Genomic DNA, 72,089 nt, shown 5'->3' on the forward strand with positions numbered 1-72,089 from the left:
GCCAGAGTGCTAAACATTCTAGCTAATTTTTAATAACGGGGAGGTAGTTCTAAAAAGAACTTTTTTTTTAATATTTTTGTTGTTTTATATTTTTTTTTTCTTTTTTGAACATTATTTGTTTTTTTTGTATTTTTTGAACACTTATTTGTTTTTTTTGTTTTTTTTCAAAGGGAAGGAACAGAAAGAGGCATTGAAAAAGGCTCAACAGGAGCAAAAAAAAAATTTAAAACTTGCTGCGTTTGGAGCATCGGTGTTTCTCGAAAGCCAAATTAATTAATTTCAGACTCATGTTTGCGCATGAAATTAAAGTGCCACAATATAAGCATGTCACCTTCATATGGACAACATTTTTTTGGATATTTGGCGTTGTTTCGTTGGCCTCTCCAAATGTGAGAGACATATCAGGTGATGTTCTTGTCACCGAAGTTGGGGGGTTCTGTTGTAGTTCAAGCACCTCTGCACGACTATAGTTGATTGGATGCCACCTCTGCATATGTCGGTGCATCGTGTAATTTCCATAACTGTATTTTTTATTAGTGCCCCGGGATAACTTTTCTTGGCAGATAAGGCACGTAGCATAGCGTGCATTGACTTTTTTCTCTCCTGGTGGAATGGAAAAAAATTGCCAGATAAAGCTAACTTTGCGATGAGATACCCGGGGTAACTCTTTGACAAATCGTGGTCCCTCTTCTTCCTCTCCGTCTTGTTCTTCCTCTTCCTCCTCTGTGTCTCCAATAAACTGTGCAGATGGTCCTCTCTTCCTATGAGGAGATGGTGGTGGTGGTGGTGGGGGTGCAGAAGCTGAAGCTACTATTGAAGCCATTTTTTAATCAGAGCAAATGATCAGGTCTTCCTTTCTCAAAGTTGAAAGTCAGAGTGAGAAAAAAGGTGGGGGCTTTCATCATTTGGGAAAAAAAATTAGTTCTAAACCAATGAAAAGTGTTATTTTTAGGTCACCTGACCTAGCCTTACATCATTATGAAACCAAAAGTGAAATGAACCAATGAAAAGTTTTATTAACAAGTCACATGACCTCTCACGCTCATGTTACGCGCTGCGGAACGCGCCCCGGTTAGCTTCCGGGTCGCTGCGCTTCGCGCCTCGGTCCGCGCCCCGGGGCACTTCCGGGTGCGCTAACGCGGTACGTCACAAGACGCATTACGCGGCAACGCGATACGTCGCGCTTTCGCGACGCGCCGCGGATCGCTTCCGGGGAGCTGCGTTTTGCCCCTCGGTCCGCGCCCCGGGGCACTTCCGGGTGCGCTAACGCGGTACGTCACAAGACTCATTACAGTCAGTCACGCACCTACTAAAACCTTCATTCAGACACTTATACATCCACTCATTCAGTTGTGATGTGATGTCATCAGTGATGTCATTTGAGATGTCATCAGTGATGTCATCAGTGATGTCATTTGAGATGTCATCAGTGATGTCATCAGTGATGTCACTGACCATGTCATGAATGATGTAATATGTGACATGATCGGCAGTGGATTGCGGGTGCGCGATATATAGTTAGTACAACTAACTATATATGGAATTTCATTGGTTTTGTGTGAGTAAAATAAGGTTTTTTAAATGCTAATTCCTAACTATATATGGTGTATAACCTATGGTTTTTTTCAGTGAATTTTCATGGTTTTGTAAATGCTAATTCCTAACTATATATGGTCTATAACCTATGGTTTTTTCAGTGAATATATATATATATATATATATATATATATATATATATATACCTATGTTACCTAAATTTACTTTTCCTCTAGTCCACAGGATTCTTTCGTATATTCACAGATACCTGAAAATACAAGTGCATTTACATGCTTTTTAAAAAAAGATGTACTATTTACAATTAGGAATTAGTTTAAAAAAACAACCTGTACGGCTCGAGATTTTCTATTTTCTTTTTCTGTTTTCTGGTTATATGTCATTGAAGCCAATTCATCAAATGATATACATTAGGCTTACATCACAAAAAAGAGATGCTTATCAAAAGAACAAAATTGAAACTGAAATCTTTAGAAAAGAAACAGCTGGAAACTCATTGCTTCATTCCACAAGCTGTCACCCCCCGAGCTTCAGGTGGGCAACACCATTTGGCGAATTTTTACGCGCCAAGAGAAATTGTAGCTCTCCTAAATCACTTGAGAAACACAAAAAAGCTATGCATGGGAGATTTGTTACAAGAGGCTACCATCAGAACATGCTTCAGAAAGGTGAGGCGAGAGTCTCCCTAATAGACCGGAAAGACACCCTGTTTCAAGCACCAAAGTGCAAACGGGACCCCTCGACTGAACCCATAAGGCTAATCACCACATACAACACTCAATCGCCAGAGTTCAGCAAAATAATAAGAAAAAGATGAGATATCCTTTTACAGGATAAAACATTGAAAGACAAACTAGACAAACACCCATCAATAACTTACAGGAAAGATAAATCCATTAAGGATTTAATTGTACAGAGCCACATGGAGAAGAAAAAGATATGGCTAGAACCAAAGGGTGGATTCTCTATATGTGGAAAATGCAAAGCTTGTAGGTACAGTACTAATGTGAAGGAGGTGGTACTCAGTAGGATTAACAAAAAGTGGAAGATAAATAAGAAAATCACTTGCAACACTGAATTTATAATTTATGTTGTGACATGTCCCTGTGGGAAATGGTACATAGGGTCAACCACCTTTCCAGCTAAAAAGAGAATTCTGGAGCATTGGCGTGCCATTACTAATAAGGATTTTACATATAGCACAGCCAAACATTTCCACAACCATCATGATGGCGATTGGACAAAGGCTAAATTTTTCGTCCTTGACTCTATTCCTAAACATGTAAGAGGTGGTGATAGAGTGACAGCACTACACAGAGCAGAATCGAGATTCATCCTTCAGGCAGGCAGTATTGTTCCCATGGGGATGAACGTTGATGAAGAAATGTACGTTCATCTGTAAATTGTTTTCTGATCTGAGACTTTTTTTGTCTACCTTGAGGGACTCTGAATATTTGACCATATGGTTTTTAAACACACATTTATAATTTTGCTTGTATATGTATATTTGTGTGTATCAGCAAAACATTTTTGATTAATGGTAGGAGAATAGGACCCAATAGAAATTATGATATGATGAACAGACTGTACATTGTTTAAGTGATGATGATACAATGACTATAATTCCTTTTTCTTCATCTTACCTTTAGAATACGGGCTAAGGACGCAGCATTATGAATAATCTACTTCACGGATATAAGATATTGATACGAGCACAACTACGTTCACCACTTTGTACTGGTTACATGATATGAGCACTGATTTGCATGAAAATTATGAACTGACACGGTATACCAGTGTTATTTATTTTGATAGTTATAATCAATGGGACGATACTGTCGAACCGGAAATGATATTGCTAATATTGCAAAGACCTTATAATTTCACTGAACAGCACCTCTAGCTCTGAATGGAACATGACCGTTATGGGTACTACACCCGTTATGTTGAACTCTAGTCACTTTATGCTCGATCACACTGAAACCTAAATCCGCTATAGCCCTACAAACTTCACTTAAGTCCTATCTTCTATAAACCACAGTCTGTCTTTAAATCTTTATGATTAATTGGTAACTCCTTCTCCTCTGCCCTCTTAATAAACCCTTAAGCTATAAATCCAATTGGGTACTACACCCTCAATTTTGTACTATGTGTATAAAACCATAAACAATGTTTTGCACCAAATCACACATACATTTGAATTGTGCTTTATTCATTTTTCCTGTATGTATTTACATGATTACGTTTAACTTTTAAAAAGCACAATTGGAAGCTCTATGTGACGTAAACAATGAGTCTTTCTTTCACTTTCATTGCCTTATGTTTTTCCCCTTTTTTTATAAAAAGAGCAACTATGTCCGTGGTGGTCATGTGACCAAGAGCCTGTGTGCTCGAAACGCGTCTTCTTTGTGCCCAAATAAAGAAAATGTGAAAGTTACCCGGCTGGTGCGGCTTGTCATTCCTTCACGGTGCTGTGCAGGAAGTTCGAGAGAATATATATTATTAGGATTATATAGTTAGGATTTTTTCCCTATGGGTTTTTTGAAAATTCTATGTCTAATAACTTTGGCGTTTGTGGACGGAATTGGCTGAAATTTTCAGGAAAATGGCACATTTTGTTTCTAAGCAGCCCTTGAAAATTTGGGGGGGGTTCGTCCAGGGGGGGCCGAGAAAAAAGGGGGGTCCCAAAACGTGTTTTTAACATTGAGTTTTCCATAGGGCGGTTAGCCTCACTTTTAGCCCGAACGGCTGAATGGATTTGCACGAAACTTGGCAAAATTGTAGGGACTGGTAGCCCGATGTGCCTTTTGTAGGTCTCAATATATGTGCTCCAGTGGATTTTGAGAAATTAACGTTTAAAAAAAGATATATATCTGTAACAGCGGACCGGGCAGCGATCTAGTTCGCGTACTTTTCGCGCAACGGAGCTTTGTGAAGCGAAGCTGATTGGTTCTCTGGCGTCTGTCAACATTCCAAAAAGTCCGTAGCGGCCGCCATCTTGTCTCTCGGTAGGATCGAGAGACAAGAGGAGGCCAAAAGAAAGGGGCAAATAACCATAAGGGGGCATAGTAGATCCTGCCTGACCCCCTAGGTTTAATGTGGAGGCTTTAAAAGGGCCCCGCGGGGCAAAAAAAAAAAAAATTTTTTTTTTGTTTGTTTGCGTGGGTAGCGCCCGGTCCGCGAACCGGGAAGCTTTCTGGGCAGCGTACTGCAATGAAAAATGAATGATAGACTTTTCAAATGCTGTATGTTAATTGATTGTTGGTTTGGTTGATGATTTTTATTTTTTTATTTTTTTTTAAGCATTGTTTATTGTGTTTCATAATTTATTAAACTTTCTAACGCGGCGCGTCATATGACGCATTACGCGACAACGCAGGTCCAGAATATAGTCAAAATGTCTCCACCAACCAGCGGTCGGCACACAACCCCTTTCAGCAGGCTAAATAGTTCTGTTAAATGACAACAGAAGGGACAGGCAACAAGAACCATCAGTCAAAGAGGGGAGGGCAAGTTCTTCTCTACCGGGTCACGTTGGGGCGCTACCGGAACTGATCGAATTGGTAGTCTACAGTGTTTCTGGATGTTTCAGACTGAAGCTGGCGTTAGCATGAGAGCACCACCATTTCGTAGCTCCGTCGTGGCCATTCCACGAGCAATCATGCTAGGCGCTCCCCACCAGAAGCCTGCGGGAGTCGGGGGCCCCCAAGACTTTTGTAGAATCTTCAAGGCTGAGGGGACGCTTTCGAGAATGGAGCCCAAGCTCTAGCAGACAAGCGTCCGAGTTCCAAGGTGTCGCAGGCCTATTTTAGTGGACCACGCCCAAATCTGAAGAGACGGCCGCCATTTTGAGAGTCCTGTGACAGCCGCCTATCGCTGCACCGCAAGAGCGGGAGCAACTCAAGTACATGGTGAGCGAGACGCTGTAGTCGAAAGAGCAGGCGGTAAACAGCTGAATAGCGGAAGAGGCACAGTGTAGCAAAAGCGGGCTGAATGGCAACTGAAAATGAAAAGGGGTGCCCCACTACAGCGTGTCTTTAGGTGAAACGGATTGTGGGACAAGGTGAAGAATGGAAGAGTCACCAAAACGAAAAAAGTTCCGCTTGACCCCGGGAGCCGGCCACCTATGTCGGGGGCTATCTCAGGCCACACTAGGGCAACACGACTTGGGGAGGGGGCCGGAGCCAAGCGCCCCCTCCGAGTCCGCGCCATGACACCGTCCCTCGGGGGCCTCCGTCAAGCGGTTCAGGGTGGCACCGCATCACAACAGCCCCCACTTACTTTAAGAATAGTGAAGATGAAGCAATTGCAAATAGGCTTCAGACAATGTGCCCCCTCCGAGTCCGCGCCATGACACCGTCCCTCGGGGGCCTCCGTCAAGCGGTTCAGGGTGGCACCGCATCACAACAGCCCCCACTTACTTTAAGAATAGTGAAGATGAAGCAATTGCAAATAGACTTCAGACAATGTTACAAGCACTCCTCAAAACTTTGAACCTTCAGAGTGCATGAGTTGGGACAGCGAGGGGTGATTTGGTTTCTCTTACTGTTTTTCTGGTCTCTCACCACTGGCATATTTTAACGTTTTCTTGTTTCTAGGACATTAATAGGTTTTATCATTACGTTATGTTATCGTTTCTTTGTTCGTTGTTTAATAAAAGTTCATGTTTATCAGTGGCCTACTGATTTTCGTTTTCCTATTCTTTTCTTTCCAGGTTGTTTCACGCTAAAGTTTCTGTTAACAGGATACAGTGATCACTTCGTTATTTTGGCATATGTCCTTTTCACTAGGGGTGCTCTCTGGTCGGGCCAGATGACGTATCTCTAGTAAATGGTCCGGGTGAAAAAGGTGCATCAATCAGTGGGGAGTAGATAGGCATGACAGATTACAACGGGGGAGAAAGGTCCGCATTACGTACCCTTTCACTACTTGCAAAGATTTTCCTACGTTTATTTGCAAACCGGGAATACTTCCAAAAAGAACTAATTCCCAAACAGTCAATGTTCGGACAATCAATCAATCAATGAGGAATGAAATAGGTACGACGTGTTAAAGGCTTGCGTTACCTACCCTTCACTATCTGCAAAGGGAGAGAGAATATTCCTATTCTTCCTCGTTTGCAGGCAGAGAAGATCCTTAAGAGAACCAACTTCGAACAATTCAATGCTCGATTCAAACAATCAACAAGGGGTACTGTGAACACAAATGAACGCCGCTTATGTACATACACATTGCTATTTTCAACAGGTTGTTCCTAATGTTTCTATTTTAGCGAGGTCAAAAAGAGATCCCATTAGTGGCCTACTGATTTTGCTCGATTCCTTTTGTTTTTTTACACGATTTTTCGCTATCTGCAAAGACTAAACAGAGTATTGCGACTCTGTGCTTGTTTGTAAATAGACAATGAACCTAAGAGAAAAATGAATCAAATGGAGAGAGAAGCAGGCACGACGGATTACAACGGGGGCAAAGGCCTGCGTTAACTACCCTTCACTATCTGCAAAGAGAGAGTACTCCTAATAGAAATGAGGGGTGGGGAGCAGCATTCAAAGCAGATCAGTGTGCATAAACACGAAAATGTTTTTACTTACCACGTACTTGACATTCGACAGTTTATGATATTTGCTATTAAAAAACCATTGAAATTCACTGAAAAAACCATAGGTTATAGACCATATATAGTTAGGAATTAGCATTTACAAAACCTTGAAAATTCACTGAAAAAACCATAGGTTATACACCATATATAGTTAGGAATTAGCATTTAAAAAACCTTATTTTACTCACACAAAACCATTGAAATTCCATATATAGTTAGTTGTACTAACTATATATCGCGCACCCGCAATCCACTGCTGATCATGTCACATATTACATCATTCATGACATGGTCAGTGACATCACTGATGACATCACTGATGACATCTCAAATGACATCACTGATGACATCACTGATGACATCACTGATGACATCTCATTTGACATTACTGATCACATCACTGATGACATCATTCATGTGATAATACGATGAACCTCTTCAGACTCTAATATAACCTTAGATACACTCAGTGTAAACACAGACTCACAGATTGTCACTCATCCACGAAGTTACACACACACCTAGTCAGTCATGCAAACAATCAATCACACCTCCATTTCCTTAACTATACAGTTAAACACACCTTACTTATTCAAACATATACTAAAACATATTTACTCACTTATACAATCCTGGATACAAGTTCACAATGATCCATACAGCCACTCACACATTCACTGCCTCTTATGCACAGTTATTTATATATGTCAACTCTCACATGTACTGTATTTTACATATGTACTTACTTTGACATGTAGCACTGAGATATCTATTCACTCACCAATACAGTCATGCACACAGTCAACCGCCCATACAGCTGTTTCCACATGCACTTTTGAACCCATACATCTATGCAGAGAGTCATACACCTCCCAGCCACCCATACACACTCTCAGTCTCCCATACAAATACTTGGGCAACCAATCAATACCCCATATAGTTAATCATATAGCTACTGATCAACACATGCAGCAGTTTACAGAACAACAGACATAATGATGCACAAATTGAGACAGTTTAGTCACTAACCCATGCACTCAGTGAGACACATTTAATCACTCACTCATACAGTCAGTCATGCACCTACTAAATCCTTCATCCAGACATTTATACATCCACTCATTCTTAAATATGTAAGACACATTTTAACTTTACAGAAAAATACAGTCACTGGATGTTGTCACCAGTGATGTCATCAGTGATGTCATTTGAGATGTCATCAGTGATGTCATCAGTGATGTCATTTGAGATGTCATCAGTGATGTCATCAGTGATGTCACTGACCATGTCATGAATGATGTAATATGTGACATGATCAGCAGTGGATTGCGGGTGCGCGATATATAGTTAGTACAACTAACTATATATGGAATTTCAATGGTTTTGTGTGAGTAAAATAAGGTTTTTTAAATGCTAATTCCTAACTATATATGGTGTATAACCTATGGTTTTTTCAGTGAATATATATATATATATATATATATATATATATATATATATATATATACCTACGTTACCTAAATGTACTTTTCCTCTAGTCCACAGGATTCTTTCGTATATTCACAGATACCTGAAAATACAAGTGCATTTACATGCTTTTTTTAAAAAGATGTACTATTTACAATTAGGAATTAGTTTAAAAAAACAACCTGTACGGCTCGAGATTTTCTATTTTCTTTTTCTGTTTTCTGGTTATATATCATTGAAGCCAATTCATCAAATGATATACATTAGGCTTACATCACAAAAAAGAGATGCTTACCAAAAGAAAAAAAGAAAAAACTGGAAGTGCAGCTGCACCTGTCCTATCTTGCAAAGCATAACCTTTTAGGCAGTTTGACCGAAATTTATTATGATTTTTCCTTGGGGCTGCGTTACCTTTGTGGCAAAGCCCTAATGAAAAATGATTGTGGGCATTTTCTAAGCCATTCAAACCCACTTTCTATGACTTTGTGTGGTTTACTAATTACAAAGTAATGCAACACAGATCATAGCTCTTCCTTGCGTTACCGTGTGTTAGGCGATACATTGGGGAACATGGTGTTGCAATACAACCACTCATTGATTTTGAGTCATACGTATATTTACATAGACTTGTAAACCTGGGTTTGCTTCTAAATGGTGTGCCTAACCGACAGATGCCTAACAAGGAGAAATTATTTATTTCTCCTTGTTACTTCCTTTTTCCATGTGTCCCACAATCTGCTGCACAGATAGAAGGAGAAGTATGCCTCTTACGGATTTTTTTTTTTGCAAGAAGAATGTACTTTCCTGCCTTAAAACAATCATGCCTTTGACACAGGCACTCTTGCACTATGGTGCAAGGGTGCCTGCCTTGGGACAGGCAGCACACAGAGCACTAGGAGAAAGCAGAAATGTGCCATACTTGAAAATAAGGATCCTTTCTGTTCTCTCAATTTCAACACAGCACAGCACGTTTCTTTGCTGCACTGCATTCTGTGAAAGAATAATAGCTATGCCCCAGTTTGTCCTTACCAATTACTAACCCTTTTCGTAGTGGATTATCATTTCTCAGTCAATGTCTTTTGGCATCTTTAATTTTTGACACAACCAAAAGCTATTATTGGGCCATTTATTTATGTTTTCACTCTCCATCTACTTCTCAGTAATCATTCTGGCACTCCTCAACACCTCTGGAACAAAGACCTCATGGTTCTTTTTTTAACACATGCCTCACTATTGTGTCCTTTCCTTTAAATGAAAATGAATCCTTTTCCATCAGTTTAAAAATTCTCGAGAGTAAGTCCTCTTCCAGTTTGTCTTGTGGTGACCATGGCAAAGGAAAAGACAACCCCGGTGGCTCCTCTTTGATCGTTGTCTAGCATAAGAGGGTAGCAGAATGGATAGCTAGAGCAAGAAATGTATCAAGCTAAATTGGAAGTCTAGGAAGAATGGTTACATTGTGTGTGAAGTCTGTTTCAGTTTTTTCATGTCATTAAGTGGAGTGATGTTAGCCTGCGTATGAAGTTTGAAAAAATGAAGAGTGCAGTAAAGACTGCCTAGCAGTGCTCCATTGGAAAATTAGAAAGTCCAGCACCTTTGAGTCTCTTAAGACAGAGTGAGTAGGATATTTAAATTCATCCTTTCCTCAGTCTCACATCCACTTCAGGGCCTCGTGTATCCCCTGAGGATAGGATCTCTGTTACTAGCAGTCAATGCTGCTATTGGGCACTCCATGTCTCATCACTCAAGTCAATCTGCATTGAGTACATCGATGTAGTCAGGCTGCAACATCACAATTCATCTCACTGTCAATTACTTTTCTGTCAGTCAGGCTTTCTGAATCTGTTGTAGTGCAGGTTCAGACAAAGCTATATACCACATGGGAACAGTCCAGCCTGAACTGCCAGGCCAGGTCCTCCCTGGACCAGAAACAAGCATTCTAAGACCGATTTCAGGGTAACACCCTATATCAGCCAGGCTAGCGTGATTCCAGTAGCAAAGTGAGCAAGGGACCCACGTTGGGCATACCCTGTCAGCTTATGGGAAACAAAGCAAATACAAGGAGATGATGGATTGAGTGCTGAAACTTTCCAGACACTCATCCCCATTCACAGATCTGGGTTAAATCTATCATCGTTCTTTAACTCACTTCGTCACCCAGTTCAGACAAAGCTATATGCAAATCCTTCTTGACCCTGTGCCTCATGGAAACAGTCCAGCCCAAACTGCCAAGCCATGTCTCCCTGGACCGGAAACAAGGCCGTTGAGACCAGTTTCAGGGTAACATCCCTCATCAGCCAGGCTAGCTTGAATCCAGTGGCAAAGGGAGTAAGAGACCCAAGTCTGGGCATACTGTGCCAACTTAGGGTGAACAAAGCACACAAAAGGACATGATGGATGGAGCGCGGAAACTTTTCAGACACTCAACCCCAGTCACAGGTTGGGTTAAATACATCATCGTTAGCTCACTTCGCCACCCCAGTTCAGACAAAGCTATATGCCAATCATTCTTGACCCTGTGCCTCATTGGAACAGTCCAGCCTAAACTACCAAGCCATGTCTTCCCTGGACCGCAAACAAGCATTTTGAGACTGGTTTCATGGTAACACCCCTCATCTGTCAGGCTAGCTTTAATCCAGTGTCAAAGTGAGCAAGGGACCCAAGTCTGAGCATACCCTGCTAACTTAGGGCGAACAAAGCAAACACAAGCAGAGGATGAACGGAGCGCTGAAACTTTTTAGACACTCACCCCCAGTCACAGATATGGGTTAAGTCCATCACCTTTCATATAGCTCACTTCGCTACGCCAGTTCAGACAAAGCTATATGCAGATCATTCTTGAGGAGGGGGGTGGGCGCACACTGCCTCACACTCCAGCATTTAGTTTGAACTGATGCATCATAATAAATGCAGTGCATGATAACACTTTCTTTGGTGATAAGGCTTTAGTTTTTCACCCTTGTTGGTGCAGCCAGTGCTGTGTATCTCTAGACAGATCATTCTTGACCCTGTGCCTCAAATTTTCTTTTTTAACAGAGTTTTATATAGCACAAACTTCACCCAAATCGGATATCATAGCACCAGTTGCATTACATGAGGACACATTCATTAATTATTTCTTTTTTGTTAGGCAATGGGAGATTAAGTGATTCGCCCAAAATCACAGGATGTTCAGTGTCATTCCTGAGAGTCGAACACAGTTCCCCAGATTCGAGGTCGACCGCCAACTCGGAACAGTTCAGCCCGAACTGTCAATCCATGTCTTCCCTAGACTGGAAACATGCATCATGAGACTGGTTTCGGGGTAACGCCCCTCAGAAGGCAGGCTAGCATGAATCCAGTGACAAAGTGAGCAAGGGACCCATGTCTGGGCATACCCTGCCAACTTAGGGCGAACAAAGCAAAATCAAGGAGATGATGGATGGAGAGTTGAACCTTATGAGACACTCACCCCCAGTCACAGATCTGGGTTAAATCCATTATCGATCTTTAGCTCAATTTGCCACTCCAGTTCAGACAAAGCTATATTCAAATCAATATTGACCCTGTGCCTCATGGGAACAATGCAGCCCAAACTGCCAAGCCATGTCTTCCCTGGACCGGATTCAAGCTTCCTAGGACCGGTTTCTGGCATTACAGCCGTCTTCAGCCAGGCTTGCTTGAATCCAGTGGCAAAGTGAGCAAGGGACTCACGTCTGAGCATACCCTAACAATTTATGGCGAACAAAGCGGTACAAAAGGGGGTGGTGATGGATGGAGCATCTGAATCAATCAAACACTCACACCCAGTCAACAGATCTGGGTTTAATCCATCACCGTTCTTTAGCCCACTCTGCCACCCCAGTTCAGACATGGCCATATGCAAATCAGTCTGACCCTGCACCTCATGGGAACAGTCCAGCCCGAACTGCCAAGCCATGCCTTCCATGGACCGGATTCAAGCTTCCTAGGACCGGTTTCTGGCATTACAGCCGTCTTCAGCCAGGCTTGCTTGAATACAGTGGCAAAGTGAGCCAGGGACTCACATCTGAGCATACCCTGCCAACTTATGGCGAACAAAGCGGTACAAAAGGGGGTGGTGATGGAAGGAGCATCTGAACCAATCAAATACTCACACCCAGTCAACAGATCTGGGTTTAATCCATCACCGTTCTTTAGCCCACGCTGCCACCCCAGTTCAGACATGGCTATATGCAAATCAGTCTGACCCTGCGCCTCATGGGAACAGTCCAGACCGAACTGCCAAGCGATGCCTTACCTGGACTGGATTCAAGCTTCCTAGGACCAGTTTCTGGCATTACAGCCGTCTTCAGCCAGGCTTGCTTGAATCCAGTGGCAAAGTGAGCAAGGTACTCACGTCTGAGGATACCCTGCCAACCTATGGCGAACAAAGGGGTACAAAAAGGGGTGGTGATGGACGAAGCATCTGAACCAATCAAACACTCACACCCAGTCAACATATCTGGGTTTAATCCATCACTGTTCATTAGTCCACTCTGCCACCCCAGTTCAGACTTGGCAATATGCAAATCAGTCTGCCCCTGCCCCTCATGGGAACAGTCCAGCCCGAACTGCCAAGCCATACCTTCCTTGGACCGGATTCAAGCTTCCTAGGACCTTATTCTGGCATTATAGCCGTCTTCAGCCAGGCTTGCTTGAATCCACTGGCAAAGTGAGCAGGGGACTCACGCCTGAGCATACCCTGCCAACTTATTGCAAACAAAGCGGTACAAAAGGGGGTGGTGATGGAGGGAGCATCTGAACCAATCAAACACTCACACCCAGTCAACAGACCTGGGTTTAATCCATCACCGTTCTTTAGCCCACTCTGCCACCCCAGTTCAGACATGGCAACATGCAAATCAGTCTGACCCTGTGCCTCATGGGAACAGTCCAGGCCGAACTGCCAAGCAATGCCTTCCCTGGACCGTATTCAAGCTTCCTAGGACCGGTTTCTGGCATTACAGCCGTCTTTAGCCAGGCTTAGTTGAATCCAGTGGCAAAGTGAGCAAGGGACTCACGTCTGAGCATACCCTGCCAAATTAATGGCAACAAAGCGGTACAAAAGGGGGTGGTGATGGCAAGGCATCTCAACCAATCAAACACTCACATCCAGTCAACAGATCTGGGTTTAATCCATCACCGTTCTTTAGCCCACTCTGCCACCCCAGTTCAGACATGGCCATATGCAAATCAGTCTGACCCTGTGCCTCATGAGAACAGTCCAGCCCGAACTGCCAAGCCATGCCTTCCCTGGACCGGATGCAAGCTTCCTAGGACCGGTTTCTGGCATTACAGCCGTCTTCAGCCAGGCTTGCTTGAATCCAGTGGCAAAGTGAGCAAGGGACTCACGTCTGAGCATACCCTGGCAACCTATGGTGAACAAAGCGGTACAAAAGTGGGTGGTGATGGACGGAGCATCTGAACAATCAAACACTCACACCCAGTCAACAGTTCTGGATTTAATCCATCACCGTTCTTTAGCCCACTCTGCCACCCCAGTTCAGACATGGCCATATGCAAATCAGTCTGACCCTGTGCTTCATGGGAACAGTCCAGTCCAGTGGCAAAGTGAGCAAGGGACTCACGCCTGAGCATACCCTGCCAACTTATGGCAAAGAAAGAGGTACAAAAGTGGGTGGTGATGGATGGAGCATCTGAACCAATAAAACACTCACTCCTAGTCAACAGAATTGGGTTTAGTCCATCACCCTTCTTTAGCCCACTCTGCCACCCCAGTTCAGACATGGCCATATGCAAATCAGTCTAACCCTGTCCCTCATGGGAACAGTCTAGCCCGAACTGCCAAGCCATGCCTTCCCTGGACCGGATTCAAGCTTCCTAGGACCGAATTCTGGCATTACAGCCGTCTTAAGCCAGGCTTGCTTGAATCCAGAGGCAAAGTGAGCAAGGGACTCACGTCTGAACATACCCTGCCAACTTATGGCGAACAAAGCGGTACAAAAGGGGGATGTGATGGACTGAGCATCTGAACCAATCAAACACTCACATCCAGTCAACAGATCAGGGTTTAATCCATCACCATTCTTTAGCCCACTCTGCCACCCCAGTTCATACATGGCCATATGCAAATCAGTCTGACCCTGTGCCTCATGGGAACAGTCCAGTCCGAACTGCCAAGCCATGCCTACCCTGTACCGGATTCAAGCTTCCTAGGACCGGTTTCTGGCATTACAGCCGTCTTCAGCCAGGCTTGCTTGAATCCAGTGGCAAAGTGAGCAAGGTACTCACGTCTAAGCATACCCTGCCAACTTATGGCGAACAAAGCGGTAAAAAAGGGGGTGGTGATGGATGGAGCATCTGAACCAATCAAACACTCACACCCAGTCAACAGATCTGGGTTTAATCCATCACTGTTCTTTAGCCCACTCTGCCATCCCAGTTCAGACATGGCCATATGCAAGTCAGTCTGACCCTGTGCCTCATCATGGGAACAGTCCAGCCCGAACTGCCAAGCCATGCCTTCCCTGGACCAGATTCAAGCTTCCTAGGACCGGTTTCTGGCATTACAGCCGTCTTCAGCCAGGCTTGCTTGAATCCAGTGGGAAAGTGAGCAGGGGACTCACGTCTGAGCATACCCAGCCAACTTATGGGGAACAAAGTGGTACAAAAGGGGGTGGTGATGGAGGGAGCATCTGAACCAATCAAACACTCACACCCAGTCAACAGATATGGGTTTAATCCATCACCGTTCTTTAGCCCACTCTGCCACCCGAGTTCAGACTGAGGCACAGACTAATTTGCATAGGGGCAGGGAGCCTCCCTCCACAGCGCATCAGTCCTTACCCCAAATCTTCCCAGAAAGCAGGAAGATTTCCACCAGCCGATGGATGCTGAGGCTTAATCATTGGACTTGTGTTTTCTGCACACCAACTCAACCTACCCTCACCCAAAATGTGCCAAAAAAGAAAAAACAAATGTATATCATTTCCTGGTGTGATCCGAAATGTAGAAAGTAACCAATCAACTTCTGTTGGCGAGACCGGAGAGACCCATAGTTTACATATTTCTCTTTGCGCCAGAAGAACATCATAAAAAATAAGCTTCACATTATCGTCTGTGCCCTTACCTTGCGGATTGAGCCTTCCAGATATAACCAACTCAGGGCTTACCTTGATCTGCAACCCTAGGGCGCTCAACAAACAGGTACTCACAGCCTCCCAGAAATCAGAGATCTTCTGGCACAATAGAAACATATGCAGTTCGTCTTCATTATGGCTTTTGCACTTTGGACACACCATAACTACGCCAGAGCAAAATTTCGAGAGCCTTCGAGGGGACCAATACACCCTATGCATCGTAAAAAAATGATTCCTCTTTCAATTTGCAGGTTTTACTATTTTATTGAGCATAGACATTCTTACTTGCCATTGGTCTTCGGTAGCGATCTCCGGCAAGCAGTCTCCCTACAAAGTCTCTGGTAACTTGAAAGGGCCATCCTTCGTCTCTAAAATCAACCAGTACCATAGTGCTGTTTCTTTCTTGAATACGTCACTGGAAAAAACTTCTCCTCCAACTCATTATACAATCCAATTTGATCACCCAAAACCGTCGACCACCGTTGAATCTGTAAATATTTAAATCTGGAAAAACTATGGCCCCATTCCTCCTCAAAAAGCCCCCAAGAGTTTTGTTTTCCATCCGGAAATAACTGATTCCATCTCTGGAGCCGCCCTCCCTTAGAGTTCGAGCCAACAAATACCTGGACCAGAGTGGAGATCCCGGCGAGTCCCAAATAGAAGCCATCTGGCTGTAATATGGAATTTGTCAATTCCTCCCGATTCTGTTTTTTTTTTTTTATTTAACATTTATTTCAACAGTCAGCTGTACAGTGAGCAAAATAAATATCAAAATATCAAAATAAAAACAAGTATATCATTAACACAAAAAAATAATAATAATTAAGGAAGGATATCACATGATAAATAATGCTTTTGCAGTACAAACAACTAATGTAGGGTACTTAAATCATGTTAAATCCAATTGGTTATAGGTTCCCATATTTGTAGCCCAAATGACCTTCTTTTTATCCCTGTAAGTTTATACATTGCAATTTCTAATCGGTATATAGAGAGCAATCTGGATCGCCAATGATGAAAAATTGGAGGTTCGACATCAATCCATCTAGAAGTAATACAGAAATGAAAAATTGCCATACAAATAAACAAAAAGGCTTCTTCAGCTGTAGATCTAATGCCGATGTTATCCGTTTGAATGCCTAGGATTGCTAATTCAGGAGTCCTAGGCAATTATTAATAAAAGATTCTATATCAGCAATAAATCGAGAAAGTTTTGTACGATTAAAAAACATGTGAATAGAATCAGCCCCGGTTTCATCACATCGGTTACAGCTATCACCAGTACCCGTTTTCCATCTCGCTATTTTTATAGGGGAATAATACAAATCAAAGTTTGACATGAAATTTTGGCTTTGAAGTGAGCCATTAAAAAGAATCTTAATTGATAATTCAATAGATCTTCCTATGTCGACGCTCTCAAGTTCAAATTTCCTTATCCATTTGCTCTCTACTGACAGAAGATCATCTTCGAATTGATTGATAGCTGTAGCATAAACTAAGCCTATTTTTTTGACTCTCCTACTTATTTCTAAAACAGAGTTTTTGTTCATACAACTATGATCTAGAAGGCCTTTAGATTCTAAAAAACTCTGAATCTGGAGGTATTTAAAAAAATCATTTTTAGATAAACAATATTTAACTTGGAGATCTGAAAAAGAAATAAATTTAGAATATTGATATAAATCTCCTAATAAATGAATTCCAGTTTGAGACCATCTGGTAATGATTTGATCATGAAAAACTGCTGGCAAATTATGGTTATTTAGAATGGGAGAATAATAATGAAGTTCTTTTAAACATACCACTTTCCTCCTTATTTGCCGCCAAACAATAAATGCAGCTAATACAATTTTAAATTTGTTTTTTTTGTAATAACTAGGTTCTAAGATTTTTACCAAACTTTGTGATACTTTATCACCTAACAGTAATTCATAGACTGACGGATATACTGATTCCTCATTAATAACATCCCTAAAAAGTAATATGCCCATATGTCTTAAGAAAATAAGCCAATAATACAGCCGGAAGTTAGGGACTCTCCAGCCGCCTTTTATTCTTGGCAAAATACACCATTTTAAAGCACGCCTTGAGCAATGGTAGCCCCAGAGCAACCTAGTCACCATTCTATCAATTTTGGCAAAATAAAGTGACAAGATTAACAAAGGGATTGTGCGGAATAAATATAAAAACTTCGGAAAAATTAACATTTTAATAATATTAACACGGCCGAACAAGGAAAAGTGTAAATTATTTAACCTTTCTAGCACCTTATTGGAAGATGAGAGGACAGGCTCAATATTGAGGGGTATAATGTCGTCGATCTTGGGGGAGATAATTATCCCCAGATATTGGGCTTCTGAGGCAAAAGTTATTTCACGTGGTCGCCCCCATTCTGAGTGAATCAGTTGAGTTTTAGTTATATTTAATTTATAACCAGAAAGTACGCCAAGTTCTTCAGCTAAACTAATTATTTTTGGGAGTGCCCGTCTGATATCTATGGTGGTAATAGCGACATCATCTGCATAAGCAAATACTTTAAAACGATTCTCACCAATTATTACAGGAATGATGTCTGTTGCAGTGCTTAGTTTACGAAGATAGGGTTCTAGCTATAAGGCAAACAACAAGGGGGACCATGGACAACCTTGCCTGGTCCCTCTTGTTATGGAAAAGCCTACAGAATTAGTATCTGTTACCCTAATAACTGCTTTGGGATTGAAATAGACAGCTTTTATTGCAGTAATATATGAATGTGGAAATCCCATCCATATTAATACAGACCAGAGAAACTCCCAGGTGACCCTGTCGAACGCTTTTTCAGCGTCCAACAGGGCCACCACAACGGGAGACTCTGAGGCCTGCGCCCAGTCCAACAAAGCTATTATTTTTTTTACATGATCGGTGGTGTCTCTTTTAAAAATAAATCAGAGTTGTCTAATATAGACCAAAGAAGGCATTAATGTGTTTAGTCTATTAGCCAAAATCTTAGAAAAGATTTTGCTGTCAAACTTGGGGTGATTAATGACTGTGTAACTTAATTTGACCTTCAACTGGAACACCTGCTTTACTTTATCTATTAGTGCTTCCTGTTGAAGCTGACTTAAGGCTAAGGGCAGAAGGGCACAAAGTGGGAAAGAGGGCATGAGTTAGGCAGAGGGTAGAAGGGCACAGAAACCAGTGGGGCAGAGGGCAAAAGGGCACACACAAGAGTGTGGCAGAGGGCAGAAAAGCACCAAAACAAGTGGTACAGAGGGCAGAAGGGCATAAAAAACGAGAGGGTGGCAGTGATGAACCAGGCAAAAAAAAACCCGCGAACACGCAAAGCGCCCCGCGAACACACAATGTGCCCCGCGAACACCAGCGACCAGGGAAAAATAAAAAATCTGCAAATTCACGAGAGTTCGCGAATTTTGCGGATTGCGAATACGCAAATACGCAAATTCGCGAATTCGCAAAATTCGCCCATGCTTAAATAAAAAGACTAACTTTGGCAAAATCATCATTTTCACCAGATTTGTGCGGCCAAACAATGAAAGTGGTAAATGTGACCACCCTTAGAAGCTTGCACATATCTCCTTTTTGAGCGTAGCAAAATTAACTGTAGTGAGATCTGCAATATTATGAGTTATCCTAACTCGAAGATACCTCATTTCATTTTTACATGTAATTCCCTCAGTGTTTATATTCCAGGCCATAACTTCTGTTTTTTCTTTGTTAATATCATAGCCTGATATAGACCCACCTCTCTGGTTACATCTAAAAGACTGATCATAGTTTGCTGTAAATTGGAGGTATAGATAATTATATCATCTATCTATCTTCCTGGACCAACCTCCAAACTCAAAGGGTACTATGTTCTCAGCGCTCCTTATTTTACATGCCAGGGGCTCTATATACATGTAGAATAAAAGTGGTGACAAAGGGCACCTTTGCCTGTGCCACGCCTGATAGATACTGGTGGGGTCAACATGCCGTTCACTAACACTCTTGCAGTGGGAGCCTGGTATATAGCTGATAGGGTATTAGAGAAATTTGGTCCAAGATTAAGATGTTAACTAAAGTGTGCAAATAAAGCCAATTAACTCAATCAAACGCCTTGGTGGCATCTACAGCGGTAACCGCCAAGGGGAGATCATAGGCCAAAGCCATATCTATGGAACCAATAAGGGAAAAAGTCCGCTCTTTCAACTGTCTGCCTCTAATAAAACCCTTTTGGTCCTCATGAACTATCTGTGAAATGGCACCATTCAGTCTCCCAGCCATAATTTTAGCAAACAACTTATAGTCAGTGTTCAAGAAGGAAATAAGCCTGTAAGATTCAACATTCTTTGGTGATTTCCCTGGCTTAGGTATTAACATTATATTATACTGCCCTCCTCATTCCATGAGGAGGGCAGAGAAATAACCCCCAAATCTAATTAAATAGCTTACACATAATCGGGATTAGAATAGTAACCAATAATTTATAAACATCAGCGGGAAGGCCATCTGGCCCAGGTGCCTTACCTGCCCCCCCCCCCCCAATAGCCTCCTCGACTTCACCCTCCGTAATCTCTTGATTCAAGACATCCTTAAACAAATCCAGTAAGGGTTCTAATAATTCCGCCCATCTCCAGGCCGCCAGGTCTTCAACCACCAAATCCTCCTGATAAACCTTCCTAAAATACGCATGAAATGCTGCAGCTGTTCCTTTACTGTCCGTAATCATTAAAACCGTCTCCTCACACTTAACTTCTTTGATCATGTTACGAACTTGATCATTCTTTGTCTTCCAAGCTAAAAGCTTGCTGCACCCCACCCCATATTCAAAATGCGCGAGCTGGCTGGAGTCCCACTTCTCCTTAACTCTCTCACTCAAGATTCCAGCTAAATCTGGTTTAAAATCAGTAAGCTGTTTTAAAACCTCTTCACTAGGCCCTCTAGTACCAGGGGTAACTAAACCCGCCTCCAGTTTATGAATTTTCTCCTCCAAATCTGTAACTCTAGTGTAGTGAAGTCTTCTTTTGTTTGCTGCCATAGATCCCAACCTCCCCCACTGAAATGCCTTGTATGTATCCCTAACAATCTCTGTCTTAGCTGACCCTTGATTCATCTTAAAAAAACTTTTGTCTCCTCCTTCAAAACCTCCGCTACAACCTGATAAGAGAGTATCGTTCGATCCAACCTCCAAATTGAAGCCAATGTGCCACCCCCTAATCTTAACTTAAGAAATATAGCTGAATGGTCTGAAAGATGAACTCCAATATGGCCCACCTGAACAACTGAATCAACCAGCCTTTGGTCCACCAAATAGTAATAATCCGGGATTTATGATTATACTTTTTATTATAAAACGTAAATTGCGATTTTTCTATTAACAGGACTAGAGAATCTGGATTTCATTAAAGACACGGAGGCTAACATTATGCATATAACTTTTAATGCAAACCCAAGCAGCCGCATATGTCACAAAGCAATAGTTCCATATAGAACATTCTTAACAAAACAATTCCAGTAAGCACTAGGCAATCAGCCTCTTTTAAATGAGGAGTAAAGGAGAGAAAGGAAATGTCCCAATAAAAACTTCAACGAAGGATCAACGAATCTTCACAAAATCAAGATAGATGAAGGATGAATAAAGTCTCCAAGATCCATAGAGAAAAAATCAGGAACATGAGTTCACGAGAGGTCATCTGAAAAGAAAAAGGGGATCAATCCTGACAAGGAACATAAGAATATAGCAAGTTAAGTATTCAAATAAACATATCACATGAATTAAACAGTAAGCAAAAATCAACCCTCAACCACCCAAGGGAAGGGTGGGAGGGATAAGGTTAGCCTCCGTGTCTTTAATGAAATCCAGTTTCTCTAGTCTTGTTAATAGGAGAATCGCAATATCATTACAAGACCGGAGGCTACCATTATGCATGTTGGTAGCCATGTAAGACAACATCAGACATATGAGTGATTGGTTTACAATAATGATGAGCAAAAGTTCTAGAATTCGACCAATCAGCAGCTTTAAGAATATCATCCAACTTACATCCTGACCAAAAGGACTTACTGGCCATAGCACCCCTGATAGAGTGCGGTTTGAAGATATTTAGATCAACACCAGCAATGTTCATAACAATTTTGACCCATCTTGCAATAGAGGCAGAGGAAATACCCTTATGAGGTTTAATGAAGGATATCAGTAACTGATTAACATTACAAGGGCGAAGAGCATGCATTCTCAAATCATATTGTTTCATACAATCCACAACACATAGTTTTCTACAAATATCAAAATGTGGATAGAAAATAGAATCAGATATAGTCTTGGTCCTTCTGTGGAGTTCAAATTTGACGCCAAACATATCATAATACCTATAGGAAATATCTAGAGCTCTAACATCAGAAACTCTACGACAGGAAATTAAGCAAAGAAGGGTAGCTAATTTGATAGAAAGGTTCTTTCTGTTCAAAAGCGAGTTATCTGGCCAACTACAGAAAAGGTCAAGAATTAATTTAACAACCCACAAAGATTGATATCTAGGTTTTGGAGGTCTTCTAAGCCTAGCTGCTGTCCAAACCTACATCTCCAAATGTCACATAAACCCAACTGAGTCATCAGCAGTCTAATTTTTGATCCAAAATTGCATTAAAATCACCTGCCATAATAATACGTAACGAAAAATTCAATATTTCCCTAGACAAATCATCTAAAGATCCTATGTCTTCCTGATTCGAACCATAATATCCCACCAAAATAAGCACTTCCCCATATACCTTTACTTAACAATCAACATGGTGGCCGGCTAGTTGCGGGCTGTGGGTGGCGGCTAAGGCGGGCGGAGCTCTAGGTTGTTCTTTACATACCGTCTGGGAGTCCAGTGTGCGTCGACCAGCCTGGCATCCGAGGAGGTGGAGTTTCTTCCATGCTGTGCAGCTCGAGCTCTGAGCTAGCGGAGGGCGCGGGCTGCCGGTGAGTTTTGAGTTTTGGGAGGTGCAGGGAGTTTGCAGAGACGCGAGGAGGCCACAGAGATGGAGGTGGAGCCTGTGAGGCAGTCAGAGCTCAGCTGGGAGCGAGCTACCTCGGAGGTCGGAAAAAGACGCAGAGCAGCGGCTAGGATTCTTTTTCGAGGGGATAGACGGGGGAGAGGCAGGCAGGTGGAAAGTAGGGGTGAAAACACTGCAGAGAAGAGCGTTTCACTGTCAAAGGCTTCTAAGGAAAAACATTTCTCCACTCTACCCCAGGACCAGTTGCAAGAGATTTCACCCCTAGGATAAATAGTAGTGCCTCAGCAGCCCTCAAATCTGTGAATGTGTGTAACCCATCTGGGGTGACCCTGTTGAGGTTAGAACCCAGGGGAGGGAGTAGTGCCAGGGGCATGTTAAAGGGCTATTTCCAGGTACACTTTAAGGAGCACCGGGAAGAGGGGACAGAAGCCGTTATTTAACCAAGAGGACTCTAACACCTTAGAGATTAAGGAGGTTAAGGCCAGGGACAGGTGCACCGTTAAGAATTGAAAAAAAGCTGTAAGAAGCTGGCAACGGGGGGCTCAGTAGAGCGTAAGATTAAGGTGACTCCCTCACTCAGATCGTATTTTCAAGGTGTTGCTGAAGACTTTGGTGTTGAAAGGGAAATCACTACCCACAAAGTTAACAGGGCCAGCGACAACCCCCGAGGAAAGGCAGCTATATCAGAACAGGGCTGGTGTAGGGGGCGGCTTGGAAGAGGCGTTTGATACAGATTTGACGGATTGGTCTAAACATTCGAGTCCTAATTGTTTTCACGTTTTATCTTTAGATATGGGTGAGGGTGATGAGGCTCCTCAGGCTGAGGTTAATTTAAGTGTTCAACGTCTGGACGCAGGTCCTGAGGTAACTAGCCCTGATATTACGGTAGTCCCAGCACTTAGTGCCACACAATCAATTTCTGGGGAAATGCAATCCGACCCGCTAGGGCAGCACGGGGTGGTTGAGCATGATGGCAGTGATCTCTCTATAATCGACATGTTAAAAAAATTGAATCTAGAAATGCACAAGTCGAACCAGGAAAGTAGCTTGCGGTCTGATAGAGAAGAAGATAGACGATTTGAGTACTCAAACTATAGCACTTGAGGTTGAGGTTAAGGATCTCAGAGAGGAGGTTATGGTTAATCGTAAAGAACGAGAAGTTGTTAAGATTAAGGAAAGGGACCACGAGGAAAGGGTAGAAAGATTGGAGAACATGCAGAGATGAAGTAACTTGAAAATCTTAAAACGTCCGGAGGGTAAAGAAGGTGTAGACATTAGAATATATGTAGTGCAGTTGTTGAAAAATGAGTTTCACTTGGAGGAGACAGAGGAGGAGAGCTCCAGAGATATTCAGAGAATACATTGTGATCCCTTCAGAATGAACCCTAATCTTGCTAAACCCAGGAGAATTTTGATAAACTTCATGACGTATACTTTGAAAGAAAAGATTTTGGCGAGTGCTCCTAAGAAGAAAACTATGGAAGTAGATGGTGTAAAGGTTGAAGTAAGATCAGACTTATAATCTGTCACAGCTAACAGGCAATGGGAGCTTGGCAAATGGATCAAGCCGCTGAGGAAATTATGGGCTTCGGTTCAGTTGAAGTTTCTAGCCCTCTTAAAGGTGATGTGGAACAACAAGATGCATTTGTTCCATTTTGTTGAAGAGGTAGATCATTTCTTGAAACAATGTCAATATGGAGATAATTAAAGCTGGAATTCTAGGATGTTTTTGTGACTTTTAATTTTGCCTCTTAATAGACTTTTTGGTTTAAGTTTATTTGAGGCACCGCCCGTCAAGGACACCCATAGGGCTTAATAGCCATGTATATTTGGATTGGGTTTTCGGGGGAAAGGGGGTGGGTTTTAGGTTTCCTTTGGGGTGGTGGGGGGGAGGGGAGAGGGAAAAAGCTGAAAAATCCTCAGGGTACGTTTTTGCTGTGATTGGAAGGGAGGGTGCGAGAGTATGACTGCTGTTGACTGGGATGAGTGGAGGTTGTCTTAACAAGTTGAAAATTCTATCGTGGTACGTTAATGGAATGCGGGTTAAGAAAAGACGGGAGTTGATTTTGAAATATTCGAGGGACTCTCCGGCACAAATAGCTATTTTACAGGAGACCCACCTAACTGGAGAGGAGAGTAAGGAGCTGCTCACTGCTCAGCGCTGGCTGGCTCAGGCTGTATATACTCCACAGACAGCCGTGACAAAGGGAGTTGCAGACTTAATTAAACAAGGTTTGAATATTTTGGTGGAAGGTAAGGCTGCTAGCATGGGTTGATTGTTACGGAACAAAAATTGTTGATTGTCCCTTGTCCAAAGCCAGTCTGATGTTGTCTGTTATCTCCAGCAATGCTGTCTCTGTACTATGGGCAGCCCTAAAACCGGACTTTGAGGGATCCATTTGCCCATAATTCTCTAGATAGGTGACAAGCTGTTGGTTTAATAATGATTCCACAACTTTCCCGAAATAGGGAAGTAGCAAAATGGGCCGTAAGTTCAGACAAAGTTTAGGGTCGGCTGTGGATTTTTTTAGGATAGGCCTAACCCTTGAAGCTTTCCATAAATTCGGGAACTCAATTTCCGATAATGATTTATTGAATAGGTTAGTTAGAATTTCCAATACTACTGGGAACCGTGTCGGTGGAAGAACCATATTTTATTTTCTGCATAACTGTTTCCACTGACTCAACGCTACAACTTACAAATTCGTCGAGGATATGTGGGGGATCTATAGGTAGGCTGGACACATTTTCTGGAAGATCCTTAATTAATTGATTGGAGTGGAAAAGAGTGATTGAATGTAGAATTTCTTTTCTTCAAAGAATTTGGAGAGAGAATCGGTCCAGTCATGAGAATTTGGAGTTTGTGACTTGGTAGGAGGGATGTGAATTTATTCAGGATTCTATAGAGTTTTCTCCATTGTCTATTTAGTTTAACCCCTCCCATGCTCGTGACGGAACCGTTCCGTCACGAGCCTTGGGTGGGCTGTGCTGGTGACGGAATGGTTCCGTCACGGCCCCGCCGCCGCGCCGCACTCTATTGAGCGGGCGGGGCCGTGACGGAACCGTTCCATCAAAAGCACAGCTCACCCGCGTGCCGTGACGGAGCGGTTCCGTCACGCGCACGGGACCGCCGCGGGTTAAAAGAAATATATTTTTTGCTTGCTTAATGTCCTCCATGAGGCCCTGGTGGACTTATTTATATACTTTACAGTATTTCTTTGATTTTCTCCACTTTTTCTCCATTTATGTTCCGCTCCTCTACACAAGAGCTTCACTGTCTTTAGGTGCTCCGTAAACCAGGGGGCAGTCCCAGGTTTAACTTTAACTTTAGTGAGAGGGGCTATTTTATCTAGTGTCACAGTAATGGCCTCTTCCAAAGCAGGTTTTGCAAGGAAGGTTCAGTGTATAGCCACTTCACCACTAGGCCCCCCCGCGCTAATTCTTTTCTATTTGGGGTAGTTCATGCTCTGGACCCTGTAACATTTTGACCACATAAGGTACCCATGCCAAATTTGTGTCCTTTTCTTCCAACATCATGGGGATTTGAAAGGTACCCAGGGTTTCTTGACTCACCTCGAAGGGACCCAGAAATTAGCCAAAATACAGGTGAATGTTGTTTTTTGTGGAAAATGGCGAAAAAGGGCTGCAGAAGAAAGTGTTTGGTTTTTTCTCTGCAATTAGCATCAACAGAGGATTTTTGGTGCCAAAATCACCATTGTCCCAGCTTTCAGGGACTGACAGACTTTTGTCAGAAAACCACATTTATTTTGCACAGTTTTGGCATTTTACTGGGACATAGCCTATTTTTGCTACTTTTTGTTCTTTCAACCCCATTCCAGTTAGTGGTAGAAATTGGTGTGAAAGCAATAAAGGATCCTGAACACTTATACATTTCTGAAAAGTAGACAACAATTTAAATTGAGCAAGGGGTCATTTGTCTAGATCCTTCAACTTTTTTCAATTGAAACTAACAGTTGAATATAAGAAAAATTGAAAATGGGTTGAAAAAAGCAGCAATTTGTTCCAATGTTTTTACCTGTAACCTCGCATAAGTATGACATTTTTTAAAACAATATACCGTTACATCCGCTGGACCCCTTTAGTTGTGGGGATATAGAGGACTTGTAGGTTCATTAAGAGCCAAAAAATGAGCAGAGTCTTGCAATGGTTTTTCATTGTGTTTCAGGCATATAGCTATTCATTTGGTAAAATATAAAGAGTGAAAAATAGGTATCAAAGACGCCTATGTATTTCTGAAATAGGAATATAATATAGAGTTTAGAATAAGGATGGGCGAAATTTGCGAATTCACGGTTCACCAAATCACGCTAAAGCGAACTTGCAATTCGCACAGTCCACGAATTTGTGCGAATTTGCTGTTTTTGCCAGTTCGCGAGGGTTTTTTACAAGTTCGGGAACGTGAACGTACTTGTGTGGTCGCAACAGTCGCGACCCTGTGGTTTATCGTGGCCACCCTCCGGTTCATCACGGCCACCCGCTGCTTCACCAATGCCACCCTCTGGTTTGCCACTGCCACCCTCTGGATCATCGCTGCCACCCTCTGGTTCACCACTGCCACCCTCTGGTTCATCACTGCTATCCTCTGGTTCATCACCTTGTGGTTCACCACTGCCACCATCTGGTTCATCACTGCCACCCTCTGGTTCATCACTGCCACCCTCTGGTTTGCCACTGCCACCCTCTGGATCATCACTGCCACCCTTTGGTTCACCAGTGCCACCCTCTGGTTCATCACTGCCACCCTCTGGTTGATCACTGCCACCTTCTGGTTCAAGGCTGCCACCCTCTGGTTGATCACTGCCATCCTCTGGTTCATCCCTGCCACCCTCTGGTTCATCACTGCCACCCTCTGGTTCCACACTGCCACCCTCTGGTTCCACACTGCCACCCTCTGGTTTTTATTTATTTATTTATTATTTACATTTGTATGGCGCTACAGCTACCCAAAAAGGGTTTCCCGGCGCCTGTGACATTCGATTAGATTGAAGGGGTGATGCTGAAATTTTGGTATTACTGCAGTTGTTTCTGGAACAACCAGGTTTTTACATGTTTCCGGAATTTAGTATAGCTTTCTTCTTTCCGGATGTACGGGGGGAGCGAGTTCCATAAGGTGGGTCCTTTCACAGCAAAAGAACGCCCTCCTGTTCTTTGTAATTTGAATCTCGGGACGGCGAAATTCGCTGCTGTTTGGGATCGAAGATTTCTTGTAGGCAGATAGGGAGAGGCCAAGGCTTGTAAGTAGCCGGGTGCAGTTTTGGTTTTAATTTTAAACATAAAGGTCAGGGTTTTGAAGCTGATCCGATGTTCTATCCTGAGCCAGTGTAAATCATTCAGATGTTTAGATATTCTGTCAAACTTAGGGATCCTGCACAGGAGTCGTGCCGCAGCGTTTTGGATCAATTGGAGTCGTTTGATCACTGCTAAGTTTGAGCTCAAGTAGAGTATGTTTCCGTAATCAATACGTGATGTTATTAAAGCATTTACTACGGTTTTTTTAGTGTTTTGGGGCAACATCCAAATGATTTTCTTTAACCATTTTATTATGGTGAAGCAGGGGCCAGACACTTTATTTGCCTGCTGTTTCATCGACAAAGTATTGTCAATAATGATCCCTAGATTTCTTACTTGAGTGGCTGGGGTAGGAAGATTTCCCATCTCAGATGGCCAATGTGAGGGGTTCCAAAGCTCTTTATTTCTTCCTAATAGGAGGACCTCAGTTTTGTCCCCGTTTAACTTCAACTGGTTGGTGGTCATCCAGTTGAAGATCTCCTGGAGACCATTTTTCAGGACAGAAGGGGTTGAGGGGTTTGACTCATATAGGGAAAAGATGATCTGCGAGTCATCAGCATATGACATTAAGGTTAGGCCTACGCGATCAGCTAAATCGGCCAGTGGTCTCAGGTACAGATTTAAAAATAGCGGGCTCAGAATGGAGCCCTGTGGGACTCCATAAGGGGCGGGGAGCGTATCTGAGCATGCAATACTGGATTTGATCTGGTAGGATCTGTCAGCTAGGAAGGACATTATCCATTTGAGGGCCTCTTTACAGATACCATTTCCTTCTAGAGTGGCCAGGAGAGTTTTATGTGAGATAGTATCAAACGCCGCACTCAAATCGAAGAGAATGAGTGCGACTGTTTGACCCCTATCCAGGAGCTTTTGAATTTTTTACGTCACACCCAGTAGAGTGGTTTCCGTTGAATGTCCTGCTCGGAAACCTGATTGCGAAGGGTGGAGGAGGTTGTTTTTCTCCGTGAAGGAAGTGAGGGCGGAATGGATGTGTCTTTCCATCAGTTTAGAAAATGCTGGGAGTAACGATATGGGCCGATAATTAGATAGAATCATAGGGTCGGCTGAAGGTTTCTTCAGTAATGGGGTCACCATGGCATGCTTCCAGCTAGCCGGGACAGTGGAAGTTAGAAGGGAAGCGTTTAGCGTGTCTGCTATGATGGTCAAAGCGGAGGTGTCAAGTTGTTTCAGAAAGCGGACCGGAAGGGGATCGCAGGGGGAGCCTGATGAAATGGACTTCAAGGACATTTGTAGGGAGTCCAAGGTTATGGGGGGCCATTTCTCAAGAGGGGATTATATCCTCCGGCGTTTTAAGGATATGCTGCTCTGAAACATTATCCTGGGGTCTAGCAGTAATGTTTGTAACAATGTTTTCTATTTTGTCGTAGAAGAATGTCGCCAGGTCTTGACATTGTTTTTTCGTTAACGGGTGAGCTGTAGCCGTTGTTTGAGCCCCTGCTAGATCCCTTACTGTGCTAAATAGGGTCTTTGTTTTGTTTGTGGCGTTGTTGATGGTGTTTGCCACATAAAGAGCTCGGGCTTTCCTACAGGAGGTATGATACGCATTTCTTGCCTTATTGTATGTTGTTTTATTTTCGTGATTGTAATTTTTGCGCCATTTTCTTTCTAAAACTTTACATTTAGATTTTTCAGTTTTGAGGAATTCATTAAACCAGGGGGCAGGGGGGCGGTGGAAGTTTCTTTTTGCCTCCATTAAAGGAAGGCATTGGTTTACTGCTGTTTCTAGCCACTAATTGGTAGTTTTCGCAATATTTTCCATATTTTGGTCGTAGGAAGGGGTGCTAATTTTAAGTGCGTCGTTCAGTCTGTTAATATCTAATAATTTCCAATTTCTCATGGATTTCGCAGCCCAGGTCGTATTCCTAGGAGGAAAAGATCTCTTTAGGTTAAAGTTAATGAGGTGGTGATCTGAACAACATATGGGGTTGGTTTGGGTCCATTTTAGATCAGGGATATTGGAAAAAATAGGGTCCAGTAGGTGCCCTGCCTTATGTGTAGGACCAACATTGAGAAGTGATAGGTTGAGAGCAGTGAGATCGTCTATTAGATTACAGCAGGCCACATTTGTTTGGTCCTCAAGATGCAGATTTAGGTCCCCTAAAAGAGTAACATTTTTAGAATCTAGCAGAAGTGGGGTGATGTGATTTGCTAGGTTGGCTGCCCAGGAGTTTGCGTTCCCAGGTGGTCTATATATTAGGAGCCCGGACAGAGTGAAATTAGGGTTGAGGGTGATTTGGAAAGAGGCTGCTTCACAGTCAGGGATATTAACTGGGAGCAATTTACAGGTAAAATCTTTTAGATATATTATAGCAATTCCTCCACCCACTTGGCCTTGTCTATCTTGTCTTATGATAGCATAGTTGTCCGGGAGAGCAGTAGCTACATCCGGTCCAGAGCTTTCGTGTAGCCAAGTTTCGGTTAGAAAGAGGGCACTTGGAGCATCATCTAGTAAAAGGGTGAGGATATCCAGTTTGTGTTGTGGTAATGATCTGCAATTGACGCTAAGAAAGGAGTAGTTGAGGTTAGTGCATTTTGGACGTTTGGTTGTGGGTTGGGAAGTGGGTATTGGGTCCGAATAGGGTTGGATATTTGTGAGTTGAAGTTTGCAGTTGTTACAATGTAAGTCCCCTAGTGGCGAAAGGCCAGTGCAGTCGCGATGTAAATTGGGGCGTAATGCTTTTAATTGCAAGGAGGACATACCTGCAACGTGGGGAATATAGGGTGTCCTTCCCCATGCCCCTGTACTGGACGGGACCAGACGGGCATGTCTTAGGCTAGTCTTTGGCGCGGTGTTTGTCGCGGGTGCTGCGCGTGATCGCTGCGCGTCATTGAGTGGGACTATTTTTGTATAGGACGTGCTTTAGTTCAGCTCAGGTAGTTTGCCCAATCAGTGACTGCCCCAGCCAGGAGGCAGGAAGAAGGTACCACCCTGAGCCCTCCCCACAAACAAGCCTAGCGCTTGCGGAGGACCGGGGCTGCAGGGGACATAAGCTTTATCAGGTGACTTAACACAATCTATATCACTCAGTGCTGTTTTTTTTTCTTAAATCAAAAATAGACGCAGTGAAAATAAAAGGTGTAGCGCTTGTTTTCAGCGCTTTGTCAGAGATCACAGTTTTTAAAAAAAAATGCAAATACAGCGACGTAACTAGCAATTCAGTCACGCAGCTAAATGTGGTAATATCTTTCAGCGTAGCCTTCTCTTCGTCGTAGTCAACAGATAGAGAATGATCTACCAGGGCTTTTGTAGAGGACGTGCTTTACTTCAGCTCCGCCTCTGAAAGGTAGTTTGCCCAATCAGTGCCTGCCCCAGCCAGGAGGCAGGAAGAAGGTACCGCCCTGAGCCCTCCCCACAAACAAGCCTAGCGCTTGCGGAGGACCGGGGCTGCAGGGGACATAAGCTTTATCAGGTGACTTAACACAATCTATATCACTCAGTGCTGTTTTTTTTAAAATCAAAAATAGACGCAGTGAAAATGAAAGGTGTAGCGCTTGTTTTCAGCGCTTTGTCAGAGATCACAGTTTTTAAAAAAAAATGCAAATACAAATACAGCGACGTAACTAGCAATTCAGTCACGCAGCTAAATGTGGTAATATCTTTCAGCGTAGCCTTCTCTTCGTCGTAGTCAACAGATAGAGAATGATCTACCAGGGCTTTTGTAGAGGACGTGCTTTACTTCAGCTCCGCCTCTGAAAGGTAGTTTGCCCAATCAGTGCCTGCCCCAGCCAGGAGGCAGGAAGAAGGTACCGCCCTGAGCCCTCCCCACAAACAAGCCTAGCGCTTGCGGAGGACCGGGGCTGCAGGGGACCTAAGCTTTATCAGGTGACTCACTGCCACCCTCTGGTTGATCACTACCACCCTCTGGTTCTAGACTGCCACCCTCTGGTTCATCACTGCCACCCTCTGGTTCATGATAGCACCCTCTGGTTCACCACTGCCACCCTCTGGTTCATCACAGCACCCTCTGGTTCACCACTGCCACTGTCTGGTTCACCACTGTCACTCTCTGGTTTACCACTGTCACCCTCTGGTTCACCACTGCCACCCTCTGGTTCAAGACTGCCATCCTCCGGTTCATCACTGCCACCCTCTGGTTCACCAATGCCACCCTCTGGTTTGCCACTGCCACCCTCTGGATCATCACTGCCACCCTCTGGTTCACCACTGCCACCCTCTGGTTCATCACTGCTATCCTCTGGTTCATCACTGCTATCCTCTGGTTCATCACCTTGTGATTCACCACTGCCACCCTCTGGTTCATCACTGCCACCCTCTGGTTCATCACCGTCACCCTCTGGTTTGCCACTGCCACCCTCTGGATCATCACTGCCACCCTCTGGTTCACCACTGCCACCCTCTGGTTCATCACTGCCACCCTCTGGTTGATCACTGCCATCCTCTGGTTCAAGGCTGCTATCCTCTGGTTGAGCACTGACATCCTCTGGTTTATCCCTGCCACCCTCTGGTTCATCACTGCCACCCTCTGGTTCCGCACTGCCACCCTCTGGTTCACCAGTGCCACCCTCTGGTTCATCACTGCCAACCTCTGGTTCATCACTGCCACCCTCTGGTTCATCACTGCCAACCTCTGGTTGATCATTGCCACCCTCTGGTTTATCACTGCCATCCTCTGGTTCATCCCTGCCACCCTCTGGTTCCGCACTGCCACCCTCTGGTTCCGCACTGCCACCCTCTGGTTCACCAGTGCCACCCTCTGGTTCATCAGTGCCACCCTCTGGTTCATCACTGCCACCCTCTGGTTCATCACTGCCACCCTTTGGTTGATCACTGCATCCTCTGGTTCATCCCTGCCACCCTCTGGTTCATCACTGCCACCCTCTGGTTCAACAGTGCCACCCTCTGGTTGATCACTGCCACCCTCTGGTTCAAGACTGCCACCCTCTGGTTCATCACTGCTATCCTCTGGTTCATAACCCTCTGGTTAACCACTGCCACCCTCTGGTTCATTACTTCCACCCTCTGGTTCATCACTGCCACCCTCTGGTTTGCCACTGCCACCCTCTGGATCATCACTGTCCCCCTCTGGTTTATCACAGCACCCTCTGGTTCACCACTACCACCCTCTTGTTCACCACTGTAGATTATGGGGGGAAAGCAAAGCACACCTTCCCAGCCTCAACCGAGATGAATTCATTTGGGGCTGGTTAATGTGTCACTGAATTTGAGCTTCAAGTCTGGCACCTGATCCCTTAGCTGTAAGTGCTTCCTGTTGCAGGTGAATTTTTTTTGCAGGAGCATTGTGCCATACTTGTAACTAATCTCTGACCCTGCTTTGAGGGTCAGAGCAGGGTCAGAGAATAGTTGCAAGTAGGCAACTGAATTTGGAGGGGCCCCTCAGGAAGCACTACAGGGAATGGTTACAAATTAGCTTGAACTTTTGCACCTGCTAAGTGCTTTCAATTTAGTTTTTGTGCAATTTCGTGAGATTCACGGGCGCGAATTCGTGATAAATCTAACTCGCAATCCGCAAATTTGTGCAAATTTGCGAATTGTTTTTTTTTGCATGTTCGCAGGTTTTTTTGCGTCTTCGCAAGCCGCTTGCAGCGCACCAACAGCGAACTTACCCATGCGGTCGTACATGGGCGCGGCCATCTTGTGTGCGTTGCGTATTTCCGGTTCTGGACGCTATTGACAATCTGGCGTTGTGTTCGGCGTGCTATTACGAGTTCGCCTGTGTTTTTGCATGCTCGCGGGGAAAATATCGCGCAAACTTACCCACGCGGTCCTCTATGGGCACAGCCATCTTGTTTTTCATTCATTGCTATGGTTTTTGGGTATGCTACCTTTCTATCCATCTTACATCTTTGTAGTCCTATGTTTTTCTGAACTTTTATTTGCTTTTTTTTGCTTATTATCTATCTCTACAATTTCCTACATCTATATTTTGTGTTTTTTTTTAACTTTTTGCTACTTTATTACCTACTTTATTTCTTTCGCTCTCTCTCTTACTTTTTTTTCACACCTATTCTTCTTTCCTTTTTCTTGTGCCCAGGACCATGGCAAAGGGAGCCGACAAGGGCAAGGGGAAGGGCCCAGCACCCCGTACCCGGCTCCCTTGCGGGCGTTTGAGGGCGGAGCTAGTCCAGGCCAGGGAGAGGTGGCCGCCTTGATGGTGTTTGTGAAAGTCCACCTCCCTAAGACCGTAGCAGCAGATGGGCGGATTGCTTCCGGTTACGGCCTCCGGGAGCGTCGCCAGCTGTGGGAGAAGGTATGCCGGCGCATGTGGAAGGAGTCTGGGGTTTGGCGCACCTACCAGCAAGCGACGCACCGATGGACTGACATCCTGGACCGGGAGCATGATAGCTAGGATTGGAGATCCCTGGCCTTGGTAAGTAGCTATTTAATAACTACTTTTTTTTCTTTTGCTCTGTTATATTGCTAAGCTATTTTTTTCCTGAAGAGTACGAATGCTGCTGATTCGATTACATTGCAGGTAAATTAATCTTTAAATAGCTTCTGTCATTGCAGGTGCTTGCCTGGTTATTGGCGTTGCCACTATGCTTACTTGTTTGCAACTTTTTACTCATTTGAGAGCATTACTGCGTAATGGTAGAGACAGTACACTCAAGTCTAGTCCTTCTTTGTACTCCTGCATGCTGCTGCCACTTTGAAGAGATAGTGGTGGATTGATACGTTGAGTTTATAATTTATTACTTGTTATAGGACATTTGTTATTGGTATGCAATCATGATGACGGACTGTGTCTGTCACGCGACGTCTCGTCCTGCTGAGTGATGGCAGTCGTACTAGAACCTTTTTGTTGTTGGTGTAGTTAGTGAATTACATAACTTTCCTATTAGCCGGGCTGCGAATCTTGCAATACTGTACTACTATCCTCCTAGTTGACCAGATCAGATGCAATTGTTGTTAATTTGTTTCTTAGATTGTGTTCAAAGAAATCAAATATTTCCCCAAAAAACAATCATCCATGTTGTGTTTCTTTATTTCATGTTCAACAGAAGCTCCCAGGGGCAAGGCGGCGACGGCGACTGAGACTCTGATGGAAGAAGGTGGACAGGATCAGTCCCTTGCAGGCTCTTCTGCTGGCCCCAGTAAGTTGTTCTATTGTTATATTAATACTTATACTTCCCTAACTTTTACAGCTCCTATTCATTACAAACTGTTTCCTAATAATTCTATGTTTTACAAAATAGTCTTTGATCTTCTTCTAATGTAGACTACTTTCTACATTCTTATCCTGACTCTACCATCACTTTCTGTGCTACTAATATTTTCGATTATGAGTCCGTCTGTGTATCGGGTACTGTGGAGGTTCTCGCTGATTCGTCTCAGCTTTCCAGCTTCTCCGCGTGTAAAAAATGACTTCCGCATTTACACGCGGAGACGCTGGAAAGTAGTACGGCTTAACCTGCCGCGCACACGGATACTCCTATGGTGTGTCGCATCTTTGGTATTAACCATCACATGGACGGCTGAGACAAATCAGCGAGAACCTCCACAGTACCCGGTAGCCGGGTCGGAATTAGAACCGGCTGAGAGCACATAGCCATTGTGGCAAAAGCTTTGGAACCGCTGCCCGCGGGAGCCCTGATGAAGTCGTGGGCTACTAGCCCTGACGAAACACGTGTTGGCTGGGCGTGGTGAATAAAATCTGAATTGAAGAAAAACTTCCATCAAGACTACTCCCACATTGTTTGTCTATTGCTTGTGTTGTTTGATTACCTACAGCATTTACTCTGTAAAAGTCGACGTGTGCAGAGATACCTGTTGTATCAATTATGTTTGGATCTTGGTCCTAATTGGACGTTTAGGTTCTTCCTCCTATCTGGGGCACCGTCAAAATAGTGGTTAGAAATCAAAATAACGTCACTCACGGGAGGCGCCAGTTGTGGTTCGACAATCAAAAAACCTGGTCCGTTATCTTCAAAATATTATACTGTGTTTGCTACTTGCTGGTGTTACTGATGCTGGTGTTATTAAGTGTCAACTTTCCGTTGAATAATTTTGAATAACTTTATGTTAAAGACTATTGGCTACAGTATTTTTATTTCTTTCTTCATAGATGCTACTCCAAAAAAGCTCACCCGCAAGGAGATGGCTGTCCTGGCCAGGGCCTGTAAGCTGGAGGCTATTTGTGCCAAGTATCGGCGGTTGTGGGCTCGGGAGCATGAGGACACATCAACCAGTACATCCTCCTCCACTGCCCCCAGGTCCACCAGCCACAAGCCTCCAGCAAAACGGAGCTGTGGCCCGACATCCTCCCGCCGCCGCTGCACAGCAGCAAAAACAACAGCTGCCCCCCCAGAGCCTGGATGGCACGTGTGCGCCGCCTCCGAAAGCGAGTGGACTACCTGGAGCGGTTGGGCGAAAAACATCAGCGCCAGCTCCGGGACCTCCGCAAAGAGCTGCGGGACGTACAGCACCAGCTGTCCACACCAGGCCACCGAAAGAAGTGACTGTCCCTTGCCCCTTTTTTAAAGACTGTTGGGGGGGTGGGAATTGGGTTTTTTAGAAAGGGGACTTGATTTTTGGGGTGAACAACCTTTACAACGAAAGTTTTACAATGCACTACCATTACAACGCGGTCATTACAACGCAAACTATTACAACGCATTGCTCTGGGGGGCGCTCTAGGATAGGGAATAGGTTAATTTAATATCCAATAACCTTCCCTAGTGGCCACGGGGACTGGAGTTGGAATAGTAAATTAAACTATTCACTATCCAGCACCCCAAAGCGCTATGCGTTGTAATGGACTGCGATGTAAAAACCGTGTTGTAATGCAGGCGTTGTAATAGCCTGCGTTGTAATGTCATACATACGATTTTTGGACATTGGTTTGATTAGAGAGGGGGGGTGAGTTGGGGTAATTTATTTTATTTTTGTGACAAGAACATCCATAATTTATATTTCTTAATAATTATATTTTTCATACCAAAACACAGTATACGCGCTCATATTATTTTGTGTGGGGGTTGGCGGTGGTTACTGGACGTTTGGTTTTTCAAACTTACCAGCATGAATGAAACATCTTGTCCTGAAATGTACCAAAATGCAAGTAACCGAGTTAGTCAATTCAGTAGCCCTACTACTGTACTTTACTAGTAGTACTGTCAGTCTGTGCTCTCCTCCCAACTTTAGTCCTAGCCCATTATTCTACTACCTCTCCAATATGCTTATCTTACCTGTGATTTGTGAATCACGGTTGGTGAATAAGGTTGGTTGTTGAGTTGAATCCTCAACGGATGCAATATCATTGTTGTGCTGGTAGCAGTAGTGGTACACACTGGCAGTATCACCATATAAAAAAAAGGAAATGAAACATTGAGCGGGCTGAGCGTAGCATTAGAAACAGTACATTAGATAGTATGGTAGAGAACAGTGCCCTAAATTGTAGCCTAAGCAGTGTTAAATTAATGTAAATATAAGTAGTAGTTGCGTGGAGTTGGACTGCTATAAGAAATTAAGGCAAAGGACACGTCATCAACGTAACGTAAGCATTAAGCATGTTATTGTTCACGTCGTGTAGGAGGAGGATGTTCTTATCAATCCACGATGGCGCACATGAACTTCTGATTGTAATGATTTTGGCTGCTTTGACCTTATCCTCCCCAGCAAGTGTGTGGAATTTATTGTTGTTGTCAGTCACACTACAATGGAATACCACACTGTCATATAGCTACTGTTAATCGAAATACTGTGTTAAGTTAGCATAGGCTTATTAAATGTTTAAACGCCATTTTTTCCTTTTGCAGCTTCTGCACACGATACATAATTGTTGATTTAGCTTTCAACCTAGAAGAGCTTGTGATTTACATGAGAATAATATGTTATTGCTCTCATATCAGCTTTGCTTAATAAACTATGTCTGTACAGTGAGTGCTGAAGCTACAAGGATAACACGACACAGATTGTTGTGAGAACTGATCTCCGCACCTTCATAGACATAACATAAGTGCAGCTCCTGCCAGATTCTGGCTTTAAGCGCGTTTTATATTGCTTTGCTTGGAGTACACACACACACTTGATGCGGTTCGCATGCAGAGAGCTGGTGGAAGTTGATGTGATCTCTTCATACTAGGATCTTGACGTATGGGCCCGCCCTGTTAAAACCCAAAGAGACCTTCTTATATATTAATATAATATGCTAGTTACGGAGGGTGAGAATTAGGTGTGGTTAACCCTTATTCATTTCAGCATAATAGCATGCTGTCACCTTTTGCTTTCTATGGACTAGTAACTATGCTGATAACTTTGCTTCTGATAATATGTTTCCTTGTATTATCTAAGATACTGCATTTGAGAAAACAGCATTAGTAAATAAATATTTCAAATGTGCACGTGTCCTCATTTACTCCACGTTCTGGGTTGAAATGATTGTATAACGAAAGAGTGTTCATGTGTTCCACGTAACCTGAGGTATTGTAAGTTCATGTTCAGGTGTGTCTAAGCATTGGGAGTGTTGTTATGACCAATGAGACACTGTAGCTAGCTCGGTAAGGGGATTTTGGGTACTGAGGTGAGTTTTGGGTCACCCTAATTCGCCGAGGTTCCAAATCTCTGTGCACAGTTCTGTGGGAGAACGGAAAGCCTGCTACATGGCGCCCAAACGTTGGTGGTCTTATATCATGACACTTGAGTAGTTTATCATTCAATCCTTAACCCCTTCACTGTCGTTTCCGGAAAACGGTGGTGTCAGAAAAAACCTACCTATTTTTGAAATAGGTCTTTTCAAGCTTGAATCTTTCTAAAACGGTGTCCTTGAATTACTACCCAGTTGTGCTACAAAGTTTGCTTTGTTTTTCTAAGTTCCTGTGTAATCATGGCCCAGCCTGTGGACATTCCGCAGCATAGTCGCATTGCGGTGCGCAACCATTTACAGACTTTCCAAGTCCCATTGGAAGGCTTGGCTGTGATTATGGTGGTGAGTGCAGATGCAGCGTACCCTTTCCAACTGTTTTATTCGTGGGTGACGTTTCCGCCGGTGGACGCTAATTCTGGTGTGTTCCACAACTACACCCCCTCACCTGTACCGAATGAATATACTCCGTACAGGGCACTGGAAATACCAATTGATCATTGGCAGCATCGCGTTTGGTTTGTTGGCGCCCTACCCCATTCTTTATCCGCTGCGAGGTTAGGTCCTTTGTCCATTCCAGGCACAAATTGGCCTGCTCTGGCTGGATTTACCCCTCACCCGAATCACGGCGCTTGTTCCCTAGCGGAGGTTCGTAGACTACATGTTGTTTCGATTGCCGTGATTCGTGCATTAGTGCAATACATAGGTCGTCATCTCCCGGGTGGTCCCCCGGGGGGTCCGGCTCTTCAAACGGAACATGGCGGTTTAAAGCTCAATCCGGTTATGGTTAATGCAGTGTTTGGTAAGCGCCCCGATGACAAGGATGATTTTCCTTTCTGGCTTGCCGAGAAATTTGACCAACTGGAGGCTGTGTTTCCTAATTCTACTCCTGCTGATAAACATAGAATCTTGACGATTAGTTTGCCGAAGGATTTAGCTCCCGAACTCGTTGACTGTGAAAGCTGGGGGAAAACGTTTGCGGCTGTTTATGCAAGGTGTTTCGGCACCCCATCTATGGGTGTACTGCCTACGATCATTAAACGTGTTAAGGACAATCGCGGACCGGAAGCAGCGGTTGAATTGGGTATGCGCCTGTGTGGCTCTTTTGAGATAGTTTGCGATCTCATACTTGCTAATGCCAAGGGTGATGCAGTGAACTTCCAGGTGTTTAATGCTTTGGCGGCTTTACCCAATGCCGAAAAACCCCGCCAGTTAGCAAAGATTGTAGTGGCTGCTTATGAAACAATTGGTCGCACAAGTAAGGGTCTGAAGTATTTTTGGGTCAAGGAGAAAAAACAACCACAAGGGCAGTCTGCTGAGGCAGATGTCCAGCCCAAGTCCAAAAAACAAAATTGGCCTAAAAAACAGAAACAGGGGAAGCAACAACAGCAGACTCAGGAATCTTATCCTGCGGTTCAACAGCCTGCGCCGACAGAGCGAGTTTATGACTTGCGCGATCGCGCGATGATTAAATCACCTGATAGATTTCAGGTTTCTGATAAACGCTCTCCTCGTTCCTTACAGGACTCATCGGCCCCAAAGACCGGTGGTGGAGGAGGCGGAAGAGGATGGGGTGGTCAGCAAGGATGTGACCGGCCCCACCAGACAGACGGCGCAGGGAAGCAGGACGGCTCAATGCCGAAAAGACCGCAGTTTGCCAAAAAGAAAGTCGAGGCTTTAACAGCGCATCGATATGCCCCAGATAGTGAGAACGCGGCTTCGGAATCTGACGTGGGCTCTGACCTTGCTGGACAGCGCGACGGAGATTACCATAGTGAGAGAGGCCCTGCGTCCACTACTCAAGGTGACAGTGACTGATGTTTATGTTGTGATAGAAAGAGCAGACACGAGAGTAGCTCCCCCGATAGACTTTTTGAAATTGTCCTGTTAATAGAAGGAGACATACAACGCACTATAAAAGGGGTATTTTGGGAAAATCTTTCGTCTACGTATGACATTTTGCTTTCAGAGGCTGACTGGCCCCCACCTTTTGTCCTCGCAGCGCCGCGAGGGGATGAGGTAATCCTCCCCAGTTTCGCGAACACTGTCTCGAAAGAGCATGCGCAGCATTTTGCAGAAGAGTGGGCTCTGCCTCTCGCACCGGCTCTGTACCGCAACCAATGTGGTTGGGATAAATTGTCCCCTAGCCACGAGATTCCTTTGCGGTCTCAGCAGCAGCCTCAACCTCAATATCATATCCGGCGAGAAGCCAAGGCTTCCGTCGCAGCTATAATTGAACAATTGGAATATCTGGGTGTAATTGAAACGTGTGTGTCTCCGATGAATAACCCTCTTTTTACTGTGACGAAGCCGGACGGAAAGTATTGTTTGGTTTTGGATTACAGGCATTTAAACTCGCATTGCCGTAACTGTGCAGTACAGAATACTCACGGCTCTGCGCTTGTGGATAGTCTTGTGCGTAAGCGTTTTAAAACTACGCTTGACATTTCCAACGGTTTTTATGCCCATAAATTGGACAGTCTTAGTTCCCAAAGGACCAGTTTGACTTCAGCCGGGGTGCAAAAGCACTTTTGGCGTCTCCCAATGGGCTATAAGAATAGTCTTGGAATTTTCACTGCCCGCATTGTCTCCCTGTTGGAGAGAATCGACCCGGATGCTTGTTCGTATGTGGATGACATTTATCTCACAGACGATGACATTTGGGGGCATCTGTGTCGAGTCAACAGCATAATTTGTAACTTTGCTGACATGGGTTACAAATTTAACTTTGCGAAATCGCACATACACAGTGTTGTTCCTGGGCTATGAGCTGAACAATGAAGGTAGAGGTTTAGCTCCTCACTTCCTGGAGAAATGCGCTCAGTTGCCCGCTCCAACGACACTGAAAAAATTACAGTCTTTACTGGGTTTTTTGAATTTCGGAAGGACATACATTCCGGAATATGCCCAGCGTATCAAGCCTTTGTATGCTTTGATACAACCAACTTTTTCCAAGTCATGCTGGCTGCCTGAGCACTCAGCCATTTTGCAATCTTTGCAGGCTGATCTGCTAGCTTCTAAGTTCTTACTGACTCGTGATATGTTATGTTATGTTATGTTATATAACTTTTATATAGCGTACGGCTACTCGGTAGGAGTGTCCCGACGCATTCCACCATCAACTCATAATGAAATAACACAACACAGCTAAAAACAGACATCAGAAAAAAACAAAAAAACAGTAGGCAGTAAAACAGACTTAGAATTAAAAAGCCAAGTCTTCAGGCCCTTCCTAAACTGGAGCAAGTTGGCAGTGCTACGGAGAGGAAGTGGAAGCAGATTCCAAAGCTGGGGGGCTCTGCAACTAAAAGACCGCCCTCCCGCGCGGGCCTTCCTCACCCCCGGGACCACAGCTTTAAAGAGGGATTCCGAACGGAGGGAACGAACTGGACGATAGAAAGTCAATCTCCGCTGCAGATATCCAGCTCCTGATCCATGCAGAGCTTTATGCATCAGGGTCAGGGATTTAAACTGGATCCGCTTCCTAATGGGGAGCCAATGAAGCGTCTGGAGCAACCCAGAAGCTCGAGCTCGTCTCCCTAGGCCAAAGATCGCCCGGGCAGCAGAGTTCTGCACCACCTGAAGGCGCTGGACCAGGTAATCGGGGAGGCCAAGAAAGAGAGCATTGGCATAGTCTAGCCTGGAGCCGACAAGAGCCTGCACAGTAATCCTCCTGTGCTCCTCAGACAACAGAGGCAAAAATTTGCGGAGCATTTTCAGTATTCCATAGCAGGTGCCGGCCAGGCCAAGAATGTGAATTCGTAGCGACAGCTGGTTGTCTAGCTTGACGCCCAAATTTTTGGCCACCACGGAGGACTGTGCAGGAGGGCTCATGTCGGACGGCCACCAATGCTGCCACTCCGGATCGGCCACGCAACCAAAAAATAAAATCTCGGACTTGCCCGAGTTGGCCCTCAGACTGTTCCGCTGGAACCAGTCGAAGACCAGCGCAAGGCAGTCCCGGATTCTCTCTCCATCAAACTCTTGATCTTTCCCGCATGTGAAGAGGAGTTGCGTGTCGTCGGCATAAGAGACGATCTGGGCCCCGTACGCCTCCACCAAGGCCGCCAAAGGGGACATAAAGATGTTAAATAACGTGGGGCTCAACACAGAACCCTGTGGAACCCCAACTCCCAATGGCGGCATCTCGGCGGAGCTCTGGGAAACCCAGACCGTCTGGCGGCGGCCTTCAAGGAAAGAAGTAAACCACCTGAGCACCGTCCCCCTAAGGCCTATGTCATACAGCCTAGTTAAAAGCGCCTTATGGGGGACGGTGTCGAAAGCCGCCGAAAGATCTAACATGACCAGCATGGCCCTACCGCCGGCATCCAGAGTCTCCCTGATGATCTCAGTCACCTCTATCAGAGCCGTTTCCGTACTAAAGTTAGGACGGAAGCCCGATTGAGATGGATGGAGCAGATTATTAGCTTCCAAAAAGCTCGACAGAACACCGTGGGCATGTTTTTCCGTTAGCTTCGCTAGCGCTGGTAAAAGCGAGATTGGCCTGTAATTCGCCAAGGCCTCGGTGTCGAGCCCCGGTTTTTTTAGGAGGGGGATCACCATCGCTCTTTTCCAAGAACTGGGGACCCTTCCCTCCCTCAGGGAGGCATTGAGGATGGAGTTGACCAAAGGGTTCACCACTGCCGCCATCCCGGCCAAAAATTTGGCAGGGCAGGGGTCAAGTGGCGAGCCAGATTTGAGATTGGCCAGCAGCATCTGAGAGACATCGTTGGAAACAGTAGGGAAATCGGACAGCACCGCCGCAGAGATCTGCGGAAGTCTGCAGTCCACCCTCACACCGCTGCTTCCTTCCGGTTCCTCCAAGAAGGTGGCCTGAATGGCCTTGATCTTATTTGTGAAGAAACCAGCCAGATCGCATGCCCAAGCATCCGCCGAAGCTGGTGGGGGCGGATGGGAGCTGGGGGTCGTAAACTCCTTCACAATATTAAAGATCTCCTTACAGGAGTTCGCAGATGCCTCTATCCTCCTAGCCAGATAGTCCCTCTTGGCACCAAGGATGTCCCGATGGTAGGCCTTCACCGCCGCCTTATAGGCAAGTTTAGCCTCCCCATCGTACAGAAGGCGCCAAGCCCTCTCGGCCACCTTGCACTGACTGCGAGCCACACGAAGTGCCTCCGTAAACCACGGTGCAGATTGCCGAACCACCGTGGACCGGGGGGCAACCTTGGGGGCAAGATCGTCCAACCTATCGGTGAGCCATCGCTGCAGAGTCTCCGTGATAACCACACTAACCTGGTGATAAGAATGATTCCTGGGACGGTGGGTTTCACGTACCTGACTTTTAATGAAGGTGACACAGTACCTATTGCTTACAAGTCACACTTGTACACTTCGGCTGAGATGCAGTTTTCCACGGTGGAAAAGGTTTTAACAGCTGTACAGATGGCGATTCTTAAGGAACGTGCGCTGTCACAGGGAAAACGCATGTTGGTTGTGACACCCTGCCCTCACTTAGAGGCAGTTACGAAAGCCAATGTACCAAATTCAAAAGCTTTGCACCCTCGGTGGATTCAATGGGCTGCTTCCTTGACGTCCACGGATGTCACATTTATTTTTGACGCCTCATTGCGGTCGCAGGAGTACTTGCAGTATGAATTCATTCATCCTGCTCCTCTAGCAATGCGACCTTTGGAGGATTTCCATTGCATCATTTACACTGATGGTTCGGCGCAGGTTGCGCATGGCTCTAAACACGCCTACGTTTCCGCATGCGCCATTGTGGTCGGTGCCATGGTGAACGATGAGTTCAAGTCCAGAGTAGTGCATTCACAGACTCTCGGGGACTGCACTGCACAATTGGCAGAGCTTCGTGCTCTTTTACTAGCGTTGGAGTACACAGATCCGAGTGTGACAACTCTTATTGTGAGTGATTCTTATTACTGTGTACAGTCTTACAATCAAAACTTGTTCTTTTGGATTCAGAATGAATTTCGTGATTCCAAGGGTAGCACAATAAAACACAAGTTGATCTGGGTTCGAGTGGCTGAGCTTAAGGCTCAACTGCCGCTTGTTTTTGTGATTCATACTCTCGGCCATCAGCGTGTGGGAGTCCACGCTGTCGGTAATTCGCTTGCTGATGAAGCGGCGAAGTCAGCAGTGTCTAAGTATTTAGTTGCAGCAGTTACACGGTCCAAAAGTAAGATTGATAATGAGATCTTGGCGGCAGTAGCTGCCACTGAGAAGGGAGGTAAACATCCTGCGGGGTTCCCTTTGAAGTACACATACCACATAAGTCCCGATAAGGTTCCTTTTGTGAAAATACCTGATGTTGGCGACGCTTAATTCCCAACTCGGATCGCAGGGCTAGCTTGATTACAGCGGCTCATGAAGGTGTGGCGTCTGCGCATGCTGACGTCTCGGCCACTGTAACTCAATTACAACAGCGTTTCTGGTGGCGGGTGACTGTACAAACAGACGCGCGACTATGTCCTTCAATGTGACATTTGCCAGCAGATTAAACCTTCGACTGCTGCGCGTCCGCCACAGACACAGTTGTACATATCAAATAAACCACTCGGTTGTGTTTATTTAGATCACTGCGGTCCTTTTTCCTCTGATACTGCGTATAAGAACATCTTAGTAGCAGTTGATTCATGCACACGCTTTGTATGGGTTTGGCCCCATCGCAGCGCTGATTCACGGACTGTCATTAGAGATTTGCGTGTCTTTGTGGGAATTTTGGGCTGTGGTACCTTCCGTTCGGATCAGGGTCCGGCTTTCGCCTCTAAGGCGTACAAGGATGCCATGACTTCGATGGGGGTCCAAGTCAAGTTTTCGTCTCCCTACAGACCTGAGGGTAATAGTGTAGTAGAGCGGATGAACCGTGACTTAAAGCAATCTTTGACAGCTCGAGATATAGGCACTGGTAGAAACAGGCTGGCCCACCTCAATGGCGTGCAGCGTGCTCTTAATAATCTCCCGAGAAGGTCTCTGGGTGGGCGGACCCCATACGAAATGCTCTTTGGCATCAAGATGTACGTCCCTGACCTTGATGGTCTAGACTGTGTGGTTCTCGCCACAACCTTTGACGCAGATGAACATTGCAATGTTTTACAGGATCTACAAAAGACCAGAGACAGTCTTGCAAAGGAACATTTGCCCTCCACATCGGATGTTGCGTTGCAGATCCCGGTAGTTGGCTGGCTACCCCGAGTTGGAGAACTGGTTCGAGAGAAGATCGATAACAAGAAAGAATTTGGACCTTCCTATCGAGCTCCAGTCCCAGTCCTTGGCGTGAAGGGCACAAGAATAGTCATTTTACCCCCTCTTCCAGGTCGTAAGGAAAACAGGTTTATCTCCATTGACAATGTCAAGGTACAGAGAGTGGCCGATTCTTCTTAGTATGACACCAGCGGTATCCTGTCCTTCCATTCTGAGAAATTCGGTTTTGGCCACTACATCTAATCCTGAACCTGAGGTAGCCATCGAATTGCCTGCCATTTCCAGTCCTTTATTAAGTGCTTTGCCTGGTACAGACCATGATGATATCGTTTACACTTACCCCACTGACTTATCTATGCCTGACCTGCAAACCCGTTTGGCCACTGAATCAAGGTTTTCATTTGACACTGTTTCCATTGGCTCTAAGGAACCCTCAAAGTGTCGAGTTAATGCCACGTTATTTAAAAAACATTTTTTAATTCCCCCTTGGACATATATTTGGCTGGTGCTTTTTTCAGTTTACCTTTTTATGTCAATTGGTTTTGTGTTTTATTTTTTTCGACTCATCAATGGACATTATGTCGAGGAAAGAACATGCATTCGACATCTCAATGGAACTTTGGCCCCACTTTCCTCGTCACATTCTGCACACAGATTGAAAAGAGACTTGACATTTGTTAACATCACTACCTGGCCAGTCCTTGATGGTATTGTGTGGGATGCAGTTAGATTTCAAATTCATGGACCTACAGAAGTTGTTAATTTCCCTAATATCCTTAGAGTTAACATGGGGGATGTAGTGAAACAAAACATACGTTCTGATGATTGGGATGTTCAGGCAGTAGAGAGCTTGTTTTCTGATTTGAAATACTATGCTGCCTTTGATGCTGAGGATTTATATTTGGAATCCGCTAATTATGGTGATTTGTTTTCTTCCAACATTTTGGCAATCACTTCTTACATAAAACATCTTCCAGAAGAAATGCGGTTAATTTTACACAACGGGAGCATTGACCAGCTCCTATACAAGGCAGTTCAAATACATTTTTGAAAAAGTACACTTATTTTACTGACTTCAATCAGTCCCGTCCCGAGTCTTTTTATTTTAAAATGTCACAGAAGCCGATGTCCAAGGTTAGACTTACCGATACCAAATTATTGTACTCGAGGTCCTTTCTTGATCAGTTAGTTACTGGGGGCTATGAGCTATGGAAGGAAACTATTGACCTTAAATCAGTTTGGGGTTCGACAAGGCACTGAGGCTTTGCACCGTGCATGTCTCATCCCAAATCATATGTTGTTTTTGAATGCATCAATTTCACAAACAACATGCTTTGGATTGGCTACTTCTAAAAAATTAAATATCCCATCTATCCCTGATTTGGAGGAATGTACTGGCTGGAGTAATTTTACTCAGTTTTCCATTAGAGAATTACAGACACTTTTACTTAATTCTTCCTTTAACATATCCAGTATGGATACAAAAGGTTGGCTGATGTGGCACCTTAGTGCTGATTTGTGCCAGCGCCGTTTCCTGGGTTTATCTGATGGCTTTACACAGGTTAGGCCTGATCCCTGTTTTCACATAGAACATACAGTCACGACTTATTCAGTGGGCAAGTTATGTCAGAATTCGCTGAAACATTGTACACTGGCTGCAGTTAAACTTCACCTTTCAAAACTGAATGAGGATGTAGACTTAAATGATTTCATAAAAGGCCCGGCTAGTGGTAGATCAAAAAGATGGATATATGCTATTTACAATGAAATCTGGAAAACATCACAGGTTGAGGCAGCGACACGCCTTAGGGCAATTGATCAAGCTAATCTTGAGAAAGTGCTTGCAGTAGTTGATAATAGTATTAACATGCTTTCTTCCCGCATTTACACGTTAGACAATATTGTGTCCTCTGTTGTGGATATTGTACAGGATGAAGTATCTGTTTTATACCATGGTCAAAACCAGTTGCGTTCTATCATGCAATTTGCTTGGACCCTACAGACTTTGAAATCTGGCAAAGTGCCATGGACCTACATGAATGTCTGCTCTCTTTTTGCCCCTTTTAATTTGACTGACAAGCAGCGCTTGCTTTCTATGCGAGATGCATCTTTTTCTATGTTACATATTGAGAGATTAGAATCCTTGCCTTTTTCTGTGGCCGAGTCCACTGATGCAACGTGGCTTATCCACGGTTTGATAACATTACCTTTTGCTTTGTATAAATTTACTAATTGCATGCGATATGTTGCCATTGGTAGATATGAACCCTTAGGTAGTGGTTTCCTTCATGAAGTATGGTCCCTTCCATTCACTTACAGATGTTTAAAAGATGGACAGGAGGTGTATCTGAATGGGGATGAGTGTACAGAGACACCTGATCATTCATTAATGTGTAGGCACATACAATTACACGGTTCTTGTAACCAGGACCGACCAAATTTAGCCTGTGTTTTAAAAGGGACACCAGTTCCAGCAATCATCCCGACTTTTACCTTATTGGGAAACGGTAGTTATTTACTTTTGAATAATGAAGATTGTTGTGGGTTAATTAAAGGTGTTCCTTTTGTGGTAACAGTAACTGAGCGTGTAACTTGCTGCAGAAATGTACTGTACCCACCCACGCATGGGAACGGGGATGTTTCCATCTGGCCGCGCATCCCAACCTTGACGGCGAAGTTCAATGGCATGAGCAGAATAAGAGCTCTATTGTCCCAAAAAGAAGTGGCCTTGAGCTCGGCTCGAGAAACATTCGTGCTTCACATAGCTAACACCCGTACAGAGGTACAGGCCCTTTTAAATACTGATTTACCGTTGCATTTCAGCGAGCTTGTTCATTCTATCTTTAACGCGTCCTCCACAACTGGGCTGGCGCACTTTTTTAAAATAGTTAGCAGCGGTCTCGTGACTTCATTTGAGAAAATATTTGGAGTCATTCCTAGTTTCTTCCATTCTATTTTTTCAAGTCTGTTTGGTGGATTCCCGGTTTTCCTGGCACTATCGGCAGGCGTTCTGGTGATTTTTTGTTTCATTAAATATGGATGCCCTTCATGTGCAAGAAGCCGCTCAGCCCCTTCTGGCGCTGTTTCGCAACTGGATGCTTGAATATTATGGCACACTGCCGCTTGCGAATTTAAGCACGGCACATGGATTATCATTTCGATTTTCCTACTTCACCTGTGTCCAGCCTGTGTTTCATTGCCTAAGCTGTGATTTCGATTGGGCCATTGATTTGTGTCTCTGCCGACCGGTTTCTCCTGACGTCGATTTTAATCAGCTGATGGGTCCCGTCGTTACTCACGAGTTGGTTTGTACTGGCGAAAGGATTATGGCCTTGGCAGCGATGCATGGACTAATGGGTCCGTGGAACATACTCGCGGCAGCGCAAGATTTCTTGTCACTGAGTTTCCTTGAGAACCCACCGAGTTGTCCTCTGATGGTGATAGAGGCTCCGGTACTAGAGGAACACATATGTTCTTTTCCACTTTTGAATTGGATGGCTGAACTGTTTTCGGATGAAGATGGTGATTTCATGTTGGAGGCTGTTGCTGCATATTTTGCATATTCGGTCTTGTCCTAAAAGTTCTTTCATGTTTCAAATCCCGCCATCTTGCTTTCGGCTGACATACATCTTGCAAATTTGGTTACACTTTTTACCTTTCCAGACCTATTGACTTGAGCAAAAGTGAACGATCACTAGACTTTTTAAAAATGTTTCATTACACCATATAATTTCCCCAAGGTTTTTAAAGTATATACTTTGCTCATGGTTCTTGAACTCTGCTTTCATGAGGAGGCCCTTATTTTTGTCTTATCTTGTCCATGCTCGGATCATGGGGGGGTGTCATATAGCTACTGTTAATCTAAATACTGTGTTAAGTTAGCATAGGCTTATTAAATGTTTAAACACCATTTTTTCCTTTTGCAGCTTCTGCACACGATACATAATTGTTGATTTAGCTTTCAACCTAGAAGAGCTTGTAATTTACATGAGAATAATATGTTATTGCTATCATATCAGCTTTGCTTAATAAACTATGTCTGTACAGTGAGTGCTGAAGCTACAAGGATAACACGACACAGATTGTTGTGAGAACTGATCTCCGCACCCTCATAGACATAACATAAGTGCAGCTCCAGCCAGATTCTGGCTTTAGGCGCGTTTTATATTGCTTTGTTTGGAGCACACACACACACTTGATGCGGTTCGCATGCAGAGAGCTGGTGAAAGTTGATGTGATCTCTTCATACTAGGATCTTGAGGTATGGGCCCGCCCTGTTAAAACCCAAGGAGACCTTCTTATATATTAATATAATATGCTAGTTAGGGAGGGTGAGAATTAGGTGTGATTAACCCTTATTCATTTTAGCATAATAGCACGCTGTCACCTTTTGCTTTCTATGGACTAGTAACTATGCTGATAACTTTGCTTCTGATAATATGTTTCCTTGTATTATCTAAGATACTGCGTTTGAGAAAACGGCATTAGTAAATACATATTTCAAATGTGCACGTGTCCTCATTTACTCCACGTTCTGGGTGAAATGATTGTATAACGAAAGAGTGTTCATGTGTTCCACGTAACCTGAGGTATTGTAAGTTCATTTTCTGGTTTGTCTAAGCATTGGGAGTGTTGTTATGACCAATGAGACACTGTAGCTAGCTCGGTAAGGGGATTTTGGGTACTGAGGTGAGTTTTGGGTCACCCTAATTCGCCGAGGTTCCAAATCTCTGTGCACAGTTCAGTGGGAGAACGGAAACCCTGCTACAAAACATCCCGGGAGAAGGGGGTTAGGGTTTGAAAATTGGATGGGAATGGGGTTTTTTGGGAAAGTTTGGTAGAGAGGAAAAAAACACAGCATGGACAGTCAAACAACAAATGAAGAGAAACAAATCTTTGGATATGAAGATATTGATAAATCTTTAAAGGGACATAAAGGAAGTGCACTACTGCATGCCAGAAGTTGTTTACTAAATGGATGGTTAGGTTACTGCAAAGTAGCACTACTACTTACTGCAACTTACTAGTAACTACGAAGAAACACGTTGAGAGTACAGGGCTGCAGTCATTACGCAATTTCACTTGCCTCTCTGCCTTTAGAGAGAATAAACACTTATAACATTAAATTACTGTTAAACATAGCAACAACATAGCAAATTTAGAAGCAGAGAGCAAAGAAATGCAGAGTCACACTCATAGAAGTTCACAGCAATAACATTACTTAAAAGATAAGTAGAAACGAACGGATACTGTTACAGTATGTTGTTGTACTTGTCCTGTTGAATTTGGGAAGTTGCATGCATCAAGCCATTCCTCCTATTTGCGGTACTCCTCCGTTCCATCTGACGCTCCGTTGATCAATGTTGGTGACCAGAAGACACCCTGTCCTCTGCCTGCCTGGCGGATGCTGAATTGCGGGTCGCTAATGTGAAGCCTGACTTCATCCTTTTTTCCATTGCACAGGGTGAAAGCCGCCCTGTAAATGTTGATGGAAAAACAGGAAGTGATATTAAAACACCACTGAGAAAAAAATATATAAGGTACGTACGCTGTGTAGTGCAAAAAGTCACACTTTCAGTTTCAGAATATACAGTACAATAGTTTCGAAAAGGCGTACTCTGAGTCTCCTTTTGAAAGATAAATAAGTATGGGCGAATTTTGCGGATTTTTGCGGTGTATTGTAAACTATGATTTTAGAACAAAATGAGACCTTCCAGCAGTGCTCCCAGACCCTTAAGCACAGACGTTAAAATGTAGAATACCCCCAATCAGACCCCAAAAACGTGCGATTCTGCTACCTGTCTGAGGCCTAGTGGAAAATGGTGACAAAACCTACTTTGCAAGTAAAGTAGGCCCAAATCCCCCCTTTTCCACCATGGATGTTCTTCAAACCACTTGCAACCAAAATTAGACATTTGTCGACAAGTGCTCCAAGAGTAGACCCTAGAACCCAGGTGCCAAAATCTCGAACACCCCCAAACGAGCCCTAAGTTAAAAATAGTGTCAAACGCTTTCTTCAACTAGGCCCTAACTCCCCTTTGCCACCATGGATTTTGTCCAACCACTTGCAATCAAAAATATCCATACCCAGCGTTGCTCCAAGACCCCCAAACCCCCCACAAACACCAGGAACCCCCCAAACTGCCCCCCGAAAACACTAAAGTGAGCGAAATGCCTGAAAATGGAAAAACTTTTTCACCTCCGATTTTCTCCAAACCACTTTTCCTTCCTAGCAATGCCCCCAGACCCGTCAACCCAGGCGGAAACAAGTTTAACACCCCCAAACAGCCAAAAAGCAAAACCACAAAAAGTGACACAGAATTATTTAGCCCTCAATCCAAAATCACTCTGTGCGCGCTCTGCAGCTAGGCCCTAACTCCCCTTTGTCACCATGGATTTTCTCCAAACCACTTGCAATCAAAAGTATCCATACACAGCGTTGCTCCAAGACCCCCCAACCCCCCCAAACACCAGGAACCCCCCCCAAGCAGGCCCCAGAAAACACGAAAGTGAGCGAAAAGTCTGAAAAAATAAACACTTTTTCACCATGGATTTTATCCCAAAAACTTTTATCCGGTATTAGACCTTCACAGCAATGCCCCCAGACCCAGGAGGAAACAAGTTTACCACCCCCAAACAGCCAAAAAGCAAAACCATAAAAAGTGAGACAGTACATTTTGGGCCGACCTGGAATTCAGTCCAAATGCGCTGTGCAGCTAGGCTCTAACTCCCCTTTTCCACCATGGATTTCCTGAAAAACAAATGCAATCAACATTAGACTGTGCCAGCAGTGCTCCCAGATGCCAAAACCCACCCACAAAAACCTGGAAGCCCCCCAAACAGCCCCCCAAAGACAGGCAAGTGAGCAAAAACGCAAACACTTTTTCACCTCCGATTTGGTCCAAAACACTTGATTCCGATATTAGACCTTCCGAGCTATGCTCCCAGACCCCTGCAGCCGCCCGCAAAAAGCAGAAGACCCCTAAACAGGCAAAAAGCAAAAATGCAAAAACTCAAACTTAGAAAATGTTCAGCCAAACAGTCAACATCGGTCCAAACGTGCTCTGCAGCTAGGCCCTAACTCCTCTTTCCCACCATGGATTTTCTTCAAATCACTTCCAATAATAATGATGCTATCCCAGCAGTGCTCCCAGACAAATTTAGAACACCCCCAAACAGCCCCCCAAAAACATGCAATACTGGTATATTCAAAACATGGCAAATTGTGCTGTTCACAAACCATTGCTGTTTTCAGTACTTCCACTACTTTGATCCTCTTGAAACTCACCTGGACAGTCACTTGTTCCAGTGATTCACAAGAATCTCAGCAAGGCAGAACAAAATCGAACCACTGCGCTCTTTGAAGAAGAAGAAGAAGAAAAAGGTCCACGACTAGTTTTCACTTAGCTTTCACCCAAACACACGTGCCCGCAAAACACCCAAAAAGGCCAAAATTCTGCCAATTCTGGACCAAGGAACACCAAACCCCCTAAAATATTGCCAACATCATTATGAACGAGCCTGCATCGGGCCCGAGCCCTAGAATCAGCGTGAACCATACCAACTTAAACCCAAAAACCCTAGTAAATCGCACTGAACCCTAAACCGTAGATATGCTTTGTCTGTCTGCGTCTAAGAGCCTAGGTATGCTACATCAGGAGGATGCTTCACTCAGTGGTGCCTGCCTTGACCGTCTGCATGGCCCTGCCGCAAGCATGGGCCAAAAATCTGTTGCGCTCAAGAATTTGCGATTTTTCGGTACTTTTGTGAGATTTGCGAAATACCGAAAAACAGCAAATTTTGCAAACATAACGGATGTTTGGCCCAAGCTTGAGGCAGTGCCATGCAGAGGGGGAAGGCAGGCACCACTGAGTGAAGCAACCAGATGTAGCATCTTTGTAAGACAGACAAAGCATATCTAATTGTATGCAGCAAGCCACATAGCCCCAATTTTACATGAACTGCTGTCTGGAGTGGACTCTGCCTGGCATAACAACAGTACACTGCCTCGCCCTCGACCAATACATACCACGAATAGACAGACATGTAGTCCTGCTGTAGTAGTTGTTGTAGACTGGTTTGCCTGTTTGCCACTCACGAATTGGCCATAGTTCTTCTGTAAATCGACGCTGATGATCCATCCATCCCAGTGAGTGACTGGAAAGAAAAAAGATATATTATTTAATCAATCATCATGGTATATTGGCAAGTGAGTCCGCTCCAAGGACATTTTGCATATTTTGTGAAATGCAATATAGTGGCCCCTGAATTTGAACTACAATTTTGTTGACATGAGGTACAATTACTGTGTGAAAGATTAAATAATACCTAAGGCAAGACATATGAATCATCATTTCATGCACAAAAAACAAACAGCAATTGGTTTCATCAGAGCCAGACAGCCATTGCTGTCCACTGCATGCCATCTTCTCAATTATTCATTACCTGTTCTACTTTTTGTCCGCATCTTGTTCGGAAAGTGAGGGCCCACATGGCTGCCTCTCCTGTCAATATCAGAAATAACTCTGTCAGCAATCAGCAAGCATGATAGTCAGTCAGTAATTTCAGTCCCACTTGAGGAGACTCGTAATCCATCCATCTGCCTTGAGGGAAATGGCCTGGTCTGGAGGAGGAGTATAAATGAGCATGATTGAGTTGTGAACTTGTGAACCTCAGGAATGCAGACTGAGGCACCTTCAAATCAATAAGGAATATAAGATGAAGACAGTGCTGCTGATAGACTTGTTGTGATTAGGTGATTAGAGTTTTGTTGTGGTAAAAGTTGTAAAACAAAGAAAGACACAGGAATAAAAGTGAATAAGGACAAAAAAAGGAAGTCATTTTCAGGGCTCGGTGTCAGGGAAGTAGAGCTCGTCCTCAAACTCCATGAATTGAGACAGGAGTAGGTCAGGTAACAGAGAAGAACTCCCGTCACCTAAGTCGGTGTCTTCTTCTTCCTGCGTGCAATCACGTACTTTGTAATCTGGTGGTATCAAGTGCTGATTCATCTTGATCAGTGTTAACCTCTCCACATTTTTGGCCGAGAGGCGGGTCCTTTTTGAAGTTACAATGGCACCATCAGCACTGAAAACACGTTCAGAAGACACACTTGCGAGTGGGCAAGACAAATAATTTATAGCCAGGTTGGTGATCAGTGGCCATAGAGCCATTTTCCTGTACCAATACAGCAATGGGTTCGTATTAACAAAAACCTGTGTTGGCTCATCCAGATAGGCCTGCACCATCAACTCAAGGTTCTCCACGGTTGCTCCACTTTGCATACCATCTGTGGCCTTCTCAGCACTGGAACAAACGAACCCTTTATGAGTTAGCCAATCCGCTTCCGACAATATTATGGCTAGGCCTGGTGCAGGTGAGGATGATGATACGGTTGCTGCTGGTGTTGTTAATGGCTGTGAGGGAAAGTGACTCCCTTCGCCCACAGATTCAGAAGTGGAACTTGACGCTGAATCAACAGGCCATCCAGCGTCAAGTTCCAAATTTCAGAATAAAGCTTTTGAAATTTGGAACTTGACGCTGGATGGCCTGCTGATTCATTTGGACTTCTGCCGGCTCCTTGAATTTTCTGCCGCTCTTTTTCGAACCGAGTGGCTGACACAGCTAGCCAATGTTTGTACTTTGAAACATCTGTTTCATCAAAAGGAATGAATGCTTTACTGGCCACTGTCTTTTTGTACCGTGGATCCAGAATAGTGGCACAAATGTAATGTTGTTCTGTATGTATGTTTTGAAGCCTTTCATTGGCAAGTAGGCGGCTTAATAAGTTCTACGCCAACCGATATGCATCTTGCTTTCCAACATCATCTCTGAACGTTGAAGACACCGCCTTCATTTGGTGCTCTAGCATGACCAACAATGGGATAGCTTTGCTCAAAGAACAGTCCTACCTGCTGAGTTCACGCGTGAATACCTCAAAAGGACGAAGCATGTCTGTCAGGCTTTTAACTAGCTTCCATTCCTCCAACTCTAGCCTCTTGTCGTTATGATCAGAACCTAGTTAAAAGACATAGTCATTGATTACCATGCACTGCTCAGACAGACGCTCAAGCATGTAAAAGGTTGACTTCCAGCGTGTTGCCACCTCCTGGATGAGTCTTTTGACTGGCACTTTACGTTCATGTTGAATGCTCCTCAGCTCCTTCCGGGCCTTAAAAGAATGACTGAAATGTGTGCAGATTCATCGGCAGATCGTCAGTAACTTTTTGACTGTGTTTTCAGTTTTCAAGAAATCTTGCACAGCCAGGTTTATACAGTGCACCAAACACGGCACTCTGAAATATTCACCATCCTGCATGGCCTTAACTATATTACTGCCATTATCCGTGGAAACATAACCAACTATGCGATTTCTTGGTTGCAGCCATTCAGAGACCTTACTGTTAAACTCCTCCAAAATGTTTTTTGCAATATGAGTTTTCTCCATGGCAAACATGGCTAATGTTGCATGTTTCCGAGTAGCTTGAAAAACTGTGTCCAGGTCAACAACTGCACTTGACTTGTCTCTAACCCCTGCAAAAGACCCCGCAAAAGAGACCCAGTGTGCAGTGATGCACATGTAATCAAGGGCTTGGCAACTGGTCCACATGTCTGTTGTCAAGTGGATAGTGTGAACAGCACTCTTCTGCAAAGCTGCCCCAATCACCTCCAGCACATCCTGATGTAGTGCTGGAACCGCAACTCTGGCAAAATAGGACCAGCTAGGAACCTTCCATTTAGGGCACACTGTTGCCACTAATTCTAGAAACCCCACCCCTTCCACGAAAGAAAAAGGGAGAAGGTCCAGCACTAGCATTTTAGCCAGCTTTGCGGTATACAGACGTACCGTTAAGTGGTTGCGTTCAAATGGCGCCTCCGACCAGAACAGTCCGCGAATGGTGGGCTGGATCCTTTTACGTGATGATGATGATGATGACGTCTTCAAACCAGTTAGGCCCAGTGATGTAGTTTTTCGCATTGGTGTCTGTCCAACACTCTTAGTCTGCATCATAGATGTTGCAGGGGTAGAGGGTGTGGGCGATACCACTGCAGTGCTGCTGCCAGGGGTACTGGGTGTACCAGAAAAAATGTCTGTCGCTTCTTCACTTCCCCCCTGCATGATTAGATTCTCGTCATCATCAAATGCAATATCAATGGATACATTTGGATTTGTTTTTCTTTTGCCTTCCTTGATCTTCCTCATGTGTGTTTCCCAAATGATAGTGTGGTGTTGCTTGAGATGACCTCTCTGGCCTCCGGTACCATAGTTGGTACCAAGCTTACCCCGACTAACGCATGCTTTATAAATCGAACAAACAACCATGTTTTCCACCTTTGCGCTAACAGTAAAGAAGTCCCAAACTGGGAACTGGTGATGTCTGCTGAAGGTGGAGGTGCTACTCTGACTTTCAATGCCAGATGAAGTGGAGGATGGGCGTGGCTGAATTTGTTTCTGTTGTTCACTTACAGCACCACTACTTGAGGTCGAGCTGGATGGAGGTCCATGCCGGCCCTTCTGACTAAAAAGGATGGAAGCTGTAGGTCGTGTTGGTGTTGTAGTTAACGGTGGTGGTACCAGTGCCACGCCACCCATATCCCGCTCAGCAGCCATTCGGAATAGGGTGAAAATGTTTGTCTGCTGCATGCCTGCTGGGGCTGGAGTGACGACTATGATGACTGGGTCATCGTCAGACTGTTCATCAGCAGCAGAAGACACCACTTCTTATTCCTCGTCATCACCCATAAGTGGAAGCTTTGCGGGAGCCTTCTTTTTAGGCTTAGCTACCTTTGTCGGCTCATGGCGTGACTCACTCTCCGACTGCATGGATGGGTTCCAATCATGATCAAGGTCATCAGAAGGAAGGGGGCTTGAAGAAGAACTTGTAGTAGTAGTAGTAGTATCCCTCCTTGACCTTTTTCTTGCTGGGGATCTGGAAGACGATGGATAATCATCATCAGGAGGAGTGGCTTCCTCGTATGATACCTCCTCTTGAATATCAATTTCCTGATGTGCCCCTACTTCTGGAGGAACAAGCGTTGTAGGCAGTTGTGTCGCTCCATGAACCTCTAGTTGCACCTCTCCATGCACCTGTCCATGCCCTTCTCCTTGCGCCTCTACTTGGGCCTCTCCTTGCGGCTCTACTTGCGCCTCTCCTTGCGGCACTACTTGCGCCTTTCCTTGCGGCTCTACTTGCGACTCTCCTTGCGGCTCTACTTGCGGCTCTACTTGCGCCTCTCCTTGCTCATGTACTTGCGCTTGTACTAGTTGCACGTGTGGTCGTCAGCTGAGTTACACCCGACGTTGATTGGATGGTACTTTCTTGTGATGAGCCAACATCACAGGTCGATGGTGATTGAACAACCAAAGTGGCTGCCGCAGCAGCACTCATGATCTTGGACCTAAGTTTGCGTGGTGGCACTGAGCCCAATTAAGCGGAGGTGCTGCTTCCAGCTTGGTCTCCGGCGGATACCGCTGCTGCTGCAGACGTAGTTTTTTTTTCTCCAAAAAAGGTGTCAGTGGGCACACCAGTCTCCTTGGTAGGTGGTGCCACTTGCTTCTTCTGCTCCTTCTTACTGGCAGTAGCACTGGCAACTTTTTTTGCCGAGGCGCTACGGCCAACTTTCTTTGGGGCCATCTTATTGAGATGTCAGAACAGCAGGCCGCAGTTGCACGAGTTGCAGAGTTGTCTTGTCTGTGGCCACACAAGACGTCACGTGACGTTGTGCTGCACACACCGCTGCATGACTTCTTCCTGGCACTGGTGGTTCTCTTGTGCACCTAAAAGCAATGGAATCCAGAGAAACATCAGAGTTACACCCCAACATGTCGAAAAACACTCACAAATCACCACAATCCCATGCCATCCATGCCCTCAATGATTTTTAAATTCAAGACACCCCACAGAAAGACTAGGCCCATGCACCACTGAGTACCCCTGGACATAATGGTTGAAAGCAAGGCAAACTGGGTGCAGGCCTGAGCGCACTGCCTGGCTTCAAAATTGCCCCTTGACCCCCACCACATGGCCAGGCCCTGCCTGTACCAGGCCTCAAAATGGCCCCCACCCACAGGGCCAGGCCCCAACAACACCCCAAAAAGTCGAAAAACACTCAAAAATCACCACAATCCCATGCCATCCATGCCCTTAATGATGTTTAAATTCAAGAAACCCCACAGAAAGACTAGGCCCATGCACCACTGAGTACCCCTGGGCATAATGGTTGAAAGCAAGGCAAACTGGGTGCAGGCCTGAGCACAGTGTCTGGCTTCAAAATGGCCCCTTGACCTCCACCACATGACCTTGCCCTGCCTGTACCAGGCCTCAAAATGGCCCCCACCCACATGGCCAGGCCCCAACAACACCCCACAAAGTCGAAAAACACTCGGAAAATCACCACAATCCCATGACATTCATGCCCTCAATGATGTTTAAATTCAAGACACCCCACAGAAAGACTAGGCCCATGCACCACTGAGTACCCCTGAGCATAATGGTTGAAAGCAAGGCAAACTGGGTGCAGGCCTGAGCACACTGCCTGGCTTCAAAATGGCCCCTTGACCCCCATCACATGGCCAGGCCCTGCCTGTACCAGGCCTCAAAAAGGCCCCAACCCACAGTGCCAGGCCCCAACAACACCCCAAAAAGTCGAAAAACACTCAACAATCAACACAATCCCATGCCATCCATGCCCTCAATGATGTTTAATTTCAAGACACCCCACAGAAAGACTAGGCCCATGTACCACTGAGTACCCCTGGGCATAATGGTTGAAAGCAAGGCAAACTGGGTGCAGGCCTGATCACACTGCCTGGCTTCAAAATGGCCCCTTGACCCCCACCACATGGCCAGGCCCTGCCTGTACCAGGCCGCAAAATGGCCCCCACCCACAGGGCCAGGCCCCAACAACACCCCAAAAAGTTGAAAAACACTAAAAAATCACCACAATCCCATGCCATCCATGCCCTTAATGATGTTTAAATTCAAGAAACCGCACAGAAAGACTAGGCCCATGCACCACTGAGTGCCCCTGGGCATAATGGTTGAAAGCAAGGCAAACTGGGTGCAGGCCTGAGCACAGTGTCTGGCTTCAAAATGGCCCCTTGACCCCCACCACATGGCCTTGCACTGCCTGTACCAGGCCTCAAAATGGCCCCCACCCACAGGGCCAGGCCCCAACAACACCCCAAAAAGTCGAAAAACACTCAAAAATCACCACAATCCAATGCCATCCATGCCCTCAATAATGTTTAAATTCAAGACACCCCATAAAAAGACTAGGTCCATGCACTATTCACTACACCTGGGCCTACTTGCTAGTGAGGATTTACAGGCACCCCAAAATTAAAAAAAACAACAACATATAACAGTGAGCTAAGATTACATGACATAAATGAGAATTAAGTAAACAAAATCACAGAAACAGTTGTATCATGCACCCATGACTAACCCTGGGCCTACTGGATATTGTGGCTACCCACCACAATATATATTTTGTTAACGTTGTGAAAAAAGTTTTAGAACTGTAGTTGCCTCAACTGCAATGCCCCAAACAAACAATACCAACTTACTTGCAAAATCTCAAGTCCAAAAGTGATCCAAACTCCAAAGTCCAAACAGTCCTCAAATACAAATATCCAGCAGCAGTCACAAAAAATAATCCTTCCAGCTCCACAGCCAAATGAAAAGTGACCAGGACATGGACAAAGCACTGGGAGGAGCCTGTTGGACAGGAACAGGAAGTTGGAGACTCTGGGGCACTTCCTTCCTCCCACCCCACCCCACCCCAAAAAATGGACTCCTGCACCAAAAAGTGCAGCCAAATTTCAATCTGAGGAGTTATTCTGATCAAAATCATCATTTTCACAAGGTTTATGCGGTGGATTTCTTGTGCAGAATTGCAATTTGCTGTTCAAATCTTCCGCCGGAAGTCAGCTGCGCGCTGCATCTACGTGTTCGGCATTGTTTACTCCAGCAATGCGTGATCGCAGGCCTTTATGATGTACTCGCGTTGTAAAACTCTCGCTGTGCAAGATGGCAAGCCGCGATAACGTAATTGCGTTAAAAAAACTCTGGCGCAGCACACGCAAAACCGGGAGAAAAACAACTCGGTGGACTCAGAATCACGGTAAGTCAACGCCGCGCGCGCGATATTGTATTTTTCAAGCGCGACCAAGCAAAATAATTCGCAGCTTGCGAATTTGCAGATTATTGGGTGAATTCGCGCGATTCGCGGATCGCGAAATAGTCAAAAATCCCCCCGTGAAACGGATTTTACGCCCATGCTTAGTTTAGAAACAGTAGCTAATTCTGAAATTGTGAGTATGTGAATTATAGGACATTTTTCAAAGGTACTTATTTTTTCAGATTTGTGGGAGTCCACTGGGTAGCTCTATAGTGGGGCCTAAGCCTGGCACTGTTGTCCCTTAAATACTGTTCAGTATACACATTAGTCTGCTGAACAATCTGAGCCAAAAATGCTTCATCCATAACCAACTGAAAAAACTGTATAGGCAATAAAATTTACAATCCACTCTACACCCTGCATCACCACTAAAGTCAGGCAATGCCTGGTCCACATCAGTGTCCTCCTCTAAAAAAGGTAATTCATCCACTCTGTGAGTAGCATCATCCAAAGTGAGAGTAGCTTCATCATCAGATGATTCCTCGTGGACAGAATACTCACTTGCACGTTCTCCTCTCCGTCATACGCACTGTCAGTCTGATAATCATGGTCAGAGGAGGATGCAAAAAGAATACCAACCACCTCCTGAGCAGTAATTCTGCGGCTAGCCATGATCCTTACTGATAAAGGTCAAACAAGTCAAGAACAACAAACACTTTTGTAAAATAAGAAATAAACAAATTGTGTCTTTATCACAAAGACCTATATGCTCCAAAACTATACCACTCACTTGCAAAGACACAGTAAGGACCAACAATATCCCACTAAAAAGAAAAAGAAAATAAATAACACATAAGACGATGCATAAGGGACAGATGGGCCTAAAAAAATATAGCCGTTCTGTTTCCAAAGGGGGCAGAAACAGCCACAATAATTACCCCATGAAGGGGACAATTCCCCAACAACACAAACAGAATCCCTGGTGTCTAATGGTTTCTGCCCCCCTTGGGTATAAATGGGCATAAATCATGTAACCGATCTGTCCCCAAGGGGGGCAGAAATAGCCAAAATAAATGCTCCCCAATGGGGACCGATCATTCCCTAAGGGGCCCCTTTTCACAAACGTATTTAAATAAAAATGCGGATCGCTCTGCCCTCCCGGGGGGGGGGGAGCTGATACTGCCCAAATAAATGCCCCCTAAATGGGAGCAACCCTTGCCTAAAGGGCAGCTCTCCGAAACCATATTTAAAAAACAAAATCCCTTATTGGCTAGTGGACACACAGCTAATTACTTTTTTTTTTTACCGAATTGCCCTTTGACAGGGGGGGCAGGAACAGCCAGACAAATTACTCCCCAAAGGGAAGGGAGACTTTCCCAATGGGCCGTGTGTGCGTGATTGTTCAGCAGGAATGCTGAAATGAGACATCGGAGGAAAGGAAAACCCTTTCCTTTCCTCGGATGCATCTTCCCCGAGGAGAAAATTACCTCCTCTCTCCTGGACTTGCTGGAAGCAAATGGCTGACATCACGTCCGGTTTCATCTAACCTTTCACTGATCAAGAAGTTCTTTCTTCTGGTCAAAGGACCATTAGTTGAACTAGCTGATGGAGTTTTCAGGACAGGAATCATGCCAGGATAGTTCACCTCTCTAGAAAACCGATGATTACGCCGCACCCCTCTCTGATACTTTCTTCTTCCTCGAGATTCTTCCACAATCTTTCTGATTTAACCAAATTAAATTAGGATAGAAAGTTCTGCTTCGGGTTCTGCATTCAGTTCTTCTTCAGCATCTCACAGCATATCTCCACGCAACAGCATTCTCAGATCTCAGCTCTGACTAACTAACTAAAGCTATCTAAATTATACCTTTTGTTTTCCATGCTACACCCTCTAAAGCTTCAATTTCGCAAAAATACAGAATATGATTGGTCAGGCAATGGGGAAGCGCCATCACACCATGCTTACATGTCATTAAGATCAGTTTAGCTACTGTTTGTGAACCCATCCCTTTAATTTGTATTCACAAATTTAGTTCTCACACCAACCTACGCCCAGGGTTAATTCACATTTTACTTTGAAACATTATTATAAGATTCTGAATACGAGTCCTCTTTGTTGAACTCTTCACCATCCTAGGTATGAGAGTACTGAACGGCAGGACAGAGGAAGATAGACCACCGAAAAAAACTTATTATGGTCCTTACAATCATTCAATATTGGACTTTACCATTGTAAGCCTACCATTGATTCCACTATTACTCACCTTCTACATCGAATATACACCAATGAGTGATCACGCCATGCAACACCTTAAACTTAATTTTCTTGCAGAAACACTGCAACCTGTGCACTCCCTAGAGGGCCAACCAGGTACAACTAACCTAAAACGAATATACTGGAATAGCTCCAATAAAGAGAAGTGGATCTCAATAATAGAGGCCACACTGCAAGAATTGGGCAGGACAACAATGGATAAGACACAAGCCTGGTCCCTTTTTTTAGAGAAACTGAAGACAAAAATGAAACCATTCAAAATAACGGTTAATAGAAAGCACCCAACAAAGAAATTGCCGTTGGAGTTACAAGATCTAAGAAGGGTTTTACGCAGAAGTCAAAAAATCCTGCAACTAAAATCAAATGACCGGCGATACTTGGATACCTTCCTTGTTCAAAGAAAGCTATATAAAAAAAGGATCTGGGAATATAAAAAGAAGACGAATGATGAATTCTGGATCAACCTGTTGGCGAGCTCTAAGCTCCAGGACTCAAGCAAATTTTGGAAAATAATAAACCAACTAATAAGACCACAAAACGTACTAACATCGTTCATCCAAGAAAATGAATGGGCAACTTTTTTGTTGGCAAAGTTTAAAGACAATCCAAAGAAGGCTCTTGGGCAGCAATTCCCTCCTGAGGTTCCCCAAAAAAACAGCAACGATGAACAGCACTGTAGCCACTTAACAACATTAGTCCCAAGGAATACTGCATACCTTCAAACCACAGACGGCTGTTACTCGGCTGAAGAGATAATCACCATCATTAGAAAGGGTAAAAGCAACGGAGCGCCGGGCCCGAACGGTATCCCGCAAATGGCATTCAAACACGCACCAGAATTTTGGGGCCCTCCTCTCGAAAAACTTTTCGCAGATGTTCGAACCTGTAATCACATCCCCGAAAGCTGGAAAGGCTCAATTATTACGCCTATATATAAAGGTGGAGACAGAGCTAACCCTCTAAATTACCGTCTAATAACACTCCAGGACATAGAAGCTAAATATTTTGCTTCTCTCCTCCTAAAAGACCTGGTAAATTGGGCAGAAGACAAAGCACTCATTTCAATTAACCAAACTGGATTCAGACCCGGTATCGGAACAACGTCAAACATATTGTCAATAACCATGATAGCAGAGAAATGCCGGCGCATTAAACAGGACTTGAACCTGTGCTTCATTGATCTGCAAGCGGCATTTGACAGTGTGGATCGCAAGATACTATGGGCAAAGCTGAAAGCATGGTCTATACCGGAGAGCATACTTAGGGGACTACTCTTATTCTACTCAGATACCTGGACACAAATCAAGATAGGGGACGGCTCACATCTATCAAGAAAAGTATACACATCAATTGGACTAAAACAGGGATGCGTTTTAGCACCATATCTATTTAATCTATTCATTTCTGATCTTTCGGGTAAATTAAACGATTGCAATGCTCACGCACCGAAACTTGGCAACCTCTTTCTTACTCATATGGCTTACGCTGATGACATCGTGCTTCTGAGTTTAACTAAAGTGGGCCTATCTAGACTATTAGCAGTAATGACAGAATTTCTGGCGATAAACAATCTTGCTCTAAATCTGTCTAAGACAAAAACAATGCTAATAACCAACCGTCGTTCTGCGCATCTTAAGATCATGCTGGAAGGTAAAAAGCTGGAACGAGTATCAAATTATAAATATCTAGGATACTATATCGACGACAAACTCACCTTAAATGCCCAAAAAAACTACTTGAAGCAAAGAGCTGGAGCCTTAACGTTTGCGCTAAGTACACTGGCAAAAAAACTGGAAGGCCCCTCATTTAAACCCCTATTGGCAGTGATGGCCACCAAAGTACTTCCTACTTTATCGTATGCTAGTATTGCAATGCAGGGCAAGGACGCAATCATGTTAAATAACCTCATTACTAAAATCTATAAGAAGGTTTTACAACTCCCGAGCTCATCTTCACCAGCGCAGATGCGACTAGAATTTGGTCTAACGAACGAGTTACTGGGAAGACTCTATACATGCATCAGAGTATGGTACCGAATTAAAATGAACTCCACAAACAATACTATAAACAGATTCTTATGGCAGGAACTAGAAAGCCAACAAAACTCAGTAGCCAAAAAATATCTGACTGGCGCTCTGGAGCAAACATGTACTGCCAACCTATGGGAAAAAAACTTGCCATTCACTTCCTTTAAACAGACATTAAATAAGGCGGCCAAATTTCACTCGCTGATTACAGACAAAGCAATTTTTTCAAGCCGTTCCCACTCCTGGTCTGTGATTAACAGTTATAAAAAACTCGCCCCTGCTGCGTATCTTGACACAACATATTCGGTTTTTATAAAAAAAAGGCTGATGGCCCTGAGACTCGGAAAATCGCCAACCTTGGCAGACGAACCGTCCTGGATACGTTCAGTCTCACACGCTTGTCGGTTATGTGGCTCTTCAAAAGAGAACTTAATCCATATTATATGCCACTGTAAGTTTCTGAACCAGGAGCGCACGTACTTTTTAAAGAACTTTTTCAGGATTAAAAGACTACGTACCTGCAGGTCTGCTATTATTGGTGCTCTGGACCCAACAGCCCCTATAATCAACTGCAAGCTGATAAAGTTCCTGATAGCCTTTGAAAAGCGCTTGAAAGCAATATGAACTTTTAAAATAATAAGGTTTTTTATATCATTAATTGTCTTACTAACATGTAGCTTGATAAAAAGCTATATTCTTTTTAAACCTTGTGCTTAAAATTGTATTTTGATGAATTTTACTGTTCTCTCTTATTGCAAAAGACAATTTTCACTAGCCCTTTTGTTATGGTTTTAACTAACTAAACAATAAAGTTTTTTACTTACTTTACTTACTCTTCACCATCCGTTCCCTAATTTGTAACACTAAATTTTGGCCCCCTTTCAATTATGCAGTCATGGCCTTTATGGCTTCATTCAGTGGGCATGCGCGGACTTCGTGTCACTTCATTCAATCTGGTTATGCAAATGAGGCCCATATACGCACTAGTAATAAAGTCAGAAAGACAAATATTAATTTCACAAATAAATGGTCGCACTGTATACCACCCACCTTTACTCTATACCCCTTTACTTATTAATACTTTCCCCGCATTAGCATTAGTAAAATTGCTCATTTTCATTTCAAGTAAGCAGATGCCATGCACGCGACTCTCCATGTCTCCATTTTCGTGACCTCTGCTCATGCACTAGAATTTCCCTCCAAGGGTTAACTTGTCATTCTGCGTAGATGAAGTTAACGCATGTGCACAAGTTTCCCCATTTAAAGCGGTATTAGTCTGTCTTCATTTTTCTCCTGCGTTAGTACATACATAAGCAAGCTTCACTAACCCGCATGTTCATGAGGTGCGCATTAGTTATTCACGAAATAGGGTTAATAACTTTGTTAGGGAGTTATCAAATGGTTTCCTTCTGAGCAAGTCCCTTTTCTATGAGTCCTTATTCCATCACAACCATTTATCAGAGACATATTAATTTAAATGTGCTAATTAGGTGTATACCAACGTTACCATATTTGGAAGGGAGAGGACAAGCATTTTATCTTTGAGTTAGGAGGACTAAGGTACACAGAGTCCTAATGCCAACAGAAGTGAGTTCCAAAAATAGATGAGAATGTGAAGACAAAAATCTGGGAAACAGCATGCAAAAGATGGTAATTTCTTACAATATTCCTTAAGCTTTACTTAACATTTCCATTTAACGTGTTTATGAAAATTATAAAGCCTCATTTATGATGCCATATTGTTTCTCCCGATACCTCTTCCCCTTAGGACCTACTGATACCTGAGGAGTTTTTTTTTAATGAGTAATTTGTACTTCTGCAAATAACCTGTCTGAGGTATATCAGGAGCAGAAGCCAACAATAAAACTAACAGGTTTCATTCTATGATTTGAATAAGGTCACCGTATGTGATTGGCGTGGGAAAGTAGATTATTAGTGGGAAAGTATGGTAGTCCAGCACAAGTAATTTTGGCGCTATTCCTGTGAGGTCCAGTTAAGGTGTGATAATTTAAACCTGAGTTCAACCGCAGAAAGCTGTGGCACAAAACACACAGAATTAACATAGGAAAATGTATAAGGAATTTGGAAATACCCAAAAAGTAAAAAAAAATAAAAATGAAAACCCAACACAGAGCAAATACCACTTAAATGTGTTTAAATTGAGAATAATGTAATGAACAAAACTGTACTGATAGGCTACTGCGGCATGCCTGTTGACACGTGTGTACTGTCACATTAGTAGGTGACACAATGGGTGCAACAGTCCTCTTCTGCCATTTTACTTACATCCCCTTTGTACAATTGTTACCATATTCTAGGGACTTGTAGGGAAGTTACATATGAAATTACCATATATCCTATTCCTACAGGTCAGAGCACATGCATTGGACACTGTATAGTCTAAAAAAGCATCAACATTTATCAAAAAGTGTGGTTGCCCTACAATAGAATTTACAACATTGAATGGATTAATGGACATTGAAGTATAATGTTTTTTTTACAACGTGCCGCGGAGCATACTGCCCTCTAGTTTTTAGGGAGGATACTTTCAGAATACAATGCCATGTGTAAAGTATTTTTCTGCACCTGGATAACATGCTGCTAGGTATCGTAATAGGTTTCCATACAACTCTATCAAATATTTGCTGCACTATTTTTGTGCCTCTAACTTCAACTTTAGTTTTAAAATGTTTTCAGAAACATACCTTACAGATGTTAAAAACAAGATTAACATAACTACGTATATTACACATACCATTCCTAACATACCATCCAGGCATGAAAAATAGGGCAATGACCGGGTACTCACAGGCAATTATACATTGAATACGACAAATCACTCTTATTGCAATTTTGCAACAATTTCTTCTCCCCTTCTTTAAATCACCAGAGGGGTAGAGAGTACATCGTGTATTGCCTCTTAAAATAATGCACAAGACCCAGTTAAGACAGTCTCACAGAACCCCCCCAGTAGTGAATACTACTGTAAAGAAAAATGTGCAGAGGCTAGATGACCCCTCACGGGCGAACCACCAACGGGATACCTGATTGGTACTCACCAAGTATGCCCTGCTCTCATCATCGGCGGTCATCAAGCCAGAAAGTGAGTGTGTTCAAAGAATAATAAAGTGCAGTGAAAACAAAAACAATCAAAAAAAAGAAAGTAAAAATGTGAAAGCCAGCACGATGACTACTACTTTTATTCTTTGTTTTCGTGCCACCTCCCCAGTTAAAAAGCAGGGTTGGCTGCTAAACATGCATACCACTTAAACCAAGACGACATGTTTCATTGCCTTTCGTGACTTTCTCAGGGCTGTGAAGTTTTACCACTGCAAAGATTTGTTGAACACACCAAAGTTGGGACTGTCAATAAAAACACAGAATTTGTGTGTAAGTCTCATGAATAGACCTATTCTTGGCATTACTGCTCATGTCACACAACTTATTACTTATAGATTACTTGTTTTCCCCTGAGGCGGAAAGCCGGGGGCATTTCTCCTTTCTACTGTGCGACAAACCTTTCTTCTGTGAGAGTGTGTGAATTGAAAAGCCGTTTAACTGTATGTGTGGTGATTTTACGACCTCTGTACAGTCCCGCTGACCGGTATATATTTATTTTTTAAAAATTGTACATATCTTAAATAGGTGTATTTTATGTATCGGACACTGACCGCCTGCATGTTTTGACGAGATCGAGTCGTCACAGGGGTCCCGATCTTCACTCCTTTACCGGTGCAGCCGAGCACAGCGCTCTCGCCGGCTGAGTAAAGCGGAAACGCCATCTTGGGGGGAGGCAGGGTAGCGCTCCAGCTCCTGGACGCCTCCCGCCCTCCCTCACTACATAAGGAGTCCTGGTGTTATTTCACTTAGATTACTTGTTTTCCCCTGAGGCGGAAAGCCGGGGGCATTTCTCCTTTCTACTGTGCGACACACCTTTCTTCTGTGAGAGTGTGTGAATTGAAAAGCCGTTTAACTGTATGTGTGGTGATTTTACGACCTCTGTACAGTCCCGCTGACCGGTATATATTTATTTTTTAAAAATTGTACATATCTTAAATAGGTGTATTTTATGTATCGGACACTGACCGCCTGCATGTTTTGACGAGATCGAGTCGTCACAGGGGTCCCGATCTTCACTCCTTTACCGGTGCAGCCGAGCACAGCGCTCTCGCCGGCTGAGTAAAGCTGAACCGCCATCTTGGGGGGAGGCAGGGTAGCGCTCCAGCTCCTGGACGCCTCCCGCCCTCCCTCACTACATAAGGATTCCTGGTGTTATTTCACTTAGATTACTTGTTTTCCCCTGAGGCGGAAAGCCGGGGGCATTTCTCCTTTCTACTGTGCGACAAACCTTTCTTCTGTGAGAGTGTGTGAATTGAAAAGCCGTTTAACTGTATGTGTGGTGATTTTACGACCTCTGTACAGTCCCGCTGACCGGTATATATTTATTTTTTAAAAATTGTACATATCTTAAATAGGTGTATTTTATGTATCGGACACTGACCGCCTGCATGTTTTGACGAGATCGAGTCATCACAGGGGTCCCGATCTTCACTCCTTTACCGGTGCAGCCGAGCACAGCGCTCTCGCCGGCTGAGTAAAGCGGAACGGCCATCTTGGGGGGAGGCAGGGTAGCGCTCCAGCTCCTGGACGCCTCCCACCCTCCTCCCACCCCCTAGCAAAACATGGATAAAAGGAAGGGGCCCTCCCGTCCGCGCAGCGGGCGGGCGCAGCGGGCGCGCCGAAGGCGCGCCTAAGGCAAGCCCGTCTGCGCCCGTCTGCGCCGGACCCGCGCCTTGCGCCAGAACCCCTGCTCTACACGCCCCAGGAATCAGTTGGTCCTCGGATCAATTGCGACACCTCCGCCCGGCTACTTGCTCCCCCCTAGTCTGCTGCAACACTTATAGCCTTAATTCAACTGCATATCTCTGCCCACACTGCAATTTTTCTCTTCCTGTGGTCTCTAAAGCACCGCTACTTTCCTTAATTGTTAATGATCAGTCATCTACCATCTTAAAGGCCGCACTAGTTAACTGCAGATCTCTTCCAGCTCACGCCCATGATATCTGGTTATCTCTTGACACCCACAAATGGGATTTATTGTTTCTTACCGAAACTTGGTTAAAAGATTCTTCCAAACCGGACATTACTTTAGCTACTCCCCCAGGCCATTGTTTTACTGGCATCAATCGAGACAACTCCAAGACCGGAGGGGGTCTTGCGATAATTGCTAAATCCCATCTCAAAGTAAACCTTATGAAAATTCCTAATTTGGGCCTCATTGAAGCCGCCTATTTTACAATTATGAACTCCGCTAGTACCATTTGTGCAGGCATTCTGATCTATAACCCCCCTAACGTTACCTCTTCCTCCCTTAATACTTTGATGCATTCCATTGCTGATTTTTCGCTCAAACATCCTCATTTTACTGTATTAGGAGATTTTAATATTCATATTGATAATCCTTCCTGTACACAAGCCTCCAATCTGTTAGAAACTTTACAAGGACTCACCCTGTCCCAATTAGTTACTGGTCCAACTCATATTGCAGGCCATACACTTGACCTCATTTTTTCTAATCACCCTTCCATCTCCACCCTCCCCCCCACTCCTTTGACGTGGACTGATCACTCTCTTATTCCTTTCTTTTTCACGGCCCCCACCCCTCCTTCCCCTATCCCCCTTAATCAAGTTAGAGGGCGTAAATGGACTAAAGTTACTTGTGATTCCTTGGAAGCTCATCTTCATTTTCAACTGAACCAGCAAAAAGACCTCAACTCAGAAATCTTGAGATTTAATTCGTCTCTCTCAGATGCGCTTGACTCTGTTTCCCCCCTTGTTCCTCTCACTTCCGGCAGATCCCGTCCCTCTGCTCCTTGGTTTTCCCCTTTGTTGCGTGAGGAAAAGAGCAAATGTAAGCAGCTAGAACGTAAATGGAGACAGAACTTCGATCCCTTAGCCAAATTGGCTTACAAATCTGCCCTGAATAAATTTTGCAAACTCTTACGCTCTGCAATGAGAGTTTACTTTTCTAATCGTATTCATCAGGCGCAGAATTCTTCTAAAACTCTGTTTTCCATTGTGAAAGATTTTGTAAACCCCCCTGCTTTGAAATCCCTTTGTACCCCTACTCAAGATCTCTGCAATGGATTGTCTGATTATTTTCAGGAGAAGATAGTTAAACTCTCCTCTTCCTTTGCTGTGACGACTCCTATTCACCCCGAAGATCGCTCTTGTCACCTCTCCTGCTCTCTTGATTCTTTTAGTGAGCTAACTCCAGATCTGGCGTTAGTTTTGCTACGCAACATTAAGTCTGGTTCCCCCCTGGACTTAGTCCCGGCCAGAATCATGGGCATTCTTGCCCCCATTCTAGTGAACCCGTTTCTTTCCATCTGGAATGCTTCTCTGTCGCGCGGCCAATTCCCTTCACTATGGAAACAGGCTAGGCTTGTCCCCATATTGAAAAAAGCCGGTACAGACCCTTTACTATTTAGCAACTATCGACCTATTTCACTCTTGCCCAAACCTGCTAAGATTCTGGAGAAGGTGGTACAGAAACAGTTGGCACTGTACCTTGAGTCAAACCTGCTGTTGCATGACTCTCAGTCCGGCTTTAGAACCGGCTACAGTACGGAGACAGCGCTGCTTGAAGTCTCAGATATCATCAGGGAATCAGTGGATAGGGGCGAGGAGGCCATGTTGGTCCTCCTCGACCTATCCGCTGCCTTCGACACTGTTTCCCATAAAAAACTTACCACCCGTTTACAACAGCTTGGGGTCGGTGGGACAGTGCTGGCCTGGATCACTTCTTTTTTGTCTAGCCATTCTCAAAGGGTTACGTTGCACCCTTTTGAATCCGAGGATAAACCCCTCCTGTGCGGAGTGCCCCAGGGCTCT

At 44.3% G+C, this 72,089-nt stretch overlaps 1 long non-coding RNA gene across 2 annotated transcripts; it reads right to left on the bottom strand.

Moving 5' to 3' along the window:
- Positions 1–21,158: 21,158 nt before the first annotated feature.
- On the bottom strand, positions 21,159–52,526 carry LOC144767595 (uncharacterized). 2 transcript variants are annotated; one of them, XR_013598273.1, is made up of 5 exons: positions 52,461–52,526; positions 51,045–51,249; positions 50,798–50,867; positions 37,198–37,298; positions 21,159–21,389 (listed from the first exon to the last, which is right to left on the bottom strand). It is a non-coding gene; the product is annotated as an uncharacterized LOC144767595 (long non-coding RNA). The 2 variants fall into 2 exon arrangements; XR_013598274.1 differs by having other exon boundaries at positions 50,788–50,867.
- Positions 52,527–72,089: the final 19,563 nt, after the last annotated feature.

Source organism: Lissotriton helveticus, chromosome 7 (genome assembly GCF_964261635.1).
Source record: "Lissotriton helveticus chromosome 7, aLisHel1.1, whole genome shotgun sequence".
Lineage (NCBI taxonomy): Eukaryota > Metazoa > Chordata > Amphibia > Caudata > Salamandridae > Lissotriton > Lissotriton helveticus.